General features: G+C 42.3%; 4 protein-coding genes across 4 annotated transcripts; 1 reads left to right on the top strand and 3 right to left on the bottom strand.

Moving 5' to 3' along the window:
• The first annotated feature begins 3217 nt into the window (after positions 1–3217).
• On the top strand, positions 3218–5083 carry LOC131242012 (pentatricopeptide repeat-containing protein DOT4, chloroplastic-like). The gene has a single exon (XM_058240365.1). It carries the CDS (start codon positions 3218–3220, stop codon positions 5081–5083), a length of 1866 nt encoding a protein of 621 aa, XP_058096348.1.
• Positions 5084–5804: 721 nt separating this feature from the next.
• LOC131242314 (F-box protein FBW2) lies at positions 5805–8389 on the bottom strand. Its single transcript, XM_058240884.1, has 3 exons — positions 8096–8389; positions 6844–7162; positions 5805–6725 (listed from the first exon to the last, which is right to left on the bottom strand). The coding sequence occupies exons 2-3, from the start codon at positions 7149–7151 to the stop codon at positions 6074–6076; spliced, it is 960 nt and encodes a 319-aa protein (XP_058096867.1). The 5' UTR covers positions 7152–7162; positions 8096–8389; the 3' UTR covers positions 5805–6073.
• Positions 8390–37771: 29382 nt separating this feature from the next.
• LOC131242313 (uncharacterized) lies at positions 37772–53522 on the bottom strand. The gene is made up of 2 exons (XM_058240883.1): positions 52272–53522; positions 37772–37988 (listed from the first exon to the last, which is right to left on the bottom strand). The coding sequence occupies exons 1-2, from the start codon at positions 53459–53461 to the stop codon at positions 37982–37984; spliced, it is 1197 nt and encodes a 398-aa protein (XP_058096866.1). The 5' UTR covers positions 53462–53522; the 3' UTR covers positions 37772–37981.
• A 7063-nt stretch (positions 53523–60585) lies between these two features.
• On the bottom strand, positions 60586–61700 carry LOC131242312 (protein PHOSPHATE-INDUCED 1-like). The gene has a single exon (XM_058240881.1). The coding sequence runs from the start codon at positions 61632–61634 to the stop codon at positions 60675–60677; it is 960 nt and encodes a 319-aa protein (XP_058096864.1). The 5' UTR covers positions 61635–61700; the 3' UTR covers positions 60586–60674.
• Between the last annotated feature and the right edge of the window lie 10389 nt (positions 61701–72089).

Below are 72089 nucleotides of genomic sequence, written 5' to 3'. Positions count from 1 at the left end.
TGAAGGCCCTGGACTTGTTTCATCTGAAGGTGTTGTTTGGTTGCAGAATATGGCCTAACAATGGGCTAAGTTTTGTTCGCAATCAGGTCCATTCTCAGCCTTACCAAGGCATGGTTTCAGCCTGATTTTTGAACCTGCAAGAGGCCGTATTCACAGTCTATTCACGACCATTCGCTGCCTATTGTGAAACTTGCTAAAGGCCTGTCTTTGGTGCCAAAGCGCAGCCATTGCTTGGCTTGTTTCAGTAAAAAATGCCGCCACCATTTTGGCCTGATTTTTTGCCCGAAGTCCAGCCATCGTTTGGCATGGTTTCTGCCCAAAATACTCTCATTGTTGGCCTGGATTCAACCCACATCTAAGCCCTATTTAAGAGTTACTTTCAACTCCTAACATGGCCCGATCAGAAGCTGCTTTTCCTCCATGGACTACGGCAGACGCTCGGTCCTAACACAGCCATGACTAGGGTCGGACTGGGCCTTGCATTGTTGATCATGATTCTAACAACTAGGTGTAGCTGTTACCTAATGGTTTCAGGTTCTGGGAGGGGACACAACTCTCACCTTCTCTCTCTCGACCGAGTCAACCCACGGGTAGGCTGAGTTGAGCTGACCCGTTCGCACAACTCACTCCTCTCTCTCTCTCTCTCTCTCTCTCTCTCTCTCTCTCTCTCTCTCTCTCTTCTTGGTGCGTATCCCGAGAGCTACAAGGCTCTTTTTATAGCAGTGGGAGGAAGAGCCCCAACAATTGGAAAACAGCCTTACTTTCGACGGTTGTGATTGAAAAATGGCCATTCATGGGGCCAATCCGATCCTTGGGATGTGTTGCTGGTGTTCTGATCCATCAGAAAAGCAACTTTTTAAGCCTTGTGGGGTCCATCTCGTGATCAGATATTTGGTGGGTTATCGGGGAAGATGATGTGCCCATTAATGGCATATCGCTATCTCATGTATGTTAGCATGATCTGGTCCATTCGAGCAAACCAGATCGGTCCTCTAATCAACGTGGGGCCCACTTTTTGGACCCCAAAAGAAAATTTGATTTTCTTCATTTTCTCATGAGATGAGATGCTTCTCTCTTATCTTGTACTACCTTCCAAAGGAGGGCTGGGATTGCTCCATGTGGCCTAAAGAGTGGCTAGAAACACGCCAGCACTTTCTTCCCAAAGAGAAAAATCTCTTTTTTACTTTTCTATATACAGACATTGCCCGGTTATTTCTAGAAATAGGAGAGCGTGGCTCTCCCTAGGCGATGGATAGCTAGGATGGCACGATCAGGCCAATCGTGGGCCACCCATGCAGTCACAGATCGGGCCCACATCACAAAGCCTAGCCACGTATAGGTCTTTGGACGGTTTTATTCTAAATTCTCCGTTCCTTTACATGGGCTTAAAAGCCTATACCGTTATGATAAGACGGGTCCCATGAGCCAAATGAACGGTTTGGATCATTCGGAAAGTGCCCAGAGTGAGCCACTTTGGGAGGTAAAGTTCATCAGATTTAAAATGACCATTGGCGGGAGAGATTTGGTTTTTGGTGTTTTTGGAACGGTCAAAGCTGGTTTGACCAACTAGAGGCGTCCAGTGCACTTCGTGCACTAGCATTAAGGTGCGCGTGCACTCCGGTTGGGGGCCCACTATGATGCTTGTGATTAATCTACACCATCCAAGCGTCTTGGGGGCCCTGTGTAGGAGTCCTGGCCCAGTTTGGGGTGGGGCTGAGATACAAGTGGGCCATATCAAACTTCTTAGGCCTCTCTACGGCCAATACCGTTGATCCTATGACCGGATTGACTTGGTACTTGGTTTCAACAGCCAAATGTGAGTTTGAGACATCATAGTTACCTGGTTTATCATCCACTAGCCCCTGAAGGTCGATTACTAGGGCATCGCTTCGTTTCCTCATTATTAGTTGACTTAAGGATTATTTTAACTCAAGATGATTAATTAAAGTTACCTTCTTGCCTATCGTGGGGTGCAAATCGGTTCTCAGGCCTTTGATTGATGGCTTCAACGCCAACTAGAAGTCCCATCCTACACATGTTAAGTTCAAGCCGTCTAGGTAATCGATCTTGGTTTCCATAGACGTGGGTTTAAGAGATAACACTCGTATACCTGAGGTACAGAGTGTTATAGTAACGCATAAGTAGTGAGATATATCCCACATGTTCAATGCGGTGAGCTTTTTTTTTAATCCTTTTTTTTCCTGTAAATCATGTTAAATAAGTGTCAAATTGTTACAAATCCCTTATTTTTCATGTTTTGGAAGATTCGATATCGAGATTTGGAAGAGAAGGACCGAGTTGTAGAAAATTGAATAAAATCAAAATCTAACATGTATGTAACCTTATCTAGTGATTCTTCTTTTGCTTTTGAATGTATTACTTGTGTTTCCACATGTCTTCTTACATTTATAATTATATGAATAGACTTTGAATATAATTAAATCAATTCAATTAGACAACGCATGGATTAGAACCCCATATAAAGAAAACCTATTATATGGCACTTGTTTTTTTTAATGTTTTAATTTGTAAGGGTGTATTAATGTCTTTTTTAATGATCACTGAAATTTCATTGAAAAATTTAACCAATTTTGAATGTTTCCCCTTGTTTCCAACAACAGCGATACATTACGCAATACAATCGATATATCCCATGCGATAACCAATACGCATCCGTATCCCAAGGGTGTGATACGTAATGCGATACCGATATTTCAAACACTGCCATACAATTATAAAAGTGAATGATTTTTACCCATTTATAGCCATTTTAAGTTTGAAATTAGAAAACTAGAAAGGCCCTTAGGTGGCCAACATAGGCAGCATGTGCCTACATTCGTGTACACAAGTGCAACAATGAATTTTCGAAGTTACTCAAATATACCAATATTTTATAAGTACACTGCATATCTATGTATCAATCATCCCTAATAATATGTTAAAGAGCCTCATATCTTTACTCATATTAAAGATTTGACAAATAATCATCAGCACAATAAAATTATATATATATTAAAAAGGCTTATTAAAGAAGCCTTGAATTTATTTCTTACTAAGACGAGACGTTTTAACTTAAAGAGTTCCATGTATGGCGTGTAGAAAATCTCGAGAAGATAGTGAAGAAGCATCACACGAGAGAGAGGCTGACGTTAAAGGGCCGTAAGGTGTCAGCAACTAAAGCACGCAAAGGGATTTCAAAAAGACGAAAACGGACGGCATGAAATTAATTGCAACCCAACATCCGTTCACCCACCCTTCAACCCTTAACCTGCGCACCAACACCAGCGTTAATGTGGGCACCCAGCTCGCCCTTGCCTGTTTTACTCTCCAGGCCTGCAATGACAGAGGAGGACTCTGCCTGCTACACGGCAAGGCAGTGCATACCCTCGCAATCAAGCTGCTGCCTTACCGAGGCGCTCAGCACATTTACTCGAAGCTGCTCCATTTTTACTGCAAGGCCGGGATGGTTATGCATGCTCGCCGAGTGTTTGACGAAATGTCTGAGAGAGATTTGATGGCGTGGACGGTGTTGATTGGGGGATTTGCACGCCATGGGCTCTTATCTGAGGCTCTTGCCTTGTTTAGAGAAATGGTTCTTCACCATAAGCCAAACAGCTTCTCGGTTAGCGTTGTTTTGAAGTGTTGTTCTGCGTTGGGTGCTCTTAGAGCAGGAAGGGAGATGCATGGTTATATGGTTAGGAATATGACGGAAAAGGATACCTGCTCCGAGAGTTCTCTCGTTGATTTTTATGCTAAATTGGGGCTTTTAACTGAGGCGAGGGAGGTGTTCGATGGGATGACTGAGAGAGATGTGATCTCTTGGACTATCATGATAAGGGTATATGCTAATACACATGGCTGTGAAGATGATATGTTGGGTCTCTTTGAGCACATGCAATGCAGCGGTGTCGAGCCTACTCGGCATACTCTGTCTGTGATGTTGGGATGCGCTGATCTGGAGCTCGGGAAACAGCTCCACGCACATGTTTTGAAGAGGAATTGGGGTTTAGATGCATTCTTGGGCAGTGCCCTTGTGGACGTGTATGCAAAAAACGGCAATTTGGGTAGTGCCCATATGGTTTTTGATTGGATTGTGGAGAAGGATATTGTCTGCTTCAACAGCCTGATATCAGGTTACGGGAGAACTGGGAATGGAGAGCGTATCATTTGCTTGTTTGTAGAGATGGGTGTTGTGGGATTTGCAGCTAATCAGAGCACTTACGTAGGAATGCTAAACGGGTGTGCAAACATGGGCTCAATGTCCTTCTCCAAGCAACTCCACGCACAAGTGATAGCAACAGGATTCATACATGATTTAGTAATTCAAGGGGTTGTTGTTGACATGTATGCAAAGTGTGGGTGTCTGGAAGCTGCTCGGACTGCCTTTGATGGAATGAGCTTGTCGAAGAGCATAGTTGCTTGGAATTCAATGATTGGTGGATATGGGAGGCATGGCTGTGGCGAGGAAGCTCTTCAGATCTTCAATTCAATGGAGACGGCAGCTGTTCCTCCCGATTGCATTACTTTCACATGCCTCCTATCAGCTTGCAGCCATTCTGGTTTGGTCCACGAAGGAAGACGATTGTTTGATTTGATGCACAGGGTCTATGGGATACAGGCTCAGAACGAGCATTACTGTTGCATGGTCGATCTCTTGGGCCGTGCTGGTATGACACATGAGGCCTATGAGTTCATATGTAGAATGCCATATGAGGCCGGCTCTTCTGTTTGGGCAGCTCTCTTGGGTGCTTGTAGAGTATGGCGTGATCCTAAACTAGGAGAGATCGCAGCAAGACGATTACTTGAGCTAGAACCTGATTCGTCAGGATCATATGTTGCATTAGCCAACATCTACGCAGCACGTGGCAGGTGGGCCGACGTGGATATGATCAGAGAACTGATGGACAGTCGCCAAATAAGGAAGGATCCTGGGTATAGCTGGATTGAAATTGATAATCAGATGCATAAGTTCAAGGCTGGGGAGACAATACACACTAGAATACAAGAGATCCGTTCCACATGCGAGAGAATACATTCATCCATCTGTGATCCCTTCACTTGTACACCAGATAATGCCGTATAATTCATTCCCAGGTCGACAACAGCACACCATTGATGATCGTACACAATACTTTTGTGTATATTTTAAACACCAAACACCCATATGTTACTGAGAGGTTAGGCTGTCTTATAGCCTATAGGACTAATACATTTGTAAACCATGCTTGTATAATATCATTTTAAAAAAATAATCAATGATTTGGTAGAGCTAGGATAACCCTAGCATGCATTTACTTCAAGATGTAAAACAAAAATGAAAAGCCTCCCTTCAGCAAAGAGCAAGCTTGTCCTCAGGGAGACATACACTAGGAAGGTTAGCTATAGATGGATATTTGTCTCTTGCAGGGGTTGTATGTCTTACACTCCTAGCAGCAAAATGCCATGGCATTCTCATCACTTCCCACCACTACACTAGCATGCCTGGAATCTTTCAAGAAAACAATAATAAAATAACAATGTAGTTAGTTTAATTCTACTGTGAAGACGTCAATAATTAAGAAATAAAAACTGCCCATAGACCCATCTTGAAATGATCAGTTGAAATTTTTCAAAAAATAGCTGTATATCTTCATTCCTCATTTCCATAAAGTCCAAACACGGTTTCAAATCCAAACAGACAAGACAGCAAGCCAGCCAATAAGCCATTTGTATTTTGCAACAAAACTGGGTGGGGTCTGCAACCAGCTGAATGGTTTAATCTTCTGCTTGCATTTGAGATACATATAGAAGCCTTTTTTTTTGAAAATTTGATATCCAGCTCAATTGCCATAAAATCTCTTGAATCCAATACAAGTAGTAGGAGAAAGATCAGAACAAGCGCTGCAAATCCAAAGATGAGATCGACATCACTTCCATGTAAACAAAGAAGAAAAACATATACATCCCTCAGGCATACATCTATCCCAAAACCTCCTCACAGCAAAGTGGAACTAGCAGTAAGAACGGCAGCAGCAGCGGCAGCATAGCAGTACAATCTCAAACCTCCATTTAGCATAAGAAACAAGACCAGACCTCAGGGAGATGATGGCCAACCAAACCCAGCTACACTATCATTGAACCCTTCATAGAACCTCACCTCCAAACCATCCAGCCCTTGTTCGTCGTCCCAAATGCCATCAAAACTCTCCCCATCGTAATCCCCAGCATCATCATCCATGAACTCCCAAGACACAAAACTGGATGAATCCGAGTAATCTGAGCAATCGTCCCAGTTATTCATCTCATAGCAGTCGACAATGTGGGGTCCCAACACCTTCAGACCAGCATACTTCTCCTTCACGAACTCGTCGAGCTCCACATCCCAGCAGCCCCTCACATCCAAGAACTCAAGCTCCCTGCAGCCTGAAAGGATCTCGAGCACACCACGGTTGGTGAGAAGCAAGTAGGCCATTTCAAGATGCTTGAGCTTGGGCATTGTGGTCGCAATTGCAAGGGCTTCATCATCCTGGCAGACTTTATCTGCCACCTCCAATGGGTGCATTATCCGCTTCAATCCGACAAGTGATTTGCAGTGCTTCCCGAATGCCTCAAGAGCACGGGCGCCAATCTTCCCACAGTAGCTCAAATCCAAGAAAGTGATGTTGGATAATTTACCCGCGACCTGTTCAACTATCGAATCGCTTATTTCACTTCTGGGCAGCTGCAGGGTCTGGAGCGAACGGGCACTAGCGAAAACAAAACAACAATCTATGAATCTAAGAATCCTATCGTAGTTTAATTGAAAGGAACCATAGAAATCTCGAATTGAGGAAATGTGATCCTGATGGGAGTGTTTTCACTTACCGGTCAGCGATGAAAGAGAAGACGGCATCATTGGGGAGGCCGGAGACGGAGAGCCGACGAACGGAACTGCAGCTTCTGGTGACAAGCATCCGAAGCATTTGATCCAGGTGCTCTGGCTTACGCTGGAGGCTCCATTCCTCAATGTCTATATCTTGCCAGCAGTAAGGCCCTGAAACTGCTATAGCCCAAGACTTGCAGACCCTTGGAACAACGGTCAAGATCTCTTGTAGAGAGAGATGGCTGAAGATCAGCGCGAGAGCATCTGGTATCAGGTCTTCCCAGCAACGGAATTCGCCAACACCTGCCATATTATCTTCCTCTGCAAAGAAAAAGAAACAGAATCCACTTTCTATCAGTTGCTGAGAAAAGACCAAATGGAACAGAGGAAGAAAGATCACGCAGGGGAAAGAAAAGAAAATGCAGAAAATTTGAAAAACGCCTGTCCAATTTCTAGCCACCCAGATGAAAATGCGAAGAAACCAAGATCCAATTACAAGAAAATGAAAGAAGATAAAAGACCCCCCATCTCAAGTTAATGGTTTCTGTATATAAAAATCAGAAATCAAGCTGTTTTTTTTTTTCAAAGAAAATAAAAGAACTTGAAAAAAAAAAAAAAAACCAAGATCAAGAAATCAAGACCCACATACAAGAAAGTCATCAGAAGAGAAGAACATAGAAATGCGACGTGCATCTTATCAATATTAAACGCGCAGATGAAATAACGTACAACCAAACTGATACAAGAAAGAGATCAAAAAGGAACCAGGCAAAGACCCACAAAAAGAAACAGCTTTCTATTGAAAGGAGAAAAAAAAAAAAACCCTTCTTTGAATCAGTGGCCAAAAGACCCAGATGATAACCAAAGAAGACAAAAATATCAAGACTTTAAGAAAAGAAAATCAGCAGAAGAAAACACCATCACAGATGAAGAAAATAACCAAGAATAGCCATAAATGCATTAAAAAAGAAAAACGAAAAACGAAAAAAAAAAAAAAACCTCTGTTTCCATTACTGCCCACAACCAGAACAAGACACAGATCAGAAATCAAGAAAGTGAGCCAAACAACAAAAGGGGAGAAAAGAGAAAGAACCCATCTTCTCAGATGAATGCATTTTCAGATACAAATCTTCAAAGAATCTGTTTTTCTTGTTTTTTCCTTCACCTCATTACCTTTCCCAAAGAACCCAACAAGGATAATGACAAAAGAAAAAAAAAAAAGAGAGAGAGAGAGAGAAGCAAATTCAAACATACCCAAAAGAGATTAGTTCCTTGCTATTGCCTGTTTTTTTGTTTCTTCCTTCGATCTGCTTACACTCACACCAGCAGTGTATGTGCCGGATTATAAGGGGATGAAAGGAGAGAGAGAAACAAGGCAGCTACACCTACCCACAGCGGCACTGCAACCAACAACAGCAACAAAAACAGGAGCAACAACGACAACAACAACTACAACGATGAGAGAAAATATAAAAGTGACAAAAGGGATTTCTGGTGTGATGCGTCGTTTTAAAAATTTTGAAATGTACGAGAGAGAGAGAGGCGAGGAGATGCTGTGTGGATGTAAAGAGCGAGGGTGGGATCCCACAAATGCCGTAACAGGTGTGGGAGAAGGACACGTGTCGGTTAGAGGCCGTACGGATGACCGAGCCTTTAAGTCGTAGACCATGTGAGTGAAACTGGCTTGTTTTGTTCGGCAGCGTCTGGTCCCGAAGCTCTTTCATTTATTTTAGGTGAGGTTAGGTGACTCGCGGGGCCTTCTTATTTCGTAGCTCGCACCTCTGTCTTTGGCCCTAGGCGTGGTTCGTTCGTTTATGGTGGTGGATGCTAATCCGAACCATCCAAAGAGGCAGCTAACATTGCAAGTGGGCCAAGTTTCAAAAGACAGCAGTTCAAGATGTGACTCGGAACCACGAAGCGGACGCGTATTGGGTACTACCCCACCGGATGCGGATTTCGTCCTACCCCAGCCCGGACCGTAATCCGTCCGGGCAGGGCTACGTGGGGTCCACCGTGATGTAAGTGTTTTATCCGTGCCGTTGATCGCATTTCTCATATCATTTTAATATGTGATTGTTAAAATTAAGTAGGTAAAAAGCTCCACTGGACCACACCAAAGGAAGCTACAGTGATAATGACACCCACCATGGAAACATTTCTAATGACCTTGATGAGGTGGAAAAACGAATATCATCTTGATCTAAAACTTCTCCAACTCCAAGGAAGTTTTTAATAGTGGACATTCAATCTCCACTTTGTGATCCACTTAAGCCATTTAATTGCCTCATTTTCTGCTCATACCTTAAAATGATAATGGTGTGGATAAAATACTTACATCACGGTGAGCCCCACATAACCTTGTTCGGACAAATTATCTTCCTAGTGAGGGTAGGACGCAACAGACAGTCCTGTCAGAGTTCATCATATATATATATATATATATGGGGTATATATATATGGGGTATGATTGGTATGGAGAAAAAAGGTGGCTAGGGTAATTATTAGCTATAAAAGAAGCATGGGGCTATAAAGTAGGGTAGCTAGGGTAGGTAGGTAGCTAGGTGTAAGGGTGATATCATCCTCATGATGATATAGAGAAATGTATCTTGAGTTAGGTGGGTCCCGTAACATGCGGTCCACGGCCATGATCATGTGCGGCCCATATCTCAAGATCTACATATCGGATTAGCGTACGAGATACAGCGTCAAAACCGCGGCGACGGCACAGTCACAATGGTGCAGGTCTCGGGTTGAGTCGACTCGAGTTTACAGGATGAGATTTAGGGTCGTGCGCAAATGAATCAAAAGGTCGCAGGTCGCTAAAATTCGACCGAAAAGACCGCGGAATCCTATGAAATGGAACAGATACTCAGACATGTGCCTAACATATATATATATATATATATATATATATATATATATATCGGAAATGCTCACCTACGAATCAGTTCGTACGTACTACGTGCGAACTTTTTTGAGAACCCATCATACGTACTGTGGATCCAAAATCTGAACCGTTCATGTGAAGCAGAACCTCCTGAAACCCCTCAGGTCCAAGTCTTACTTTGATCTAAAACTTTGATGGGCCATGAAAAATGAAAACAGTTTCCTCCCATGATTTGCATTTCTCTTTTCTATGGCCCCCAAGAATATTAGATCGGGGTGAATATTTGTCACATGGGGCTTTATGGGATTCCGCATCACATGGACCGTTCAGATTAGACACCCATGGCACGTGTGCAAAGGTGCGCACGTGCGTAGGTGCGCAAGGGAGCATCACTATATATATATATATATATATTTGTTTGGACCAATCATTTTAAGTCATGGGCTTAAAAAAGAGAAAGATTGAAGGCTAAAGCGGACCACACTGTAGGAAGCAGTAGGGATTGAAACTTGCTGTTGAAAACTTCACAACGGGCATAGTAGTTTTAGATCAAGCTAATGCTTATGTTTTCCCATCACATAAGTCCATATGACCTTACGAGCAACTTGGATGACAAATGAACACCATTGTGGCCTCTACAAACTTTTTAACCGTTGAAATTCAATCCCCACCACTTCCTCTGTGTGGTCCACTTGAACCTTCAACTTGCCTCCTTTCTGGGCTCAGGGCCTAAAATAATCCGTCAAAACAGATTGATGGACAGCATAAAACACATGCATTACGGTGGGCCCGCATATTCCTGACAGGAAAGTTCATCGCTAGCGAGGTCTAGTGACGGTAGTACCCAAACAATGCACCCACCGTCCTGTCCATTTAGAAACGATTGGGTGGGATGGGATTTCAAAAAACATAATTACTGTATATGGCCCTTGTTATCATAGGATAAGCTTAATTCCATGTTATATTTGTAATACAGTGGTATATTGAATGAATATACCCATTATTATTTGAAACTATTGAGAATAACATATATGTGTTGCATCCAAACCATTTATCTATTTTGTAACCTTATTTAATGGTATAAGCCTAAAAATGAGGCAGATCCAAATCTTAAGTGGCCCCAAAAAAGCTTTCAACGGTAGATATTAAAGATTTATATGATGGGGTCCACTTGAGCTTTAGATTTACCTGATTTTTTCGCCCATGCTCTAAAATGATCTCGAAAAATAGATAGATAGTGTAGATATAGCGCACACATCATGGTGAGACCTACGCAACTTGCTAACATTGAGTGGAATTGGCACTTCCCAAACATTGCGTGGAATTGGTACGGACCAAATGAAATTCCATCCCACCTAATCCCATCTAATACCATGCATCAAACGGCTACCGAATACCAGTGGCCCACACGTGTGCAAGATCCTGTTTGCTAGTCGAGTTGTCCCTTCGGTGAATATATACCGCCGGTAAAACCTGGCGGGCCCACTGATCAGAGGGGTCACGAATGTACATTGATTGCTCCGCATTGGTTGGATTTTGCCTTCACTCTTTCGTAGTGATTGCTCTGCATCGGTTGGCCTTTGCCTTAACTCCCACTCTTTCATAACCGTGGCCCACCTGATGAGTGGACTGGCATGATTTCTGGGCTCAGAAACATTCCCCCAGCCAGATGATAGGCCCAGATCAAACACACGCATGCCACGTCGGGTCGTGCTTGCTCCGGCAGATGTGGCGCGGCTGACTAATGCTACTTAAAACTGTCTTTCTGGAGGCTACATTAATAAGACGGTCATATCATCCGATCTGTCCAGATTCCTGGACCGAGTAACAAGCAAGTGGGGCCCACCTCATTAACGGCTACAGGGACACTGAGGTTGTTGCGAGCCACAGGTGGTCCTGCGAGCCACCAATTCGTTTCTCACCAGAAATTGATTTTTCGTGTGACTCGAATTGTACTCTCTCTCTCTCTCTCTCTCTCTCTCTCTCTCTCTCTCTCTCTCTCCTGACAAACGCTCATGTAGAAGAACAAACTAGGCCTTCGTTTATTGTTAATTTTTAATGAGAAAACTTAGATACTCCGATGGATTATCATAGATAATACTCAGGCACTCAGAACTCCCACACGTACCACCTGCACAACTCTAACTAGACGTCCAGATAGTCGACCCAATTTAGATGGTTTACGAAACAACAATTATACTGAAAATATGCCATCACTGGTTGATTAATTGATATCTGATGGACACTCGTCAGATAAATTAGATAAATCAGATATTAAAATCATTCAATTAACATAGGTTCTTCAATTAATATTGAATACAATATTTATACTTAGACGTTGGGGATCTGTTGAACGGTTTAATTGAATTACATATCTGCCGCGTGTACAAATAGAAGAGCTCATGTATCATTTTCCATACTCCGCCATCAAATAACTCTTCTCTTCTTCTCTTTTCTTTTTCTTTTTTAATGTACAGATGCCCTGTACGTGTGCATGTCAGGGCCACGTAGAGAAAAGGAAAGGAGCTCTTTCATGTGCCCACTCAAAAAAAAAAAAAAAACCTACGCGCGAGAAAACAAGAAAATGAAAACGAATAACCTGCGGGCAACTGTAACGCAACTTGTGGTATTGTCAATCTTTTCCCTCCAACGTGTCATATGTTTTATAAAATCAGTACCGTCAAAAATATAGGTCCCAACATAAAGATCACCTTTCTCTAAAATCATGCAGATCTGTTCACTAGGCAGGCCACGAATTTTAAACCGTCCGTTGTCCTTTGATTCTACAGTGTGACCCAACCTGATGAAATTTCAAATCCAATTTTTGCACCAGTTATGATTCATGGTGGGGCCCTACCGTTTCAATGGTACTGATGTCCTACATAAGTGGCGTGTTAGATGGTAAAGATGGTCCGGTACCACAAATAGTAGTACATTGCCTTTATGTTATCAGTTCTCCAGGAAAATCACGAGAATGGGAGTTGTACCAGTCACGACTACTCGAAAATGTGGTTAGTGAAACATGTGGCCGGACATTGGTGATCAGATCTAATGGTCTGATGGCTCTTTGGTGAGTGCCCTGGAGATGAAAAAACACACCGAAGCGGACGGTCAGAATCTAAAAGGCTAATGAACCAGTCAAATATAAACAATTCATCGATTAGATGGGTCCGTCGAGAATGTTCTAATCGGTGCATTTCTCTACGGTGGGACATCAAAGGTTGGGCCGATGGGATAAATGGTTCTGATCTACACTGCTAGGCCACGTGTAAGAAAACCAGTAGACTACTATTTGGACGCGGTTACGTACTGACAGCGTCAGTAGCGAGCCGGCTACTGACAGTACTCCATGGGCCTATCATAATCCACGCCTTCCATCCATCCTTTCGGACTATTTCATTGCATGGGACAAAAAAGGAAGCAGAACCGAATCTCATATGAACCACATTACAGGAAAGGGTGGTGGTTGAACAGTCACTGTTAAAAACTTCTTAAGGCCAAAAAAGTTTTGGATTAAGATGATATTTTGGTTTTCTCTTTATACCGGTGTCCGTGACTTAATCAGAAGGTTGGATGACAAATAAACATTACAGTTAGGCTTAATAAGTTTTTAATGGTGGGCATTCAATCCCCACTGTTTACTTGTGATGTGGTCTACTCGAGATTTGGATATCTCCAATTATCATGCTATTTCTACATAATCATATGAAAAAAAAAAATAGAAGGGCGGCTTCGATAAAACACATTTGTATCATATCATGCGGTGCCAACAAAGCATTGTAGGCTACTGACGCTGTCAGTGCGCAATCCGCGTCCCTACTATTTACGGTAGTCTCGTGGACTACTAGCCGGTTCTTTTATTATTCTCTGTCTTTTTATTTGGACGTTGCAAGACGTAGGATCGAAACCAAATCTTCATATGTAGAGTAGGCCCCACTTCTAAGAATCTGTAGCATTTAAAAAATAATAAAAGGTTATTGGTAGAGGTGTGAAAACGTGACAGGTTTGTCCAAGATCCAGGCCGTCCACCGAGCGGGCCTCAGCGTGTATGAAGAGTGTCTCGAAAATCGCACCGGTCCCCGTTAACGCATGTGAAACCTTAGACAGTCAGAAAGAAGCGACTTGAGTTTCCCATGACACATACAAGTAGGCCCACCTGATGACTGGACCGTCCTCAGTGGCAAGCACGTAATGAAACATGGGCCTGTCAGATTAACGGCCCTGACCAAACACGTGCGACAGGGAGAGGCTGGTCAGCTGGGTTCATCGCATTTCATTAATTGACTACCGTCTGTGCACTTGTCACCATTTTAAACGGTGGCAAACCCATCCGCCCTAAATTTCGTACAATTACTTGAATCTAGACCATCCAAACCGTTGATCTCGTTGTAGATGCAGGCAGTGATCGAAAAATACCTTGATCTCATTGAATGATCTAACCATCCACTTGGGGGCAATAAAGAAGGACGGTTAAGAAAGGGAGGGGACACGTATAATGGAAAGGGGCACACGCATGCCATGTACGTGTTTCTGATGTCTACAATGTTAGTTTGATACCGTAAAAGAGAATGTTTGACGTGACTCGTGAGTTGGTTGGGCCTGTAAAAGGTGACAGATCACACAGTTGTTGGCTGTCCTCCACCCGATTGCTTCCTAAGCAGCCGGAAGATACAACCACCCTGTAACAGTACACGCCTCTTCAATCATATACAAGTCCAGGTGAGAAGATGGAGGGCCCACATGTGGCCCAGCTGGCATTACAGCATTGGCAGTTGATCTCGACCGTCCATATGATGGATCCTGCTTGGATTCACAATGAATGTTTAGAAAGAGACAGGACTAGAACAGTGAACAGTGAACAGTTGTGCCTCACGTGGCCCACATCTTTTTACCGTGTACATGGGGACGTGGCTTCGATGGATCCCTGACTGTGGAGCCCACTTTGATGTATGTATCCTATATCCACGCTGTCCATACTTTCACCAGATTGTCCTAAAATACAGCAGATCCAATTCTCCGGTGGACCGCACAACAAAAAAAAAAAAAAAAAACATAGAGAGCTGATTGAATCAGTACGCTTGTAAACTCTGTGGGGCCCAATTGTGATGTATGTTTCTTATCCACTCCGTCCATCCGTTTTTACAGCTCATTTTAGCACATGATCCCAAAATTGAAGTACATCAAAAGCTCAAATGGACCACACCACGGAAACAGTGGGGATAGTAACATCCACAGTTGAAACCTTCAAAGGGCCCACATTAATGTTTATTGGTCAGCCAAAATGTCCACAAGGTCACGCAAACATTGTTTAGATGAAGAGAAAACACAAATATCAGCCTATTCCAAGGCTTCCACAACCCAACAGGATTTCAACCGCAGGCAGTCAAGTTCCACCATTTCCGTGCTGTAATCACTGAAGATTTTCATACGCTTCAATTTTAGGCTCATGCCCTAAAATGAGCAGAAAAAACGGATGGACTAGATAAGACGCATACATTCATGGTGGGCCCACAGAGTTTACTCAGTTATTTATTACTTAATCCACTCTACGTAAACAGTGGTGATGGTAGAGCGTGTAGAACCGTCTTATGGTAGAGCCATCGCGGGAGCCACCCATTCCAAGATACATGCACATCAATCAACCGTCCAATGGATGGGCCATAACCTGAATTTTGCAGGCCACGGGTTCTCCATCGTCCGATCAATTAACTTCCTTCGGCAGGCAATGGTCAAAATGACATTGAATTGGCATTTATGACATCGGGGAGAGCAGAATTTTGTTTTGGTTCCCCCAATACTCACATGGTCCACACCGATGGCCATGTACACCAATTTCCAATAGATATGATTCATACACTAGAATTTCAGTATATGGCTTTAAAATAGAATCATTCCTCGGGCAGAGGGGGTAGAATAATACGCGACGGACCCCAAGGCTTAGCAGTTAGCAGGAGCTATTAAAGTGTTACTCGGGTAATACATTAGTGGCTGTTTCCACTACCAGTGAGGCCCACCTTGATATACGTGTGGTATATCTATGCCGTCCATCAATTTTTCCAGCTCATTTTAGACCTTGCCCCAAAATCGAAGCAGATTCAAATCTGGGCACGACACAGTAGGGATTGAATTCCCACCGTTAAAAACTCCTTGGAGGCAGGACAGTTTTGGATCAAGCTGATATTTGTACTTTCCCTTCATTCACATGTGTGTGACATTATCAACAAGTTGGATGGAAAATAAATATTAAGGTCGGCTCTTGGAAGTTTTTAATGGTGGGTGTTCAATGACTATTGCTTCTTGTGATATGGTCCACTTAAGATATGGATTTACTTCATTTTTGAGACCAAGCAGTAAAATTAGCTGAAAAAATTGATGGACGGCGTGGATTTACAACATATGGATGAAGGTGGGCTCCATGGTGAGGGCCACACTTACCAACTTGTTACCCCGGTAACATCTAATCCGCCCCCGCCTCTGCACGGTCACACGTGTTATCAAATCTGTCGAGGCACATTTCTCAGTAATCCATACCCACCGCATATGTACGATTCCCCAGAATCTCCATGATCCGAAATCCTAGCCACCAATCTTGGATGACCTTTGTTGTATCTCTTGGACGGGATTGCATGGTGTCGACATGTCCGAGCTCTGTGGGGCCCACCATGATTCATGTTTTATGTTTTTTTTAATAATTATTTTTTAAATCCACGCAGTCCATCCAAATCTCCATTTCATTTTACGGCATTATCCCAAAAACGAGGCAGATCCCATTCTCAGGTGGACCACACCATAGGAAACATTGATGATTTAACACCTACCACTAAAAATCTTCTTGGAACCTACGAAAGTTTTGAATCATGTTTAACTTCATCCAAGTCTGTGTTGACCGAGTCAACAGGTTAGATGGCAAATAAATATTTCTTAACCGTACAAAGTTTTTAAGGTAGGCATTCCATTACCATTCTTTAGTTGTGGTGGAGTCTATCTACGGTTTGGATCTGCATGATTTTAAAAAATGAATAGATTGCTTGTATAAAACACATACGATATGGTGGGGCCCACAAAGACCCGACCAGTAGTTATTTGCAGGGTCAGTATGCAATCCTTGGTGTGAATGAAACACATACATCATGGCGGGGCCCACAGAGCCCCGATCATCAGCGATCTGTATGGTCAGTATGCAATCCGTGGCGGTGTGGATAAAAGACATACATCGTAGTGGGGCCCACAGAGCCCCCAACTAGTAGCCACATGCAGAGTTAGTATGTAATCCTTGTTCATGACTCTTCACCACGCAATGTGCCACACATAACTGACCTCAATGGTCTGTTCACGTGGCAAAGTTCTACCTGATGTATGTATTAAAGTCTATCCATCTTCCAAGATCATTTTAAGCCATGCACATAAAAACATGCTAGATCCATAGCTTAAATAGACCACAAGACAGAAAACGGTAGGGATTGAGCACCTACCATTGGAAACTTTTTTTAAGACCACAAAAGTTTTAAATCATGGTAAATAAACATCATGGTTTATGGTGTGGTCCCTTTAGATTAGAATCCGACAAAATTTAGCATAATTTCGAAAAAGGATGATGTGGATATTACACATACATCATTATGGGCCCCACAACTTTGCCACGTCCGGAGGTCGGTGGTGTGCGGCACCACGCAATCAGCTTTTTTTATTTTGGTTTATTTATTTATTTATTTATTTTACACAGGAAATCCGCTCACGTTTGCAAGAGGGAAACAATTGTCCTACGGTGTAGATTTTTGGAGCATGGATCATCTATGCCGCACATCAGCGGTCTAAATTACGGGACACTGGTACCCAGTTCTCGGAATTGAAGACTTTGGATATTGCACATATGGACACACGTTTTTTAGCAAAGCCTAACCGACGAGACGCATCACATCGTGGCCTACAAATAATTCAAACTACACTGTCCAAGATTCCAAAATGGGCCCCGGTTTAGATGTATCATCAACCAAAAGTTAAAAATAATTCAAACTACACTGTCCAATATTCCAAATATTGGGTCCCAGTTTTATTTCCTGGCCATCGGATTGGTGGACATTCTAGTGGACGGTTAAAAATAAAAAATCCAACGGTCCATTGCAACAATAAGACGCGGATAAACGCCGGTTTCCTGCTAAAGTTCCCCGGAAAGGATGCTGGGTGAGGGCATCGAGATGTTTGTGTGAAATTCACCTATCCATCCCAAGAAGATTTCCTTGATAGGAATTTTTCTTCTCAATTTTTCATCTCGCGCGAGCTAGGCAAGTCTTAGATCCACCTCATTTTTTTTAATGTCACGGAATGAACTCATAAAGAGAATCGAAGGTATTTCTCACAAACACGTGGTTTACGCCACCGCATCCTTGAACAAGACTGGTAAGAAATCCGCATCAGAATTAACAAATCGGCTACTGGACGGTGCTATGTACTGTGTATCTGTTTTTACACTCTACCTATTTTAGATCATTATTTCTTAATAACAACATAAAAATTAGCCAAATCCAAATCTCACGCAAACTGCACTACAAGAAAACATTGATAAGATAAGTGACAAATAACTGTGTTGAAGGAAATAAAAAATATCAACTTGATTCAAAACTTTTGTGGCTACTGAAAAGTTTTCAATGATGGTGTCCAATCACCACTGTTTTATGTGTCGTGATTCATTTGAGTTTTTTATCTGCATAGCTTTTTGGATTGTTACTGAAAATGATATGGATGAATGGTTGGATGGAGGGGATAAAACACATACACCCTTGTGGAGCCCAAATAACAACGTCCCAGACAAAGTAGATGGTAAATGCATGATACACCGGCAGTTTGTAATTGTGCTTGTTTTATAGACTTACATTAACTCAAATTAAACCTACGAAATTGTGGAACACAGGGTCACTAATCTTAAAATCATATTTGTTGAATGATCTCGACCTTTGATTGGTGGACACTTGTTTGTTGAAATATGTGCATCTATTGGGTATTAAATAATCAAATAAGAGTAATTTTTGGTTGATGAGATATGTAGACATGGATCAATAATTCGAACAGTTTAATTTAACTTAATTTTATTCCACGTATGTAATGCTTCTGAGTGGCTGAGTATCATCCAAGACAGCTGCCAGCGTATCAAAAGTTTTTCTCTGCCTCCGTGTACAACTGACAAAAGAGATGTCTGGGGATAGAGATGGCACAGTGGCGCCGGGCTTCGAGCTTGTACGAGTGTGCATATGGTTCAGTAATCTAAACCGTTGATATTGGGGCCTCTCTTTGATCTTCATGAAAACTGAACAACTAGGGTTGGAGTATCATAGGTGGTGAAATCCTACTACGGCGCGTGTGTGCGTGTGTAAAAATAAATAATAATAAAAATATCACTCTCATTCACCGAAAAAAACTCAAATATTCCACATATAGGATCTTGAGATTTTTAGCGTAACACCCGTATCCATAACTCAACTGGCATACTGAGTGGAGATACCTCGTTTCAACATTCGAGCTCTTGGTATCAATCCTAAGTCGGGGTGGCTAACATGGAGTGTGTGTACTGACATGGGTGTGTACTGACAAGCTAGCCCCCAAAAAAAAAAACAGATAGATTTTTTGGGTGCATGGGCCATCTACCGTGACTTCCATGGTACGAAGGTTATGTACCCTGAACCATGGGCCCCACCTGTACAAACCCAAAGCCCTAACCTACTGTGTAATTGCATAATCTATCCAGTGGGCCCACATTTCCTGATCCAGATTCCACATGAGTCTGTCAGTCCCACCACCCACGGACCATGCTATAAATTTCCAATTTGTAGCCTTCAAACAGATGGCTGGCAAGAGATGCAATACTGTCCACATTCAACCAGTAATGGCCAAAAATGAGTGGCCAGGATATTCCTATCTTGTGGATTACAGTAGACCAACCATTTGGATGGTTGATCCACTCGCCGGCTCATATAAACAGTAAACATGAGGACAGTATGCATATCCTTGGGCGGAGAGATTCTCCATGTGACCTGCCCCATCCTCCCACTTGATTAGGTAATACTCGGGCGAAGACATTGTACGGTACGTTCCCACTTTCAATCTGAATAAGTGGGCCCCATGGTCTAGCAATCCAAGACGTTACTATGATGAAATCACTTGGATGGGCCGCGCACCCAAAAGTTCCCAAGATTAGCAGATCCTAGCCGTGGAATCTTTAGCAATTCATTGGTAGAACAGAAACCGCCTTAAGCGGATTAGGTGAGAAATCGGATCCACCGACGTGGGTGGTGGTAACCTGACAGTGGGGCTCACAGTTATATAATGTGGACCATACCACATTAAACAATAGTGATTGAATCCCCACCATTAAAAAACTTCATGGATGCCAACGAAATGTTTATTAGCCATCCAACAGACCACACAAATATCAACTTGATCCAAAACTTTTATGGCCCATGACAAGGTTTTAATGGTAAATTACCACTGTTCCTGTAATAGGTCCACTTGAGATTTGGATCGGCTTGACTTTTTGGATCATGCCCTTAAATGAGCTTTCAATACGGATGGACGGCGTGGATGTAGTTACATAAGATGCGTCAGAGCCTGTAAGGCTGTAACGCCAAATCCTAAAAATAAGGGTGATTCCTGAATCAGGTGGACCATCACACAGAGTGGTGTGTTTAAGAGGGAAGGCTCACCCTTGATTTACGTGGAGAACCGACCTTGTTGGTTATATGAATCTAAGCCGTTCCGACCCTTCATTTGGGTTGAATGAATGGTGACAGGACAAAAATCAGGCTGCTTAGCAGTTCCGGTGGGCTCCTGTTGTGGCCCACCTGAGCGTTGGATCTAACTATTTTGAGTTTTGGAATTGAGGATGGTTATGAAAGAAGACACATGTGATGTACTATTTGAATAGCCAGCATAAATCACATGGACCCCACACCACTGTAAGCTTCCGGTGGCACCGACACCATAGGAGCAGCAATAATAGACCTCAGGTTCAAGCATTCAGTACCCTAAAATATCATGGCTTTGGTAGAGTTGAGCCCTCAAACCTTCTCAGGCCTGACTCACATAGTACAAATGTACAGATGCACGGTGCAGAAAATATCATTAGTGGCTTTGCTAAAAAGAAAGTTAAATCCATACGTACATAAAAGGTAAGAAAAACATCTGATATTCGTTCAAAGGAAACATTAAAGTTGAATTTACATAATATACTGTACCAAAGTAGCAGCTAGTCAGCATTAGACTACTAAACTCTTCATTTTGAACTAGCTTCCATAGGCGATTAATCAATCACGTACATCTACCCCATCAGTCAGATGCACTATTCTATGGTGGGACTAGGGCTTAAAAATCAAGTCAATCCGTGACTTGTGTGGGCCACACCACATACAAAAGTTGAGAGGGGTAATCCTCCATTAAAACATTCATAATCATTTTTTGAACCCACCGAGATGTGATTCACAAATCCATCCCATCCATTATGTGTGTCCCACTTGGATGAGGGGTCAGACCAAGTTTCAGATGCATCCAAATTTCATGTGGGCCCCACCAAGTGCTTTTATATGTTTTAGGCATGTCTTCATATGATTTTAGATGGTATGGCCCACCTAAGTTCCCTATACAGTTGATTTTTGGGATATCCCATAATTTAAGGGGACCCATCAAATTCACAGTGTTGATGTTTAACACGCATCATGGTGGAGGCCACACAACTCGACCTCTTGGGAACTTCCCATGAGGTTGAGTTGTGTGAGCCCCACTGTGATGATTGTCGAACATCTACCCCATCAGTCAGATGCACCATTCCATGGCGAGCCTAGGGCTTAAAAATCAAGCCAATCCGTGACTTTTGTGGGCCACACCACATACAAAAGTTGAGGGGGTCACCCTCCATTAAAACATTCATAATCATTTGTTGGGCCTACCAAGACATGGTTCACAAATCCAGCCCATACATTATGTGTGTCCCACTTGGATTAGGGGTCAGACTAATTTCAGGTGCATCAAAATTTCAGGTGGCCCCACCAAGTGCTTTTATATGTTTTAGGCATGTGTTCACATGATTTTAGATGGTATGGCCCACCTGAGTTCTGTATACAGCTAATTTTTGGGATATCCTATAATTTAAAGGGGACCCATCAAATGCACGGTGTTGATGTTCGACATACATCACGTTGGGGCCCACACAGCTCGACCTCATGGGAAGTTCCCATGAGCTCGACAACATAGAACCTTTTCCATACACACACACGTGTGTGTGTGTGTGTATAGGACATGATCTTCCCATGTGTACTACGATCTAAACCGTCTGATCCTTTCGTCATGAGGCTTGATGGTTGAGTTGTAGGATCAGAACTTAACTATGATAGGATGACTCTTTAAGTTCTTAACCATGAAATGATGTCCTACAAAAACCAGTAGTTGGGTTGTCCGATGACTGTAATTCTTATTCATTTCAAAGCCATTCATGGTTTGAATGAGCGGTTTGGATTATCATTCACGTGCAGGCATCTACCGGTGTAGAAAGTGATGGAAGAAACTCCTGTCCTCGCTGGTGGGCCTGAGCTTCTTTCACTGTCTCTACTCTCTACTCCTATACAGCATGTGAAGAGTAGAAGTCCGCCTGGTCGGACCCTTTATTTATTGGGAACATCCAACATGTCCAATCATTCATCTGGATCGTCTATTGATTTCCAACCAATATTGGCAGGTCAAGATGAAAAAATAAATAAATAAATAAATAAAATCTCATGGATAGGATGATTCTGATCCTTGGAAAATTAGCCATCTTGTTACATCCATCCCTTTTTACAAGCCATCTGGTTAGCATAATCTTCCCCTGGTGGAGCCTACCAACTAGATTTTTCAAGATGAGGAATGGACCTCTTTTTCCTTCGCTTGATCATAACCATCCAATTTTTATATGCTTTTATAAGATGGGTTATGTTCATCTGATTTGTGTATCCTTTCCCGGTGGTTGCCAAAGGTATTATAAAATGGAGTAATCTTTATGTCTAGAGTTTGAATTTTTATAATCCTTTCTATTTTATTTCAGATAGTGGTTGTCCTATCAGATGCTTCATTTTATTTTTTTTATCACGTCGGTGAATAAGTTGTCGAATTTACATATCTAGTTCCAATGATCGATCGGTGGTTACTCTTATTATTAAATTATAGAATCTTTTCAATTTTTGTTTGATTCATATACCTTTCTCAATTTGTCATGCAAATGCCTTGCATTTTGCAGGGTATGGGATTCGCGGATCACGGTTGACCGTGACTCATCGTGATGTTCAGTGTAAAATTTCACGGTGAGCCGTGACTCACTGTGATGATAAAGGTCGATGGTCGACCATGGTGTGACTGTCAAGCTTCACAATTTTGCATGAAACAGGATATTTAAGTCCGATTTTTCATTTAGGATTCATCTAACACCAGTGTTTTCTCTCAAAGGGCAATGATTGGAAAATGGAGAGAGTTTTCTATACTTGTAAAGAGCTTTAGAATGATTTCACAAGGGATCTATGGATTTCCTAGAAATGCGCATCACAAGAAAATATCAAGAAAATATCAAGTACATCTGTAATCAAATAAGGTAAGTCTATACAACTCTTAAGGGCTTATTTGGGAGTGTGGATTTGAAATCCTCTTGTTGTGTTTGCTACTATGGATTCAGAATAAACTTTAATCCAAAAATAGCTTTGTATAGTATATTTTGGGCGGTTTGAATTTAATTACTAAATCAACTTTAATATCTCTAATTAGTAAATGTATGTAATGTTTGACACGATGGTTGTAATAATAATCCTGCTGAAACATATACTTTGCCTGAAAATGATGAAATTCCAAGTTTCGGATGGCCCACAAGCACAAGATCATGTCCAAGTTACTAACCAACGAATGCTAACCGTTGATTTACATGGACAATGTTTGGACGGTGTTGATCATCGTATTAAAGTAATTATAGTGAGCAATTGATAATCTAATTATTTTGGGATATCATTAGTGGGGTCATGTGTCCAGTAGATTAATAGTCTAGTGACACACATGTTACATATGCAACTCTTTTGAAGGATTTTAGATGTAATTCAAGCTTTCACCATAGATTCAAACCCTCTCTCCTTTTGAGAGGATTTGAAACCCCCAGTTACTTTATGGTGCCAAACAATCCGGGGATTTGAAATCCTTTCAAATCCATGGTGCCAAATGACTCTTAGGGCCTGTTTGGGAGCGTGGATTTGGAACCCCCTGGATTCGCAACCCCCAGGATTGGAAACCCCCTGGATTGGCAATCCTCTCGGTGTGTTTGGCACCCTGGAGTGTGAATCAACTTTAATTCAAAAATACCTATACATGGTATATTTACAGGGGTTTGAATTTAATTACTAAATCAACTTTAATATCCCCAATTAGTGAGATATATAATTTTTGACACTATGGTTGTGATAAGCCCGCTAAAATATTTGCTTTGCCTAAAATTGATGAAATTCCAAGTCTCAGATGGACCGCAAGCACAACATCATGTCTGAGTGACTAACCAATGATTTTTAATCGTTGATTAGTATGGACAATGTTTGGACGGTGCTGGACAATATTTGGACGGTGCTGATCTATATAAACAATGTTTGGACGGTGCTGATCATCGTTAGTGGGCCATGTGCCTAGTAGAATGATAGTGTACAGTGACATACATTTATACCTGTAACTATTGAAATGATTTTAGGTGTAATCCAAGCTCTCACCTTGGATTACAAACCCCCTCAAAGAGGGGATTGGGAACCCCCTGGATTGGCAATCCCCAGTTGCTTTATGCTGCCAAACGACCAAGGGGATTTGAAACCCCCTCTAATCCCCTCCAATCCCCTCCAATCCAAGGTGCCAAACGACCCGTTAAGGTTTTGATTATAATCAATCTTTGTCATTTTGTGTCGTAGTTTATTTTTTCGTGCAATAATTTTTTCACATCAACTATTATTGTGTTTGAGATTGTTTGTTTTTAGTTTGGTTATCTTGTGTTATTATGTTGTTCTATCTTCACTTATCTTGCTTTCACACCATTGCTTATAATTTGATATGGGTTTGTTGTTAGCTGAGGTTTACATCATTGTGATGCGATATAAATCAGATTCACTCACAATACAATTCAAATAACAAAATTGATTAGATTATCCCACGTCGTGTAACAACTTTGATCACATCCCTAACAAGCACAGAAAGGTGGTCATGTGCTAACATGGCACATGTGAGCCAACTAGGAACATCCCTGACCCTAAATCCGGCCAATCCTACTAATCACGTGGACCACACCCGCATGAGCAAAATAGATAAAGAGTGCAAAGAAATCATATATAGCCCATATTTAACATACATGCATGGTCCACCTGATAACTGGTACAATCTGGATTTCATGACAGGGAATGTATCATCGGTCCCCTCTGGTAAATAGGCCAGTCCCTCACACGTATATCAAGTAGTGTGAAGATGCACCTCCCACTTCTCCTGTTGCACATTACACGGATTAGAAAGATTTGATAGATGTCAGGACTCAAATCTCACTCCCTCCCCACAAAGACCAACCGTAGATGGGCCATATGTTAAAAAGACACTGCTCAAATGAACCTAGCTGCCGACGGATGGAATCTCTACTTTTTAGTGCAGCCCCACATCTGACGTGCATGAGGCCCTTTTGTTACCGAGTCATGTCAGGACTACAGGGGATTCCGGTTGCAGGCAATTCTAAGTCCATATTGACCGCTGGTTGCAAGTCTTCTCTATCGACATCGTAATCCCCCAAACACAATCCATAAGTGGCTAAGATTACTCAACTGGTGTGATTTTAGGTTATTCCACCCACGCTTACCCAACAAATGAAAGGTCCAGATCTCTTACGCGTTTCCCACATAAATAGATATGCTAGCTTTTAACACTGGATTTACGAGTAAACATGAAACTGTTACCTCGACCAATTTCCAAAGCATTTGTAGAATCATTGGGATCATGCAATAACGTAATTTTTTAACTTCTCAAAAAAAAAAATTAAAAAAAAAAAATCCAATAACGTAATTTTTCAGACTAACCGGCCATCAAAGGTCAGTCGCATGTGATGGAAGGTCCAAGTCCATAGACCACATGGCTAGAATCATCCTCCCGGAGTGATTTTTCCATGGGATGACAAACCAAAATACAGGCCTGGCATGATGAATGCTCCCATCATTGATCTAAACCTTTTCTAATATAATAAATATGAACCATCCATTCTCTAGTGATTGGCCATGTGATTATGATCATTTGATCAACGTGGTTTTTGAGAGGAATAAGCAATTAAAAAAGGTGGGTCACACATGAGGGGCAGTAAACGACCAGACCTTTTCTAATATAATTGAAACAGACCATCCATTCTGCTAACCATCAATGAGATGGTTAGTGTATCACCTGGTCAAAGTGATTCTTGATATAGATGGGCCATCAAAGATGAATTTCACATGATTGACAAATCAATAACCAGGCCTCTATAAGGGTATAATCAATATGGATCATCCATTTCACTTTGGATAGTACCTCTCAACCACTTCTTTTTCTTTTCTTTGAAATGGCAGCAGTAGTTTTATCAGAAACCAAGCAAAAGAGAGTTACAATCTCCTCTTTACTACAGCCAACAAATGTTAGATCCCAAAGCCCATTATGCAACTTTATCCTTTGCAGTCTGAAAGTACCAAGATGACGTCTCCATTCAATTGTTGGACATCCAGTTGCTACGCTCCTTCCAAATCATTCCATTCCTATCACAATAAAATTCTTATCACCAAAAAACTGCATTGAAAAGACTATCTTGGTTTTACTAATTTTCGGCCCCTGGATTCTCAAGCTTTCCTTCAAACCCCTCCAATTTTAGCAATTGCCATCCCTAGTCTCGTCTACCAAAACCATGTCATCAGCACACAATATACGTATCAAGGGACCTCAGCCTATAATAACTAAAAAGAGAGATGGGCTTAATCACTGACCCTTAATGAAGATTGGTGCAACCCGGTTATTGAGTCGATGAGATATCAATACCCAGATTGCAATATATATATATGGGAAAAGGTTCTATGCGGTCGAGCTCATGGGAACTCCCCATGAGATCGAGCTGTTTGGGCCCCACCATGATGTATATCGAACATCTACCCCATCAGTCAGATTCACAATTCCATAGTGGGCCTAGGGCTTAAAAATCAAGTCAATCCATGACTTTTGTGGGCCACACCACATACAAAAGTTGAGAGTGGTTACCCTCCATTAAAACATTCATAATCATTTTTTGGACCCACCAAGATGTGGTTCACAGACCAAGGTTTAGACACATCCAAATTTCAGGTGGGCCCCACCAAGTGCTTTTATATGTTTTGGGCATGCTTCACATGATTTTAGATGGTATGGCCCACGGGAGTTCCGTATACGGCTGATTTTTGGGATATCCCATAATTTAAAGGGAACCCATCAAATGCACGGTGTTGATGTTCAACATACATCATGGTGGGGCCCACACAGCTCGACCTCATGGGAAGTTCCCTTGAGCTCAACCGCGTAGAACCTTTTCGCTATATGTGGAGAGAGAGAGAGAGAGAGAGAGAGAGAGAGAGAGAGAGAGAAAGAGAGAGAGAACTTTATTGATATCAACATTCTTTTTTTACTAAAATTTTAACAAAACTCGCACTTGAAAAAACATTTGAATGACTAACTCATAGGCCACCATCCATTATTATAGATCCTAAATGAATCTTTAACTAAAATCCCCTAATTAAGAGATTGATTTCAAATCAATCACAATTTATTTCAAACCAATCCAATTTTCCTTAATATGGTAAAAGCCTAATAATAAAAAGCTAACATATAAATTAATTATATCTCTAAATCAGCCCCATATCTTCAATCATATCGATCACATCCCCTTCATATCTTCAATCACATAAATCACATCTTTAAATCAGGCACCCATATCTCCCAAAAATAGTAAATTACAATAATTGATTTAGGCCCTTAAATCTGTAAATAGTCAGCCCAAAAATCAGCACATGTTAGGCTCTACGATGGACCATGGGCCTATATCTTGTTGAGCCCTATAGTGTCCCTAGATGAGCTTAAGTGGGTCTACAGTGGACCCGGATGAGCCTAAGGGGCTGTTTCCCTGAATCAAAGATCCACTGAAATCAGTCTCACCACTGACTATTCCCACTTTGTAATGACACCCTTGTAGATGTCTTTAACAATGCCTATATGTCCCCATTCTCATCCACCACATAACTTCCCCAGGTACTGCAGGGCACATGATATCTCCACACCAATAAAAACCATATCTAGATTCCATCTCATCTCTATAAGTTTTCATCAACTAAGTAGAAAACAACTACATTTGTTGATCTCCCTATCATGAAGCTGAATTGATTTTATGATATCCTTGTTTCCTGTCTTAATCTCCGTTCTACCGATCTCCCAAAAATCATAGCGTGACTCGTCAGGTTGGCCCTAATAGTTGGTGCAACTTTGTGCATATACGTTATTATTTGTAATAGGATTAAGACATTGTAAGGCTTCTCCTCCTCCCTACTGGCATTTTATTTGGCTGGTAAGTCCAACACAGTTTAATGTTCGAGCTCGGGACCTTTCAAGGCCTGACAATTGCTTCCCAAGCTTTTTCTGCCACTTCTTTTCAGTTCAAATTACAAGGGGAGGAATTATATGATCCTCAACCTGAGGATATGCATGTTATCCTCAGGGCCTCAGTTGGCATGAATGGGCCCTTGGTTTTGTACTCCAAACCACTGATTGGGTGGGCCCTACAATAGACGAATCCTTAGAGTGACAATCGCGCATCACAATGTCATGCGGCATATGAGTCCGGCATGACAAACACCACAAGATGATTAAAGGGGTATATTTTTGCATTCTAACAAAAGCATGAAATCACTTTGGAATACCACATTCTTTGCTCGCTTCTTGTGAGCCTTCTAATAAATATTTGTCATCTCTCTCAAAAAAAAAAAGAGCGAGCATAAAATCGCTTCAGAATAGAATGTTAATGTGCCAAAAACCACAAATTTGTTAGTGTTGAAGCATGTGGACAACACTGACCTGATACATTTACAAGTGCAGTTTGCACTCCAGTATGCTACAACTACGTTTTTCATGCTCAACTAGTCCTACAATGAGTACCGAAATCTGTTACGGTAGGTTTAGTCCATTTTCGAATTCTTTGGTTCCCTTCTTTTTTGGTTGATTACATTGATTCACTCAAATTTTCACCATAACCCCTCAATTCCATATGCATGGCATCTCATACATGTTTAAGACTTAAACATGCATAGTACATGAAATACAATACTTCCAAGGGTGCCTCATCAACATAGCTTTGTCCCTGCTATTTGGGATCAGCTTTACTAATCTTGTATCAGCAATCAGACTCGTCCCAGGCCCTATCAGGGTAAGCTAAATGCAGGAAGTGTTTTTAAGTCCACCTCAACTCTTTTAGTTTGTAATAAATAATGGTTTTGATGTGGTAACATACACCAGTTTAAAAAGCATGCATATGTGCCATGGATGCCGCCCTTTCATAACAATGATTCCTTGCATTTTCGTTGCCCGCTGGAGCTAACAAGTACATGCTATGTCCTCAACTACAACTGAATCCAACATGGCTCTACCATTTCAATGTTTCAACCACTGGTACCTCACATTGACTTCGCAGGAATGTTTTGTGGCAAGGTGGTGCTTCCTCCCGGAAATTCCCTCTGATGAATTGGAAGGAAGTTTGCTCCTCGATCGCAGCAGGGGGGGCTGGTATCAACGATTTAGAGTTGCCCTCTTAGGCAAATGGGCCCGGAGATTTGGTCTTGAGGAGGAAAGTCTATGGAGGGATTTTCGGCTAAATATAGGATGGTTCCCCTCGGCTGGACTAAGCCCTCCTTGTACAAGGCTTCCAACCTACAAAAAGGCATCACAAGAGTGGCCTCTCAAGTGTTTGTTAATCTGAAAATTTCCCTTGGAGATGGGTCATGGGTCTAGGATCAGATTTTGGTCCGAATCCCGGTGTGGTCATTCCACTCTTGCCCAGGACTTTCTGGCTCTTGCCTTTGTATATCCCTCGTTGGACATCACAGTGGCAGAGTGCTCTTCTGGGGAAGGAGAGGGTGTTTGGACTCCTCCGTTTAGGAGGAATCTGACCAACTCAGAAATTCAAGATCTCACAACTCTTCTCCTTCGTCTGCAGGGTCTTTTCCTGTCTCCAGAAGCTAAAGAGTCTGGTCTTTGGCTTCCTCGGGTCCTTTCTCGATGCGGTCATTCTACGGTTCCATCTCTTCCTGGCACTCATCTTCTTTTTGCCACACGGGAGCAGCATGGTCATATGGAGCTCCTCCTAAGGTGGCAGCTTTTGCTTGGTTGGCAGGTTTTAACAATTGATAACCTGAGGAAAAGAGGGATGTGTCTCCGAAACGTTTGCCTTCTCTATCTAAGAGATGCCGAGACGATTAATCACCTCTTTCTCCATTGCGTTTTCTCTTCAATATCTAGCATAAAGTCTTTCAACGTGCTCGCATAGCATGGGTAATGCCAGAGTCCATTGATAGCCTCTTCTGCATCTGGCATGCTGACTCTGGAGGGCTGATTGGGAAGAAAAGATGGAGAATTTTTCTCCTTGCAGTTTTCTGGGCAGCGTGGAATGAGAGGAACTATCACTGCTTCCAGAACAAGAGTGTTTCCTCGGCTGGGGTTTTCAATAGGGAACTCTTCTTTTTAAGAGATTGGGATCCTTGGCTCTCTGGATGGTGTTGGTTTGCCCCAGACATGGGTCTGGGCTTGTTGTACTCTTTTTCTTGATTTTTTTCCTTTTCTTTTTTGTTTCTTTTCTCGTTTGTTTTTCTATAGTTTCTGTTTCATTTTGTTCCCCTTCACTGTGTTTTTTTTTTTTTTTTTTTTTTTTGTTTTGCTTCTATTTTCTTATTAATAATTCCACATTGAAAAGAAAAAAAAAAAAAACATTGATATTTGGATCTGTCAGAAAGGTGGAATACACCAATGAGAAGCGCAGACAATCAAATTATGGCAAGGATCCCCCTTCCCCACACATCCCACAGGCTCAGAACATTGATCATCGAATGGGCCTCTTGTGTTTCTAAGCTGAGGGATTGTAATTTTGATTTTCTTGGGTAGTGTTCAGGTCGCCTTCTCAATGTCCCCTTCGTAGTTTTTTGCTCTCTTAATAAAATCTTCATTATCTATCAAGAATAAAAGATCCCCCTTCCCCAACACTTGAAATCTCAATCTATCGGATCCCGATTTGTGCCCATTATAGATCTGCTAACAATCACAGCTTTTCGATAACTTTTAAGCATTATCTTACAGAATCGAGAATAGTTTTCAAGGTCCTCGCAGGGTTTAATATTGAAAATTTAAACTAAAAGCCTATGGATGTGAGTTTAAACGTGGACAGAAGCGTTAAAACAGAAGGCATTCAATTTCTGTTATGACATCAAAGATATTTAACAAAATAACTATAGCTAGGGGTGTACACGGGTCGGGCCGAGTCGAACTGGCCTCAGCCCGTCCAGGCCCGTTCAACAGCCGCACCAGGCCCGAACCCGGCCGGGCCTGGTCACCGGGCCAACATCACCAGCCCGAACCCGGCCCGGCAGCAATCGGGCGAGTTCGGGCCGAGTTCGGGCCAGTTTCGAACCTTCGAGTTCGGGCCAGTTTCGAACCTTATGGCAAGTTTATGGGAAGGGCTTTGGTAGGTAATCCGCGTCCCATTATAATTTACAAGTTCATAAAAGAGAGGATATATTATAATTTTACTATATTTACATGCATTTGACAAAGCATAAAATAAAACATTTCATACAAACTGAATACAGTCATACACTACTAACTACTGTCAAGGAGATTCATCTGAGCCCGAGCTGCTACATAAATCTTCGTATACGTACTCATTCACCTCTCCCTCTTCAGAAGGTGGAGATAGCTTTTTATCGCCCTCCTCTTGTATAGTTTGAATTAGATTTTTCAAACTATGTTTGTGAGAAGATTTATACGTAGTTCCCAACGTCCTGTAAAACGCACCCAGACTGGAGAGAAATTTAGCTGAATTCTTACTATTTTTCTCTTTACCCGTGCAGCTTGAACCTGCTTCGACATCATGTGGTCTTGGAGGACGTCGCTGATGTGTAGAAGCTTCTTCCATACTGCGCTTTAAGGCGAGTTGAAATTGTTCTTCTTCCAATGCTAATAGTTTAGCTTCCTTCTCTGCCTCAGAAAGTTTAGATTGAGGAGTGGAAGCTTTTTTGTTTGAATCAAGAACTGCTTGGAAAATAACTTGGATTTCTTTTGAGGCTTTAGGACATGGTCTTGCATCTCCACCCCGACAGGATAAGTGTAATCTAAGCCGATTAGTTTTATTAACAAACTTGGCTCCACACAAATTACACAAAATCTTGAACTTTCCAGACTTTGGAGAATGGACTAAGGAACCATAGTCCCAAACGTTAATCGATGGTTCGCTTGAAGACATATCTACATATTGTGTTGGAAAAGTATTTTAGGCTCTTTAACAATGATGAAATATCGATATAAGATAAAAGCAATTTATGGATTAAAAAATAATAAAAGTCAACATAACTGATAAATAAAAATAAAAGTCAGTAAACAGATGTAGAAATGCATTGCGCAACTTGCATAACATCCATCAACATAACAGATAAATAAAAATAAAAGTCACAGACAGATGTAGAAATGCATTGCGCAGCTTGCATAATATCCTTCAACATAACAGATAAATAAAAATAAAAGTCAAAAGAGTACCCATTACAACATTTGCAAATTCAAATAAACTAAGAAGATCATAACATCCATCCCAAACATCCATCATATTGCTGTTGTTTCATGTGTTGCGGCTTCATTCACATTCTCCTCATCTTCTTCATCAAGAACACCTCCTAGACTTGGACGCAACCAATCTTGTGTACAAATTAATGCTTCTACCGTATCTGGTGCAAGGGAACTTCTAGTCTTGCTCACGACCCTGCTCCCTGTGCTAAACGCAGATTCCGATGCCACTGTTGAAATAGGAATTGATAAAATATCTCGTGCCATCGTCGATAGTGTAAGATATTTTCCTTCACTAACTCGCAATTTCCACCATTCCAAAACATCAAACTCTGAATCCTGCCGTAGTATGACCGACTCTTTGAGATACATGTCTAACTCTGATTCTTTCGTGCTTGTGTTTGTATTTTCTTTTTCTAAGAAAGACATGAAATCATCATCGTCAAAGCTTGAAGCAACTTGCGATCTAACTTCAGAAACGCTTGGTGTGGACACTGTGGTTATGTACGCATTGTACAATGCTTCAATTGCGTCACGAACCTTCGAGGTTTCAGATATTGCCTTTTCAGTAGGATAAATCCTCGTGAAGATATACTTAACATAACTCATCTTGCGCCGAGGATCAAGAACAACAGCTAAAGACATTATCAGGTGACAATCATCCCAGTACTTATCGAACTTCATTTGCATACCACCTGTCATGATTTGGAGAAAAAATGGACCGTCATCAGCAGCTTTCTTCAAGGCATCCTTGATCCTCCACACAGATGGAAGAAACATATTTGCTGTAGGAAACTTATTGCCAGAAAATATTTTCGTGCAATCATAAAAAACCTTCAAAAATTTGTGAACTTCTTTTGCTTTGCTCCAATCATCATCAGTAGGCAACCAAGCATATGTTCTATCACGCGCTGCATATTCTGGAAAGGCATGTTTCAATTCCAGAGCTGAATCCAACATCTCAAAAGTGGAATTCCAACGCGTGCATACATCTAGCTTCAACGTTTTTGGAGACGTCAAATTCAAACGTTGGACGATGTCATTCCATATACTCAATCTTGACGGCGAGCCTCTTATGTACTTCACACTCTCCCTCACATTCTCTATAGTTTGGTCAATTGATCTCAACCCTTCTTGTACAATTAAGTTGAGAATGTGTGCACAACACCGAACATGAAATATTTTTCCCTCAAAAAATAAACTGTCGGGTGCCTTGAACTGGTTACGTAAGAATTGTATGACACTGTCATTTGTCGAAGCATTATCTAAAGTTAATGAACTGACTTTTTTTCAATGCCCCAATCTCGTAGACAGTTGTAAATGCAATCTGAAATAACCAGACCGGAATGGGGAGGTGGAAGGTGGCGAAAGTTCAATATTCTCTTACAGAGTTTCCAATTTTCATCAACATAGTGTGCAGTCAATGAAATGTAACCCTTTCTTTGATTTTGCGCCGTCCACATATCAGACGTCAAGCTTACCCTTGAAACCGAATCTAAAACTGCTTTCAGCTTCATTTTCTCACTGGCATACATCTTCATGCACTCCCTCTTCACAATAACACGGGAGACCTTCTCAAACTGAGGATTAAGGTATTTGTTGTATCCCATAAATATTTCACTCTCTACCATCTTAAATGGCTGCTCATCAATGATAATAAGCTTTGCAAACCACTCCTTTAGTTTCTCTTTTTCAAACTTATGAGTGGTAAGCGTACCTTCAGAACCAGATCCTTCGGACTTTGTAAATGATAGCAATTGTTGGCCTGAACGTGGAAGTCTAGGTCTCCTTGCACAGCTTTGTCTATGTCTGTTTAAATGAGACGTCGACCCCCCGACACTTTTGGTATATAGACTTTTGCAGTGCATACATCTAATCTTAGGGACATTGTTAACTACTACTTCTTCAAAATCATCCCAGACAGCTGACCGTTTCTTTCCTTTGTTTGCAGCTGGAGACCCATCTCCCTCAACAACAAGTGGTAAAGTGGCTGACGCACCGGCACCAGCACTAGGGTTAGGTTGGACTTCATCCTCACTAGCCATATCTAAAGATATGAAACAATTTCATTTATCCTTATACCTTAGTAAAGAATTTCCTAAGCTGATAAATCAGTTACATATTCAATGTTGGATAGATAGTAATGTTTTCATTATTTAATTTAAATGCTACGCCAAAATTTCGACACCATCTCCCCTTATCTCTCCAGAATATATTAATCTTGTATTTGATTCACACATCAACTATCCACACAAAGTGTGGATATTTGATGAGGAAGTAAATGCAAGAAATATATCCAGAGAGAATTAGGAGAGACGAACCGAAACAAACATGTGCATTTAAAGTAGAATAAATGAAAATATTAATATCTATCTAATATTGAACTGTCCAAAAAGGAACAATTACGTAAGAATTTCTATGCATCTATGAACACACTCAATCTATGTCTGGCAACATAGAAATCCTCAAATGGGTAACTGATTATCCTATATTATAACAAAAATATAAAAAATAATTAAATCAGTTACCCATTCAATATTGAATAGATAGTAATGCTTTCATTATTCAATTTAAATGCCACGCCAAAATTTCAACAGCATCTCCCTTATCTCTCCAGAATATATTAATCTTGGATTTGATTCACACGTCAACTATCCACATAAAGTGTGGATATTTGATGAGGAAATAAATACAAGAAATACATCCAGAGAGAATTAGGAGAGACGAACCGAAACAAGCATGTGCATTTAAATTAGAATAAATGAAAACATTACTATCTATCCAACATTGAACTGTCCAAAAAGGGACAATTTGAGAATTTCTATGCATCCATGAACACACTCAATCTATGTTTGGCAACATAGAAATCCTCAAATGGGCAATTGATTATCCTATACTACAACAACAAGAACAAAAAAATTAAAAATGTATCTAATAAACAATTGGTATAAACATAGATTAAGACTAACTAACAAAAACAGAAAACATTTGTGATAAAAGATTTCATGTGGAGCTTTCTAGTATATACTATATACTCATACATGAAGTCCTATTTAAATGCAAAAGAAGATTTAGGTACATGTGTGATGCATACAGAAGCTGAGTGCGTACCAAGGCAATATCCATACCGCTCATTTTGAATGTTAGATGGGCCACACGGCACCAATGACACACATCAGGGATCTCCCAGTCCATAGAAGGGTGACTTCAAAACAGTTGGCAGGAAAATCAGTAGAATTTCTCCTTTACCATGAGGAAAATTTAAAGGAAAAATGATTTTTTACCACGAAATTTCTTAGGAGTTGTCATTTCATTCTATAATGCTATCAGGGTAGTATTTTTTGGGAGAGAAACGGCCAAAATGCCTTCATTATTATTATTATTATTATTATTATTATTATTATTTTAAATAGGGAAAAATTAAAATTTGTAGGGCCCATGTGGCATGTATTATGTATATGACTTTCAACCCGTTCATCATATGAGTTACATGTGAATTTTGAATAGATAGGGTGGTGCATATTTTTGTGGACCCGCCTTATGATTAAATCACACATATTTTCAATTCATCTGATTGTCTTGGTGGATTGTATTTGTTGGACGGATTAGATGTCATACATATATCATATAGCCCACAATTCTCGATTTTACTACTTTGTTAAAATAAGAATTACTATAGGATTTTAAGGTAAAACTGCCAAGGAGTTATGCAGATACTCTCTTGGTTGCTGGAGAGTATAATGATTCATATACATGCACTAAGAACTTAAATATTGCCATGTGCATAACTCAAGTTAAACTGTCCAAATCTACATATCAAGTTAAATATTACCAACTGTAGATTGGTCATAATTTCAAAATTAGATTGATCAAAGAGTTCTAAACTCTGATTAATGGACATTTGTTCAGTGAATAAGGACCATTGGTTATGTTTCATTTTAACCGTATTAAATTCACAGCAATAAGCCGTTCAGGTGAGAATGTAATTTCTTTATTTTATGTGACATGTGTCATGATCAGTCATCACTCATCAATTTCAACCGTTTATTCATTCTTTCATCTGGGACAAATGTTAGATTGTAAAAATCATGCTATACAATAGTCCTAGCGTCATGAAAAAATGGAGTCACTAGCAACTAGCAAGTAAAGAAACGAAATAGTTCCAATCATCATCTTGAAATGTCTATTCTATATATCAAAAGAAGCAAGATTTGATCATGCCATGAATCTTGGATTCAGAATCTCCTATTATTATGAAATAAACACAAAAAAGAGAGAGATTTGGAATTCACATTGAGAGAGAGAGAGAGAGAGAGAAATCATACTCGTTGCTTAGACGGAAAGATGAGCGAGCTCTCTGGACGGATGGCGAGAAGAGTAGAGAGGCGGAGGTTCTCTGACGGTTGGACGGACGGACGAGCAGAGAGAGAGAGGCGAGGTCCTCTAGTGGTTGGACGGACGGATGAGCAGAGAGAGGCGGACGGCCTCCGGTGGTTGCACGGATGGACGACCAGAGAGAGGCGGACGGCCTCTGGTGGTTGGACGAGCAGAGAGAGGCGGACGGCCTCGCAAAAAGTGGCGGAGCAGAGAGAGGCGGACGGCCTCGCAAAAAGAGGCGGACGACTTCAGTGGTCGGACGAGCAGAGAGATGTGGACGGCCTCGCCGGCCTGGACGATCGAGAGAGGCGACGACTTCCGGTGGCCTGACGAGCAGAGAGATGCGACGGTCGCCGGCCTGGACGAGCAGAGAGAGGCGACGGCCTCACCGGCCTGGACGAGAGAGAGAGAGAGCTGAGAGAGAGAGAGAGAGAGAGAGTTTTGGTGGGGTCGGGCAGTGAGAGAGCGAGCAGGGGATAGGGTTTGGTGGGGACGGCTGGGGTCGGGCGTTTTCTCAAAAGGGAAAGGGAAAGGGAAAACGACCTAGATTTTTTTTAGAGGGGTATATATATATACGTATGCCGAGTCGGGACGGGTCGGGCCGAGTCGGGACGGGGCGAGTCGGGTTTCGGGCCGAGTCGGGCCGAACTTGGACGTATCCGAACTCAGCCCGAACTCAGTTTCGGGCTGCAGAAACTAGCCCGTCCTGACCTGAACTGAGTTCCGGGTCGGGCCGAGTCGAGTTTTTTCGGGCCGGGTCGAGCGAGTTAACCGGGCTAGCACGGTTTGTGTACACCTCTAACTATAGCAGTGTGACTCCTTTTCTTATCAGTAATCTGGTGTAGTGTCAATCAGTGTTACAAGAACAAAAAGAAGAGAACTTACATCAATGTGCATTCATCAGTCTAAACTCCAGTCTCATAAGCATCCAGATTTTATCAATCAACCTGATGCAAATCCTAAACATGTCTTTGTTCCTTGGATAATGCCCCGCATAAAGCTGATTCACAATTTCACTCCCTAGATAAAGATGCCAGGAAAATAAACTGTCATTACAGTACATTGAAACGGAAAGCAACCATACAGCGCTAAAAGGTATAAGATTAACCTATTGTAAAGAAATTATGGTGAAATTCATTGAAGAAATTATTCAAGAATCAATATGTCAGTAATTCCAATCATGGTTTTGAATATTAGTCAGGAGCATACCTGCCTGATCAAAAAACGATATGATACAAGCATCGTGTATCAGCTGCCTGTATGTGTATTTTGGACATGTATGTAACGGAGTATCAGACCATTCTCTTTGATAATAATGTTGTCTGTCAGCTTGACTTGTTGAAAGTCAACCAAATGGGCCTCAATGAACATGAATCAAGCATTGAAATACAACAAAAAGATGATAAAAACATGAAAAAATGTGAAGGTTACCCTTTTTTCTAATTTTTCCCATAACAGTCCAATCTACTTCGATTTGTCAAATCACACTCAAATATTTTGTTTGGGTCCCCAAAATAGGCCTAAATCTAGTCTTAAATGATTTTCTAAATCTCCTCTATGGTTGAATGTAAAAAACAAGAAGAAAAGTAGGGAAAAAAAGCATATTTGGGCCTTTTGGGTGTATCAGCCTGTACCGGCCAACATGGCTCTTTTCTTGTTAGGTTGGCCATTTCAACCCCCTATTGCATATCGTATCAGGCTCATATGGATACAATACAGCCACAATGGCTGATACGATGCTAAGATTCAAAACCATGATTCTGATGCAACAAAAGTAATCTAAAGCAATCTCTCTACAAACATAAACAATAAAAACAAGTCTCACAACTAAATGAAGGATTTTTCCAGGACAAAGGACAGAGCAGGAATCCCTTTCAAAAGTTTCCAACCTTACAATGCAATGATAAATAATGGGAAGAAAAAAAAAAGGCAACTAACTCATTCTCTACAATCTTGCCCACCCAATCTTTATACGGCTAGACTCCTATGTTAGTTTTGCACTATTTAGAAAATGGCAGTGACTCTTCAACCATACACATGGCATAGTTGTATGGCAATCCAGACCATCCAACTTGCTGACCCAATTGTGGATGGAGAATAACCGCAAACTTGGACTTAGAATATAAAGTATTAACAATCTGATTTTCCCCTTTGAATTTGGACCATCCACTATTTTACTTTTAACCATCCATTTGATAGCCATTAGTTAGGATTGTTTGATTGGTGTGATTTTACATACAAGCTTTATACGGCTAGACTCCTATGTTAGTTTTGCACTAGTTAGAAAATGACAGTGACTCTTCAACCATACACATGGCATAGTTGTATGGCAATCCAGACCATCCAACTTGCTGACCCAATTGTGGATGGAGAATAACCACAAACTTGGACTTAGAATATAAAGTATTAACAATCTGATTTTCCCCTTTGAATTTGGACCATCCACTATTTTACTTTTAACCATCCATTTGATAGCCATTAGTTGGATGGTTAGGATTGTTTGACTGGTGTGATTTTACACACAAGCTCTATCCACAATGGGACGCACAGTTTGGATGGTCTGGATAGATGGACATGAGTGCCACAAGTGATGAGGATGAGTCACCACCATTTTTTAGATGGTGCAAAACTAACATAGTAGTCTCATCCATCTTTATATGGACCTTTGTCCAACTCACACAATAGATGAACCCTCACGGGGTTTGGGCGAACGGCAAGCGGCATGGGTGTGCTCCCCATAGATGCAAGTTCAATTCCCCTCCTTGGAATTACCCGATGCATGTGGTTTGCAGATGATTGTGTGCATCCGCAGTGAATAGTCTCACCTCAAAATGGGGCAGGGTCACCCTGACGTCATAGAAAAGAAAAAAAAAACTCACACGCATAGGACTTTCTAAAGAAGGCCCTAGCTTACAAAGTTCTCTCAAGACTCCAAGTTAAAATGAAAAATGTGTCAACTAATTAGCCCTCTCAAAAACCCAACTTCACTAAACATTACAATTTAAATGCAAATAATTTACCTGTAAACATGTTATGGTCTAGCTTAACTAGAACAAACTAAAACAGGACCCTTAAGGTCCAGTTCAGTAGATGCCTGAAAATGGCTTCATCTCATTTAGTTAACACTAATTATGTATTAGAGATCTTGATCTCCAATACATAATGAGTTCGTGTTAGTAGTAATTATGTATTAGATATCAAGATCTCTACTGAAGAATTATTGTTAACTAAAATGAGATGAACTCATTTTTAGGCATCTAACAAATAGGGCCCAAGGAAGTAACATAGACGCATCTATATTTACTAAAGATCTGATTGCATCAAATTGAATGACAAACCTAGATGCTTCAAAATGAGCAATGTTCTCATGCCTCAAAGTTAATTTACGTCTGGAGCAGTCATCACACAAAACCCAAAAACAAACACTATCAAAGGTGTTAAAATTACATAAGAGAAGGCTAGCCTCTGATTTCAAACTCTAGACCTAGTACTAGTAAAATCTAATTTAACTATAGTAGATGGGTTATAAATCCAACTTGTGAATACTGTTGGGGAGTTATTTATCTGCAAATGTACTTGTAATTTGCAAACAATCCTTGCTGCACCAATTCACATAAATTTTAAGGTTTAGAGGATCACCCACAACACTGTGCTTGGGCAAGTCTGCCTCATCCACACAGAAAAGGTTTCATGCCTCCCAATTGGGAGGTGCCACTGAGAGTAGCACTACAGTGATCCAGCCCACATGTGCTTATTGATTGTTAGAAAATCCCAACGAATGGTAGGGATGAAAGCAACTAGGAGTCGCTTTCATCCAACATGTGTTTGGTGCCCAACATGTGGGCGGGTAAGTGGGAAGCATCACACCATCTGCATTTTGGGGGATGGATCACTTGAACCTGTTCTCATTTTGGGTTGCATCCCACCAAAACTCAAATACATGGATGTGATCTCTACAATGAAAGAAAAATACAATCAAATGCAAAATCAAATCCAATAACACTAATCTGTCATACATGAACCAAGATAACTGCAATTCTAAGAAGAGGTTTGCTAAGATATATCATGACGTACTGAAATAGGATACATCAGGACTTTAGCCTTTGAATCTAGGTCATCTTCCAATGATCCAAACTGTTTATATGATGGGTCAAACTTTGTATGGTAGATTAAAAATAAAATAAAATCTCTAAAGTTGGAGTTTTTCAACATGTATATTGTTGATGCAGAAATCTGGTTCACCTGCACTGAGCTCCAAGCTCGGACTCCGACCTCTAGATACCTGCACAAAGGAAGGACAAAGGAGACCCTGGCTAGAGCAGGGGACCCTCTGATGCCAAAGTCAGGCTAGGAATCTGGGTCTAAGCGTTGTAGTAGGGTTTTGGGTGAGAGATTTTACGTACATGTTCCCTTACATTTGACAACTATTTATACCTTTCAACCGGGATAGACGTGTCCACAATACTCGGCGTGATCTTAGTCACTAACCACGACCGACGAATATGTAAGATATTGGCGGTTATGCAGTTATCCCATTGATTGTGTGATAATGGGACACCGTATCAGTCACTCCACTCTTCCGATTAAGTCCAAGACGATGATAGCATCGTACCTCGAAGTTGATATTAAACTGAGCAAGACCTCATTAAGTCTCGTTTCTCAGACGTCTACCTCATGCCTCGATGCTCGAAAGACACTCAAAGCCTCACCACTCAGAGACATCTCTCGATCACGCTACTTGAAGGATTCTTCAGGTCTCGGAGCACTTCGGATTTTCCCATAACAGAAGCCCCCTACTCTCTGAGTTCGGACATGAACTCAAGAGAGTAAATACATGGGGAAAATCGTACAAAACCCCTCGAGCTATGAACCATCGGCTCGCTTAATGCGTACGGCTGCAATTATGACTCTATTGTCAAGAAGGCGTATTGTCGAGGCTCCTCGTCTGCAGACCTATACGGGGTGAACGCATTGCGACGATTACGATTTCGAATCATCAGATTGATTATGAGGCCACCACGTGGACTAAGGAGGACAGAACGCCGTCGCTCCAGCTGCCCAATGCTTGTAGCACGTGGCTCAACAATGCTCGGCTAATGATCTACCGCCACATGTCTTGCAAGGTCAGCTCATGACGATTCGGTTACACTCGTATCGATTCACCATAAATGCAGAGGGTATCTCCAAGCTATATAAGCCCTCGTACCCTTCTCTAGGGGAACTCTCATTTCACATTTTCTCCTAAGGCATTTGTTGTAAAGATTTACTTGAGTAGGCGATTTCCGACAACCTGAGTAGGCGATTTCCGGCGAGCTGAGTAGGCTATTTTTGACGACCTAAGTGGGCGATTTCCGGTGACCTGAGTAGGCGATTCCCGATGGACTGATCAGGCGATTTCCGGTGAGTCTTTCCTACCCCCAGCCTTCTCTCGATCTTCTTTTCATTTCCAACTCTTCACAATGTCCAACGGCTCCGAAGAAATCCGAGAAGGATATGCCTATGAGAATGAGTCTGGACAAGAGAGCTCGGACTCCAAGAGAGAGGCCTCCGAGGGCCCCTTAGAGGCAATACCTCTCCATCCTCCGCCCACCAAAGGCAAAGGGTCTAAGCCCCATGCTCATCCAAGGGGCACAAAAAGAATATCCCGAGATCCGAAAGGGAGGGCTACCGCAGGTCCTTTAGGTGGCCGAGCTACAGAGCTCGTCATCGGGGGCTCGGTGCTCATCGAATCCCAGATGGACTGGGTTCGAGCAGAATTTCAAATCCCCGACTCCATCCAAATTTGCGCGCTCGCCCCCCACGACACCCCAGGGGACCCCGCCGAGGGTGACATTGTCATTTTCATTTGCGCTTTGCAATGCGGGCTTCAGCTTCCGTTGCATCCCTTCATCCATGTCCTAACTGCACGTCTAAGACTGGCCCCGGGCCAACTCATTCCCAATTCCTAGAGAATATTGATGGCGTCATACATGATATGGCACCAAGCTAGAAACCAGGAGTTGACGCCTGATGAGTTCCTGTCACTCTACCAAGCCAAGCATGACCGCAATGAGCCATATTGGTACTACTTTGCTGCCCGAGCTCACCAAGGTTCAGGCCTCGTCCTCAAACTTCCTTCTTCTAACAAAGATTGGAAGAACAAGTGATTTTGGGCCTCGGGCGAATGGGAAACACCTGCGGCTGAACTTCGGAATCAACGGGTCCGAGTACCGACTCAATTTGCTCTCTCAGGTTGGACCTTAAGTGGTGTTAACCTCCTCCATGATTTTCTGACCCGACCCTTTCTGACCGAACTTTACCCCTTTTTTGTTTTGTAGAATACCCGAAGGGAGCCCCCCAACAATCTTCTCTTCAAAAGAATCAGATTGTCATAGCGAGGCTGCGCACGGAAGAGCAACGCGTTTGGCATTACGTGATCACTCTGGACAATCTGCATCAGTCCAGACTCTGTAGACTTAAGCCACTCCCCTTTGCTCTAAGTGAGTACCTCTTCAGCGTATTATAGTCCCCTGAATTTGAAAATTTTCTGACCTTCTATTGCCTATATAGGTATGGCCGAAGCTACCGGATCCAGGAAAGCTTCTAAATCCAAGAAGAGGAAGCCCCCGCCCCTCAAAGACATGTTGCTTGCCGAACCCTGAGTGAAGATAACTCATCGGAAGAGACAGGAGACTCGAGGCGACGCTTCAATTTCTGTTGCTGCAGCTCCGATTTCTATTGATGCAGCTTCAGCCAATGTCGTGGCAACCAATATCGCGGGAGTCGGAACGGCAGCTGCATCTGGATCTACGATTGCTCAAGCTTGGACCCTCTAACCTGCCACCATCCCTTAAGTCGTCGAAATCCCCCCACCAGCCTCCCAGCAGCCCTGTATCGCAATCCCATCATCGTCCGAGCGCGGGGAGGCCATCCGAGTCGCTGACGCGATGCTATCCCCTCTTGGGGATGGGGGCGCCACAATGCCGAGGCTCAGGCCTCAACCGCCAGTGGTACTAGGAAGGCGGTAGGGTCTGCTCCTCTTCCGGAAGCTCCTGAGGCTGGAAGATCGAGATTTCCTCTGGGCTATCATATGTCCGGTTTGGTCAACTGGGCAGCAAAACATGCCCCTAAAGAAGAAATTGCCGACCTCCTCACCAAGCAGCACGAGTCCTTCATCAACGACATTGCTTCTGTCTACTACAAGGTAATTCTCATACGAAGATTCTCCCCTCTTCTGCTTTTAAATTGCTCCTGACTCATACTCTCACCTCAATTCAGGCCATGCCAATGTTCCTGTCAACTCGAGAGAGATTGAGGGAAATAACCAAAAAGAACATGGAGACAGAGGCCTTCCGAAGCGAAGTCAGATCACTTCAGGAGGAACGGGAGGAGCTTCAAGGCTTGCTGTCCGAGGAGAAGTTGAGAGTGTTGCTATATTAGGGGGATGCTACCAAGCTCCAAGCTCGTTGCAATGATATCTTGTCCGAGCTTGCGGAGGTCAAAGCTCGCCTCGGTTCTGTTGAGGGAGATAATGCTCGTCTGATGGCTGAGTTGGAACGGGCAAAAGTCGACGCTGCGGAAGAATTGAAGGTCGCAGTAGAGGAGGCAAAAGCGGCCCAGTGTACTAAATCCGAGGCTTCAGTTGCCTTGATGATTGTTGCTGCCATTGAGGAATTTAAGTCCTCAGCAGAAAGGACCGCCGAAGCCAACAGATTCTACTTCTGTGGCTACAATGCTTGCGTTGACGACATCCGGGAGCTATACCCAGACATCAACCTTAGGGCTGTACACGAGTCCAGCCAGCTCGAAAAGCTCGCTCGACTCAGCTCGACTCAGTTCAGATTGACTCGGCTTGAAAGGCCGACTCAAGGCGAGTCAAGCTTGTTTACTAAAGCTCGAGTTGAGTTCAAGCCAAGTTCGACCATGGTGTATTTCAACTCGACTCGACTCAAGCTCGACTCGGCTCGAGTAATATATTTTAATAATATATATTATATATATTATATTAATATTTAATATATATTTAAGTTTTTTTAAAAAAAAAAGAGTTGAAACTTAAAAGTTTTTACTAAAAAACCCTACCTGACCCTACCCGTCCCCATTCCCTCTTTTTCTTTCCCTTACCCTACTGAGGTAAACTCGACTCGACTCGAACCACTAGCTCGACTCGAACTCGACTCGAAAGCTTTGGCAAACAAGCCAAGCTTCAATGTTGAGCTCGAGGGTGAGCTCGAGCTCAAGTATAGCATAAACGAGTCAAGCCAAGCTTGGCCCACCTCGACTCAACTCGGCTCAATGTACAACCCTAATCAACCTTGATGCTCTTGCCACTGAGGATGCCCAGGGGCCAGCCGATGGAGGTCAGCCTTGCCAGGCTCCAAAAACCAAGGTTCCTCCTCCTGACTCCAAGGCTCCCCCTATTCCTCAGCCTATCGACCTCAATCCTCCTGCCGAGTAGTTTTTAATCTTTTTCTTTCAAGATGATGAGTTTTGGATATTTCTGGATGATGATTTCATGGGCAATTAATCCTTGGTTGATGACATGTTCTTTTATATGTCGATAGTTGAATGATAATGACTGTTAATCTGTCGAATGTTTGTCGAGAGACGAGTTGACCTCCTCTATAAGAGTTTGCTCCCCGAAGAGCTCCGTCTCTACACATGAGAGACGGTTCCTCATAACATATTCGGGAAATGGGTCGGCCATCCAATCCGACGGCTGACCTTCCCGCAGGACCTTTTTCTTCGTGGGGGTCCCTGTAGATTATTTAGAGCCGAACAACTTTTTGTAGAACACTACTTTTATTAAAACAGTAGACTTTCGATGAAACATGCCAAAAACATTGCTTCCTTTAAGAGTAGTATATTTTCAGATGCTCGGCAAAGGGTGTCCTTCTAGAGTCTCGAGCTGATAAGAACCGGGCTTCGCTGAGCTGACAACTTGGTAGGGACCTTCCGAGTTGGGCCCTAAGGATCCTAATCCGGGCTCCAACGTGTTTTGGAACGCACGACGTAAGACGAGATCTCCTGGTCGGAAACGTCTTGCCTTGGTCCTGGAGTTGTAGAAACGGACGACTTGCTGATGTTGAGCTACGATCTGTAGTCTAGCGACTTCTCTTAGTTCTTCAACCAGGTCGAGGCTCGTTGTCATTTGATCTGTATTCTGTCCCTCGTGATATGATTGCACTCGGGTAGTGGGAAGCCCTATCTCGACCGAGACGACTGCCTCTGCTCCATATAAGAGAGAGAACGGCATCTCCCCTGTAGCAGTCTCAGTTGTCGTTCTGTATGCCCATAACACGAACAGTAGCTTGTCGGCCCATTCGCCCTTAGCTTTTTCCAGTTTAGTCTTGAGACGACCCTTTATTATTTTGTTCACCGCCTTTACCTGTCCATTCGACTGAGGATGTCGCGGTGACGAGTAGGCGTTTCTAATGCCGAGCCCTTGACACATGCTCCTAAACTTGTCATCATCAAACTGTTTCCCATTATTCGAGACAATGGTATGCGGAAAACCAAATCGGCAGACGATGTTCTTCCAAATGAAGTCTGTCACCTTCTGCTCGGTGATCTTGGCAACCAGCTCGGCCTTGGCCCACTTTGTAAAATAATCCACCGCCACGATTGCATATTTTGTCTGTCCCTTGCCCTGTGGTAGAGGACCGATGATGTCGATTCCCCACTGGGCAAATGGCCAAGGCCCACTCATAGGGGTCAATTCTTCTGTTGGCTGTCTGGGGATGGATGCGAACCTTTGGCATCTATCGCACCTCCAAGTGAAGTCTCTGGAGTTAGCTTGGATAGTCGGCCAGAAGTATCCTTGATGGATGATTTTCTAAGCCAAGGCTCAGCTCCCAAAATGATTCCCGCATATACCTTCATGGATCTCTCTGATCACATACTCAACTTCATCCAGTCGCAAACACCTCAGATATGGCTGAGAAAACCCCTTCGTGTATAAGGTATCTCCAATGATAGTGTACCGAGCCGATCTAACTCTTAAGCATCGGGCCTCGGCCCTATCCTCGAGGATCTTTCCGTCTCTGAGAAACTCAACTATCGGATCCATCCAACTCGGAATCATCTGTACGGGTTGGATGACCTCGTGACCATCAATACTCAGTTTATCCAGGAATTCCACTAGGACAAACCTCGGGATCCTCCCTTCTGTTGCCGAGGCAAGCTTTGCAAGTGCATCAGCCCAAGAGTTCTCTGCCCTCAGAATTTGGCTAATGTTACACTCCTGGAATTTTCCCATCAACCTTCGAATTTCATTCAGGTAAGTTATCATCCTAGCTTCCTTCGCCTCGTATTCTGAAGATATATGATTCACGACAAGCTACAAATCACATTTAACATTCAAAACTCAGACTCCCAGAGTAGCCGCTAACCTGAGCCCAGCTAACAAGGCCTCGTACTCTGCTTCATTGTTAAAGGCTCGAAATCCGAGTCGTATGGCATATTGGACTGTCGTCGCGTTGGGTGCAATCAGAATGATCCCGGCTCCTCGCTTCAAATTCGTTGAACCATCCACGAACAACACCCATCTATCTTCAACCTCAGCCTCCTTCACACACTGGGGAGTAGGAGTCATGATAGGGTTTTCTGCTGATCTTACAAGTGCACATGAGCTTGGCAGATCTATTTCACTATTCTGAGCGGTGAACTCCGCTATGAAATCGGCCACAGCTTGACCCTTGATAGTTGTTCTCAGCCGATATTCGATATCGAATTCACCAAGCTCAATTGACCATTTAATCAATCGTCCTAACACGTCCGGTTTCTGCAGTACTTGCCGGAGAGGTTGGTCTCTTAGGACGGTTATGGAGTGAGCCTGGAAGTATGGACGCAATCATCGGGCTGAGACTATCAGAGCTAGGGCGAGCTTTTTCATGTCTGGATACCTTGTTTCGGCCGGAATCAGCAACTTGCTGACATAATACACCGGGTACTGCTTTCCCTCAGACTCTCTGATGAGTGTCGAGCTGATAGTTGAGGGAGATACGGCTAGATAGAGGAACAGTCGTTCTCCTTTCTCTGGTTTGGACAACAATGGGGGCGATCCTAGATACTGTTTCGGTTACTGGAAAGCTTGTTCGCACTATGAAGTCCATTCTGCCTTCTTACTACCCTTCAACTGCTGAAAGAAAGGGAGGCATCTGTCCATGGCCCAGGAGATGAAGCGATTGAGCGCGGCCACTCTTCCTGTGAGACACTGTATCTCCTTCAGATTCCGGAGTGAGCTCATGTCCAGGAGAGCCCTTATCTTCTCTAGGTTAGCTTCGATTCCCCTCTGACTAACTTAGAAACCGAGAAACTTACCCGATCGAGCACTTGATCGGGTTCAGCCTCATCTGATACTTTCGGAGGATAGAAAAGGCCTCGGCTAGGTCTAAGGTGTGGTCGGCTGACTAGAAGCTCTTCACCAACATGTCATCGACGTAGACCTCCATGGTCTTACCGATCTGCTGAGCGAACATTTTGTTAACCAGTCGTTGGTAGGTTCCCCTGCATTCTTCAACCCGAACGGCATTACTCGGTAACAGTAGAGCCCTTTGTCGCTAACGAACGTCGTCTTCTGCTTGCCCGAGGGGTGCATTGCAATCTGATTATAACCAGAGTACGCATCCATGAATGTTAGACACTCGTGCCCGGTTATACTATTAACCAGTTGGTCGATCCTCGGGAGGGAGAAATTATCCTTGGGACAAGCCTTGTTGAGGTCAGAGTAATCTACACAAACTCGCCACTTCCAATTGGCTTTTTAGACAAGCACAATGTTAGCGATCCAGTGGGGATAGTTGACCTCTTCTATGAAATCAACATCGAGGAGCTTAGTAACCTCTTCGGCAATCGCTACATATCTTTATGACTCGAAAGCTCCTCTTCTACTTGACTGGCTTGCATTCTGGATCTACGTTCAATCTGTGAACCATAACTTGGGGGTTGATGCCCGGCATGTCTTGATGGGACCATGCGAAGACATCCTTATGTTGTCGCAGAAAGCTCATCATCTAATCTCGCTACTCGGAATTCAACGACGATCCGAGTTGAACCGTCTTGGTCGGATCGGTGTCATCGAGAGGGAGAGTTAAGAGGTCCTCCATAGGAGAACTCTCTATTGAGGTGTCTTCCCTGGGATCGAGCGCACCTATGGTTACGAGATCCTCCATAGAGGGATTCTCGATTGAGAAATCATCCATGGATTTGAGTGCGCCAATCGTGAGGGCCTGCTTTGCTGAGCCTTTCCTGACTACTATTGAATAGCACCTTCGAGCTTCTCGTTGGTCACCTGTGACGTAACCCACCCCTCCGACCGCAAGGAATTTCATCATTAGATGGTACGTGGAGATTACCGCTCTCATAGCGTTGAGAGATGGCCACCTGATGATGATGTTACGAGTTGACGGCACATTCACCACTAGGAAGTCTACTCACAGGGTGACCTAACTTTGCCCCTCCCGCTATGACCGGGAGGGAAATTGCACCTTCCAAGATTACCCTATCACCTGCGAATCCGTGCAATGAGGTCTTTACAGGTCGGAGACGCGATCTGTCAATCCCCATTTTATTGGAGGCCTCGAAGTATAGTGTGTCGACTGAACTTCCTGTGTTAATCAAGATACGATATACCTTGTGATTGGCTATCGTCATCGAGACTATCAGAGCATCGTCGTGGGGATGCTGAATCCCGCGGGCGTCATCCTCTGTGAACATAAGGCTGCATGGATTCACTCGCAGTTCCTTTCTCGGCCTGCTGGCTAAGTGAATATAATGTTCGGGGTCTGTGCTCCGAGAATGAGCTTGACGAGCTTGGTTCGAGTCACTGCCCCCGGACGGTCCGCCATAAATTGTTCGGATCTTCGTGCCTTCGTCTGCGGCTCGACTTGGTGGCTCATCCTTCCGAGCTTGCTTTTCTTCTTTTACATAGCGACGCAAATGGCCCTTGCAGAAAAGAGTCTCAATCTCTTCCTTTAGGTCGACACAGTTGATGGTATTATGTCCATGATCGCGATGAAAGCGACAATACCTACGCTTATCTCATTGACTTGCATCTGCCTTCATGCAACTTGGCCAGTTCAACAAGTTCTTGTCTCGGATCTCCAACAGAATTTGTTCTGGATGTGTTGGGAGGGGTATAAGAGCCGGATTGGCTCTCGGGCTTTCTGCTCGCCCTTCGATTGTGGGACGAATCCTCATCCGCTCTCTTCTTACTCGTACTAGGCTGTGGTGGAGCATTCTTATGCTTCTGATCCTTGGAAGAAGCTTCCGAGCTTTAGGCATTCTTCCGCGAGCTAAAAAATTCTTCGGCATTCGTATACTTTTGAGCTCGCCTCATGAGTTCGCTCAAGGTAGTTGGGGGATTCTTCCCTATCGAGAAAGAAAATCTCCCATCTTTGAGCCCACCGATCGTTGCTGTCAACGCCATTTTGTCGGAATAGTCGTCCACTTGCAACGCCTCCTCGTTGAACCGAGGGATGTAATCTTTTAACAACTCTCCGCTTCTTTACTTGAGGGTAAACAGATGAGTTGACGGCTTCCGACTCCTCTTCCCGACGATGAACTGTGTCAGGAAGGCCCTACTAAGTTCGGCAAACGTACTAATCGTCCTCGGCTTGAGTTGTCGGTACTAGTTCCTCGCAGCCCCTGTGAGGGTACTGGAGAAAGCCCTACACATTATTGCTTCTGATGCCGACTGAATTTGCATCCAAGAACGATACGACTCTGTGTTTCGTCGGATCTCCGGACCCTGAATACTGGATGATGAGGGGCATCTTGAACCTTGAAGGCATTGTTTCTTCCATAATTGCGTTAATAAACGTAGGCTCGGTCTCCTTCATCATCGCTTCTACTGCAGTTGGAGCTCGCGTCTGCTGCATATTCCTGATCTGATCTCAAAGCTCTTCAAGCTGAGTCTCCCACGGATCTCTATTCTCTGCAACCGCCTCTCGGGGAGCATTGACCTCTGGTGTCCTCCCCCTTCTCCGCCTTTCTAATTCATGGCGAAGGTCTGTCGGGGCTAGGGCTGAAGTCTCAAATACGTTTGTCAGGACTCGGGCCGCTGCATCTCGTACATGAGTTGGGGCTCGGGCTGACGTGCTCCAAGATGCTCCCGCTTGCGATCCTACGAGGATGGGTCGATTTGCAGGGACCGGAGCGACCTGTTCTTGATCAGGAGGCGGATGATGACTTGCGGCCTGTTGCCGCTTTAGTTGATTGGTCTCTTCGACCAATGTTTGCACCTGATTCTGTAACGCTCAATACTTGCTACCTCGGCTCCGAGTTCATTAAGACAGTCCTGTTGGGGCCGACTCAGCATGGAGTACCGAAGATGAGTGTCGTTGTTCAGCGGGTTCGGGATTCGCTGGCTGCGCCTCAAGTGCTCTCCTTTTTCCCTTAGCCATTTACGGTGGAGTTACAAAAGACTTTTTGTCCAATTTCTCACAGACGGCGCTAAAATGTTGATGCAGAAATATGGTTTCACCCGCACCGAGCTCCGAGCTCGGACTCCGACCCTTAGATACCTGCACAAAGGAAGGACAAAGGAGACCCTAGCTAGAGCAGGGGACCCTCCGATGCCAAAGTCAGGCTAGGAATCTGGGTCTAAGCATTGTAGTAGGGTTTTGGGTGAGAGATTTTACGTTCCTATTCCCTTGCATTTGACACTATTTATACCTTTCAACTGGGATAGACATGTCTGCAATACTCGGCGTGATCTTAGCCACTAACTACAACCGACGAATATGTAGATATTGGCGGTTATGCAGTTATCCCGTTGATCGTGTGATAATGGGACACCGTATCAGTCGCTCCACTCTTCCGATTAAGTCCGAGACGATGATGGCATCGTACCTCGGAGTTGATATTAAACTGAGCAAGACCTCATTAAGTCTCGTTTCTCAAACGTCTACCTCATGCCTCGATGCTCGGAAGACACTCCAAGCCTCACCACTTAGAGACATCTCTCGATCACGTTACTCAGATGTCTCTCAATACCTCGCTACTCGGAGGACTCTTCATGTCTCGGAGCACTTCGGATTTTCCCATAACATATATTATTAGGTTCCTTTGCTTTGAATATGGATACTCATCACAACCACTGTATAATCAAAGGGTTGAAATATAAGCAGATTGTTAGAATCGCATACATCCCATTGCAATTCGTCAGGCTGTATCCTAGCAAACCTCTTCTAGAAATAGGATTCTGTGCTCCTCCAAACTAACTTAATTTTCAACAAACACCAACAATGAGGAACTAAGCTCAGTATAAGTATATCAAGCAAGCGAGAAAAGAACGGGGCATGGGCATTTATGAACTAGTACCATTCAATGAGTGATCCGAAGAGAAAATGCTGCATGATTGGCACCTTCTCAAGCACCTCCGCTCTGTACATCTTAAGCATCCCGCTGTTAACCTTGCTCCATGTCGGCACCCCACTGATGTCATCAAGCAGCGGCGAGTGCTCTGCAAACACCCCCTTCTTCACCTTCCTCACGAATGCCACGCAAGATAGATACATGAACTCATCTGCAAAATTCTCAAGTATGTCCTCGTTATGGATCGACTTGGGCTTCATGTACTTATGATCAATCAGCTGGGCGGACCCGAAGATGAACGGGAGAAAATGGTAGTCATCCAAGCCCCAGACACCATGGGACCCGGCAGGTTCGAGACAGTAAACAATCTGCAGCTTCCTCATCAGTTCAAGATACTTCACGAATACTCTGGACACAACGGCCTGATAGTCATCTTCCTTGATGAAACCCAGCCGAGCAAGGCAGTAGAGCCAAGCGGCAAAATTGGCCTCATGGCCGGTTCCATAATCGATGCGGGCAGGGTTTCCGAAGCTGTCGGCGAAGTAGGGGAAGATCTCGACAACAGCAGGTTTTAGATCTTCCGGAAGGAGCTCGAGGACGAGGGAGTAGCCAGTTTCGGTGAGGCGATCCTGCCAGACGCGGAACGAAGGGTTGCCGTAGCGGGAGGGTTGATGGACGGGCGGAATGTCATCGATCCAACCGATGAGGGTTTGGAGGAGGGAGGTGACGGAGGAAACGGACGGGGAGAGAGGAGCCGGATCAGAGATCTTGCGGCCACGGATGGAGTGGGAGAGGGCGGCGATGAAGCCGAGGAAGTTGGAGCCGGAGGGGGATGAGAGGAAGCGCTGGGCGTCGGATGGAGTGTGGATTTTCTTGGAAGGGGGTTGGAAGTGGTGGGGTAGGGAAATGGACGGTACTGATTGGGGTTGGGGAACTGGGGATTGGATGATGGATTGGGTGTTTGGAGGGGGGAGATTTAGGGCTGGGAAACGGATGGGGCGATAGACTGGAGGAGGTGAGGGACCGTCGGACCAGGACTGGGGATGAGGAGAAGGAGTGACCGGAGCGTTGCAGGAGAAGCAGGTGGTGGGATCAGGAAAGGACGAGAGATGATGGTGCGTCGGGGGCTGGTTTTTGTTAGGTTCGTCGCGGGAAATGGGCTGGGGAGGTGGGGAAGAGTCGGGAGGATCGGCCATTTCGGTTTGAAGAGGAAGAGCGGACTGGATGCTGTTGAATATAGTGGCGGGTAAAGGGGTGCGCGCGTGTTCTTATACGGTCGTGGACGCGGAATGCGTGTTCGGCGCGGATCGGTACTGCCCCACCAGGACTCAGCAAGAGACGGACGGTCATCTCAAGGGCTTTGTTAGGCCCACCGTGGTTTATATGTTATATCCATGCCATCTATCTATTTTGATACGTCATTTTGAGGCAATAGCCCAAACAGGATGCAGATTGAAGGCTCGAGTAGACCATATCACATGAAGCGGTAGGGATAACTTTTACCATTGAAAACTTCCCAGAGACCACCGTTGATGTTTATTTGCCATCCAAATCATAAGGTCACACAGACTTTACCAAGGGAAAACATAAATATCAGCCTAGTCCAAAACTTCGTGGCTTAAGAAGTTTTCAAATATATGCTTTAAATCCCCAGGTGTGGTCCACTTAAGCCTTTGATTTATTTATTTATTTATTTATTTTGTTTTAGTTCATGCCATAAAATGATCTATTTATAAATGAATAACGTGAATAAAACGTATAGATGGCAGTGGGCCCATAAAATCCCCTCATATAATGGCTGGTGGGGTAGTACCCAATCTGCATCGATGTTACCTCTGTTGACCATGCGACCAAGACTTATATCTGTGGTGGGGTTCGATTGGACCCCATGCTGTCAGAGATAGGGGCAACCACCAATGGGAGTGGATATTTAACCATGGGCCCATCGTGATGTATGTGCCTTATATTCATGCCATCCATTTATTTGGAGAGTGCATTTCAAGGCATGAGCCAAAATTGAAGAAGATCTAAATCTTAGGTGGACCACACCATAGGAAACCGGAATGTTGATTTGCCATTTAACTAGTCAACAAGGCCACAAAGACATGAATGAAGGGACTACAAAAAATATTAAGCTTAATCCAAAACTTTTGTTGCTCATAAGAAGCTTTTAATAGTTAATCACCATTCCTCCTAGAGCGTGGTTCACCTTATATTTGGATCTCCTTCATTTATTGGATCATGCCCTAAAAGGAGTTTTTAAAGCGGATAGCATACATCATGGTGAGCCCCATAGTTAGGTACCCACCTCAATGGATCCCTAAGTTGTGCCATCACATAAAGCATGAAGTTTTGATGTAGAGCAAGTCATGGACAGTTTCACAGCTAAGATGGATCAAAAAAGGCTTGGTCAACGACAGAAGTGATCCAGACCATCAGACCTTAGATCAGGCGTATTTCGCAATCTGGAATGAGTTATCGAGCATAAAATATATGATTTTAGAGTAGAACGAGCTACTTTAGCCACTCAACCCCGCTATGCCGGGTTGCGCAAGTCGGATTTGCGAAATACTCCTAGATTGACAGTCGTTTCCCTATTAATTTTTTTTTAAAACTATAAATTAGCTTGATTATAACTTTTCATCCGTTGGGTGTTAGGAGTTGCGCCCAATGTGAAAAGAGCTTAGAATAATTAGGAAAACATCGTGGTGAAGCCAAATAAGGCACTTATTATTTTTAGTCGAAAATGTGAAAAGAGCTTAGAATGATTAGGAGAACAGCTTGGTGAAGCCAAACAGGCACTTACTATTTTTGGCCAAAAACCTTGCTCACTAGTAGACATCACAATTGTCTATAAATAGTAAGTTTATTATTTATAGTAAGTTGCGAATTCTAGGAGTTTTAGTTATAGTTTACTTCTGATCTCTCTCTCATTGCTTGGTATCTCTATTTAAAGGGTTGTGAACTTATTTATTTCATTCATCAATCAAATTATGAATGTATTATAATGTATTTCTATTCTTCTTGCTTTTTATTTCCTCGTGGATTCGAGAAATTTTTATGAGGAGTCCAGAGAAGCTCCATAGATTCGGAGTAGTTATCTTTGAGGAAGATGGCGATCGACCTCATCACGTTCATCCTTGCATCAAGTTTTTATTTTTAAAAATTATTATCTATGTGAGTGCCTACTCTAAGTAGGCCATCTCCAGCGGTAGCCAATGGTATGATCAAATCCCACAGTGGCAATGTCCATCGCGGGGGCGCAATTGTGGTGTCACTGTGACGTATGTGTAGAGTTGGGCATTGAGTCGAGTCGGACCGAGTTAGGGCTGACCCAATTTGATCTAGTTTTGAAATAGACTTGACTCGAACTTGACCTGACTCGATACCGTGTCTAACATGCCTAACCCGATCCGAGTCCAGGTTTGGCCTAGACTAATCTAGACCAAGTCCAACCTTGTCACAAGTAATGAGATGGGTCGAGTCAGCATCGGGTCGGGTCGGGTCCCGAAATTTAATTATACTTTTGCCAAAATATATATTTCAATTACTTAAGATAATTATTGTATTAAATATCAAGTATGTGCACCAATTAAAGATATTAAAATTAATGTAATAAATAAATTCACATACTTATAAATATACTGCAAAATTTAGAAATATGTTTATTTTTAAATTCCAATGCATTTTGATTACAAGCTGCCAAGAATCCTCTTGATATGTGATTTGAAATCGAATACATTCCAAACACAAGCTCCTAAACGTGAGTTAGGTGACTAGGTCGCGTGTAGGTACTCGACCAACAACTTTTAAACTTTTAAACATACTTTCAAATTAATATGTTTTGCATGACCGTCTCGAACAGTGCAGGTGGCCCAATCCAATCTCACCACATGGGTCACCAGGGAGATGGCAGTCTGCTTCCATGTTTGGTGAACGCAATAAATCTGTAACGGTTAGATGTATTATACATTTAAAATGTCTTTCTTTTTTCGCTAGATCGCTGCTGTAATTTTTCTGAACCGTCTGTGTGCAGGCCTGTTGATCAAGGGGTCAGGATCTCCCAACTTCGAGTATTTTATTTTTAGTATTCCCATGTATTGCTGGAGCAATCATATGAACGGTTTGGATCTTTTTACGGTGGGTTCCAGTTTCAAGAACCAGAGAATTGGCACGTTATTCAGATTCTAATGCATGGGTACAGTGCAATGGCTCATCTAACACTGCGTTTTTTTTTTGTTTTTTTTTTTTTTTTAAAGGTGACGCATGATGATTATGCAACAGGCGCTAGCCGGCACACACAGGGTGAGATGAGCAATAGCTAAGTTAAAAAATAATAATTTGACAGTCCAAAAACCCATACACCATGGTGCACCGGAATGTAGATTGGATGCTACCTTGCCCATCTCCTGCATATGACCAACGATGGGCACTGTGGATCCACTATGATGTATGGATTTTATCCACACTGTACATCCATTTTGCCCTATCATTTCATGTTACAAACCCAAAAATCAGGTAGATCCAAGGCTTAAGTGGACCACACCATAGAAAGCAGCTATGTTGATGACACCCAATGCTGAAACCCTCATAGGGCCCACTGTAATGATTAACGGACATACAACCTGCTGATAAGGTCACATGGACCTGGATGAAGGGAAAACACACATGTTAACTTAATCCAAAACTTTTGTGGCTCCTAAGAATTTTTCAATAGTATGTATTTAATCCTCAATGTGGTCCACTTGAGCATTGAATCTGGCTGATTTTTGGGCTTGTATTCTAAAATGATATGAAAAGATGGATGGACAGTGCGGATAAAACCCATACATCATGGTGGCCACTCAGGGTACCCAATCCGTGTTCGGTGCCCCCACTCAGTCTACCACGCATTGGATGGAAAATGGAAACAAAGTACAAGTGCTTTCAATCCGTCCATTCCTATTCATATAATGGTGATGTACTTTGGCTATCGGGGTGGTGACGTTCATCGTTTGTCTGTCCAGCCAGGCCTAAACACAGCTGTTGCATTCAATTGTTTTGTACAAAGTTGGTGAACTTGACTACTGGACCGTTCATCATTAGCCTGGGTTCAGTTTGGTCCGGACAACAGGTTTAGGTTTTAAGCTGGGTCCGGCTCTCATGCTAACTCCTCCTGCCCTAGCACGTCAAGCCCTAATTCTACGAAGGCTAGGCTGCACCATTGCCCCGCTAGCAAAGGGGCATGGGTCACGTAGGCCCAGCTAACAATTTAGCAGGTGAGACTTTGATTGCAGGGGCCCATTTGATGACGTGCCCTAATTCTACGAAGGCTAGGCTGCACTAGCCCATTGCCCCGCTAGCAAAGGGGCATGGGTCACGTTGGCCCAGCTAACAATTTAGCAGGTGAGACTTTGATTGCAGGGCCCACTTAAATGTATGCGTTATATATTCGCGTTGTATATTCGTTTTGCTAACTCATCTTAGGTGGAGGGAAACAATGGTATAGCTTGATCCAAACTTTTTGTGGCCCACAGGAAGCTTTTAATGGTCCTATGGTATGATTCACCTGAGATTTGAATCTTCTTCATTTTTTAGGTTGTGCCTTGAAATAAGTAGGAAAAATGAGGTTGTGCCTTAAAATGAGCCAGAAAAATGGATGGACGATTTGGATATGCAACACACACATCGAGGTGGGCCCTACTGTCAAGGACTCACCCACTAAGATGTAACAAATATAACTTTGATCCAAAACTTGTGGCCCAAAAAAATGTTTTTAATGATTAATAACGATCATTCTAGGTTGGTCTACTTGAGATTTGGACCTGCTTCATTTTTGAGTTCCAGCCATAAAATGAAATGAAAAAAATAAAACCGAATGGATGGCATGAATATACAACATATACATAAAAGTGATACAACATATACATAAAAATGAGTCCCCATCAAGCTCTTACCAGGTGGGAATTTCCCTTACCTTACCTGGGCGTTATCCTTACCATGTGGGGCCTCTTGGATGATTTTTTTTTTTTTGTTTTCTCATGTCATTTAGGGGGTGTTTGGTGCAGGGTATTAGGTGAGATATAATTGCATTTGGTGCCGTTCTACTCCATCTAGCATTTGGAGAGGATAGGAAAGGTTAGAATTATGTGGGATGGAATTGCATTTAGTCTCATAGAATTGCACTTGGTTCGCTAGGATATCTATGGAATTTGAAATCCATTACAATTGTGAGCTCATCTATGTTGTCCATCCATATACACCATTTCCGTGGATTTTGAAATTCACTATGCATGTGAGCCTCACATTGATGCACGCATTTATCCATGTCGTCCATTCATATACACCTTTTACAAGTGACATTCTAATTATATATGTGTATAAATAACATCTAGTGTGAATTTGACCCATTGATTACAATTCCAAGGTCCACCAAACATAATTTTGCATAATCCCATGTTTTCCCATAGTAGAAATTTTATCCCAAACATGGGATGGGATGGCAACAATATCATGTTATATTCAGACATGTAATCATTGTGCAATAATAATGTTAATCCTATCTAATAAGATTTAATACCATTCAATTCTCCGTTCCTAACATGCCCTTAAGGACGATATTCCAAAACCCGAGAAGATACAAATCTTTAGGGCCTATGTGGTTTTCCGGCTCAAGTGTAATTACCTTGTGAATGAGTAATCATTATTTACCAAAGTAATTACTTGCATCTTTTCCAATGCTGACTTGGCAGTTACTTTTTAAGTACTTAAATTGAAGAATTTGTAAAATAAATATAGGCCCACCATAATGTGTGTGGCTTATCCACACCGCCCATTCCTTATGCCAAATGAATTTAAGGCATAAGCTAAAAATTAGGCAAATCCAAAGGTCAAGTGGACCACACCACATGAAATTATGAGAATTGAATGGCTAGCATTAAAAACTTGTTGGGGCCCTTAGAAATTTTAGGTCAGGCTTATATTTATATTTTTCACTTATCCATGACCCTTTGACCCCATTAACGGGTTAGATGACGAATAAACCTCAATGTGGGCCTAGTAAAAGAATCAACTTTCAATGACGGACAAGCCTCAAAATATTCTAATAAAATAGATGGGCGACACGGATATATTGTATACATTATGATGGGGCCCACGGATTTAAGTCAACATTTCTGGAAAACAAGTGTATCATACCACTAGAAAAAGTGGCAATAGCTATACAAAAGCTTTGTATAGGCTACGAAAGTTTTGGATGAAGTTACTCTGTCCATTTTTCCTTCCATCTAGTTTTGGTTGGCTTTGCCAACGGGTTGGATGGTAAATAAACACTACAGATCTGCTTAAAGTCAGCCTTAGGAAGTTTTCAATCATCATTGTTTTCGGTGGTGTGTTTTTACCTGGAAAAACAAATGGACAGAGTGGATATGGCCCGCTGAGCTGTTAGCTGGGTAACACCTAATACGTGCCCATGAATTAGTACTAGTGCATTAGATTTCGGGCTTGAAGGCCACGACTTCCTATCGGCCATGAATGGTCCAGATCTAGGCATGAGGAACAGACCTGTTCTGACTGGCAGGGCCTCTTTATAAATAGGTATGGCTCAGCTAGGGGGATGCGAAGATGGATTGAAGAAGCAATTAATTGGCAGCACGTTTATAAGAGAACCATAACAATGAAAGGGGTAAGTCTGCACAACCTGGCTTTGTGCCGTAGGCTGGCAATGAGCCAACCTAGCTTTGGACGCGAACATTTTACCTTGGACTGGCCTCATACCATGTTGATCAAATTTTCATGTTGGGCTTGGGCTCAACTCACTTTAGCCCGATGCAGCCCGGACTAGCCTAGCCTGACTACTTTATATCCAACAAATGTACATTTCTGCCCGATAACAGCCTAACTGAAGTTCCATCGCAAATATCTTTTGGCGTACGTGCTTCTTAAAGTGTGTCAAACGTGGGCCCATCACTTTAGATTTTTGGCGCATGTGTTTCTTAGTTGCTTTGGTGTTCAGTTCGGAGCATTCTGCTGGTAACCGTCCAACCACTAGGGGTTTGGTTCAGGTCAAGTTGGGTCATCTAGCTGTCTAATGCCTTCACACGAGGATAAAAGAAAGCCATCCATCATGTCTGCATGTCACCAATCCGACGTCCACGATAGTCCGTTGTCTGTCCTTTTAACCAGGACCATCCATGGTAGGGCGCGCTAGGTGGTGGGTAGCCATCCATCATATCCCCTGCCAGGTGTACAGTGGAAGGCTAGCTAGCTCTCTCCCACTAGCCATTGCACAAATGGAACCCAATTGCCGTGAATTCAATCAACAGTAAACACCAGTGAGATGATTTAAAAGAAGCAAATCAAAGTAATTTGCTTTTTGTAATAAATGAAAGAATTACAGAGTGTGATATATCTATAAACCGTATTTAACCCCTAAACGAGAGTAGAGCAGGAAGAGGTGGAAAGGTCGAAGAGAGCAGGTAGCAAATACTTCCTTCCATTCACCCCATGCGCATTATAGCTGGCACCCGTGCTGGAATCCACCAAGAGCTCCCCTGCGTAGCCTGGGTAAGCTCCTTTCCCGTAAATTCCTGGACAGGCCGATGCTGCCTCCAGCGGTGCGTCCTTGGGTCCCTGGAAATACCCGTTCCCAAACGGATTCGTTATTGTTCCGGCCAACAGACTGGCGATATTTACGATCATGCCATCCAGCCCCACATCGTTGTTGGGCGCGACCAAGGGCGGGACCTGGGGTCCGTAGATGGGCTGGTGGAATGGCCAGGCGCACTGACCCGGGCACTGAGTTTCCGAATTCCCTACCCAGATGTACGCGAATCTTCCATTCTTCTTGGCCTGCGCGCCCCTCGGAGAAGACCCGTGGGTCCCGCACCGGCTCATGCAGAAGCCCTCCACCGCCACGTCCGATGCGGTCAGGACAATGTTAATGGCGTTCTTCTGCGGCCCCTTCGCTGCGAGACGCACGATCTGGCTGGATTTGAGGGATTTTCCAAGGGAGCAGCTCTCGTCGAGGATCTGTTTCCCCAAAGAAAGAGATGGTGTTTTGGCGTTGGATTGGGAATAGTATTTCTCGGTGGTCTGCCACCACGATGCGACGGAGGGGTTGTTTTGGGATTTGGAAGGAGAGGAAATAACGGAAGTGAGGAAGTCGGTTACAATGGCCCGCTGGGATGGGTTGAACTTTCCGTACCAGATGAGATTAAGGGAGATGGGACCAGAGAGAAGTGGGCCATTGTGGTATTGCAAGAGAAGAGGCTGATCTGGGACCAAGGACGCGAGCTTCCTCGCAGCATTGGACGAATGGAAGAGAGATATTAGAGATAACAGCTGCAAGACAAGGAAAAAGAGGTGTTTTGGCCTGATAGCTGATGCCATCGAACTCAAAAAGGAAAAGCCGATGCGAGAAGAGAGGAGTGTGGAGGAGAGGATGATGAGAGCTAAGAAAGCAAATGGGTATATATAGATAGTGGTAAAGGGTCATCCTTTATGAAAAGGAAGGTACCGAGCAGCAGAGAAAAAGAGATGAACGGTGGGATGGGGGTGGAGTGAGTAAGTGAGCGAACCGCCAACGGTACAACGCTTGTTTTTAAAAAAGGTAGTGGATACAGCTAAGACTACAGTGAGTAAAGTACCGCTATGTTACAAACTAGCAAAGCTGACTCTATCTGCTGTTTTTGTCTGCCATGGGGCTGTGCGATTTTTGACCAAAATACCCATGACGAGCTTTGCACACGATCATGAGATCCAGGCCGTTCGTTAAGGGGCCTGATTTATAGAAAACGGATTAAACATGGTGGGAACCACGTTATGGACAACGGCTTGGATTCATGCCTCCGTGTCAGAGTGGCATAGATGGTAGTGTTCACATGACCTGCCTTACACGCGTGGCCGAGCAAAAATCCCCTGCTACTACAGTCCACGGGGAAACGGATTGGCTACTCCCCCTGCCACCAGCCCCGTGGCTGGTGGTCTGTGCTCTGTGCTCTGTGGACCCTACTGTGATGTATATGTTTCATCCATTCCGTTCATTCATTTTTAAAGATCATGTTGGGGCCGTTTGGCCGGGTGGATTGAAAGGGATTGAATGGTATTAGGGTGAATGGCATGGATTTCAAGGTAATGATGGTGTTGTCAGTGGATTGCCTTAAGATACATGGGATTACTGTATCCCGGGAATGCTATATCGAGCCTGTTTTGCAAGCCCGGCCAATCCCGTGATTAAACCTTCCCATCCCTTCCAATCCTTCGAACCAAACACTTCCTAGGTAAATTTGAACGAATTAAGGTGAATTGGATGAGATTTAAAGATAATGATGGTGTTATCAGTGGATTATCTTCATATCCATAGGATTGCTATATCATAGGATCAGATCACCTAATGAATTTGGCAAGGCAACTATTCCTGAAATTTAACTTCCAATCCCTTCCAAATACCATTGGATCCCTTCCAATACGATAGTGATGGGATATCCATAATTAAAATCCTCTTTAAGGCCTAATGTACTGTTTATTTGATATCCAATCTGTTGAGTAGGTCATAAAGGCCCACACGAAGGGAAAAAACAAAAATCAGCTTGATCCAAAGCTTTTATGGCCACCAAAATGTTTTTAATCGTCGACGCTCATTCAATACTCTTTCTTGCAATGTGGTCGACTTGAGATTGGGATATACCTCATTTTTGGTCTCATGATGTAGAATGATCTGTAAAAATAGATGGACAGAATGGATGTAACACATACATCATGGTGGGGCTCACAGAGCACCGACTACCAGCCATTGGCTGGTGTCAGGGGGAGTAGCCAATCCTTTCCCAGTCCATGCCTGTTCTTCGGATTTTTTTGCGGCATGACAAAAATACCCTTGCCGCTCCAGGAGTTATTCACCTGATCGATCCCAAGGATTCGGAGTTCTCAACCGCGAGTCTTGAACTAGCCGTTGTACAGGGTAGAGCGACGGTGGATTTGTTCCATTCGTCTGTGTCGTTCCTCTGCCCCACAATTCATTTAAACTGTCCAGCACGTTGGAATGTGTGGCCCACCTAATGAATCGTTGTCATGCAGCGTAAATCGGTAGGGTTCCTGCCAGCTTACAGTACGTGAGGCCTGATGATGCCCACGTGCGAAAGAGATGAAACGCGCCTAGCCGACACGTGTTAGTTCGTCACAGTTCAACAGGAAGGCAAGCGCTGTGGCCCAAAATTCAGGTTTCTCTGGTCATAGGTGGGCCACATGAATATCTGTTTAAAGCAATCGACCAACTGTTCACATTTGACGTAGACTTGTGTGACCCACCCGATGATTAGACTAGCATGAATTTGGGAGCATCTCATACGCACGGCAACCCAAACCTGATGAACGTCTCGGATCACACAAGAGCAGGCACCGACGCCGTACATTCGTTTCAATGAGTTGAAGGTTATTTTAGTAATTTCATTTGCAGATCGAGCCGTTGAATCTGCCTCGCCTTGTTTGTCCACTGTCTCAAGTTTCAACGTGAATGAGGAGTTAGAGAGACAGGCTGGATCGTAAATTTTTCTTTATTGGGATGCGTGGAATTGCCAGCTGTGTTCATCGTTCAAACGTCGAAAGCTGACGCTCCACACTCTCTTTCTCTCTCTGCTTTGAAGCCACGCGCGCATACAGGAACCAGATGTTTACATACATCTTTCTTCGTTACACGTGGCCGATTTAACCTGCAACCAAATCCATCCATTGAGTGAGCAGTAAATGGATCTTGATGGCTTGCTTTAAATATCCATTACATCATGTAATTTGGACCGTTGGGTATTTCCATTTGTTTTTAACATTGTTTCTCAGGGGTTCTGATCAGATGGATAGGATGATCTTATCTATGGTTATTTTAAAACACTTCACATCCAGGGTAGGGGAAACTAGATGGACGGTGGAAAATTATAGGTAAACATGCCACGTGTTTTCTGAAGAGATAAATCTACCATATTTTCGTTCTGCGAGATGTACTGTATCATCTCCACAGGCTGAGAATGCCCCCTCGTATAACTCGTGAAAAGAATCTACCAGCTGGCTCCCTCGTCACGTGACAGCTGCTTTGCCTTGGGTTCTTTTGTGTAAGACTCTGTTGTTCGTTCACCACCATCTTTTACATGTGGCGACTCGTTTTCCGTGTACGTCGAATGATGTAGTTTAATCATAGCAGTCAAGATAGCATGCCCTTCGAATGGACCATGTCTCAAAATCACACTGATCAGATGATCCTGATCGTCGAAAGGGGTATCTTTCAAATGGACAGTAACGATAAAGGAATTTGGTCAATCAGTTTCAACAACTATATCCAGATGGTAGATACTAATGCCGTACGTAATTTGAACGGTCTGGATTTCGATTAATGCACTGCACCCGTACGTGGATTAGCTACCACCATTTTCAAAACGGTGGTCAACTATCACCCCTCCCCGCTTCAGTTTTTCATTTTTGTAACGTTGGGCTTTCGGAAGCCCTGCGATGTTTACAAAACGCTGCCTCATTAATACATAACTTACATCCCCGTGCCTATTCTAACAACATGTTCCCCAAGATACCGCATCCATTACTTCAGGTATTTGTCATTGAGGTACCTCACATTCTAATGTTTTCCAGGATTACAAGGAAGGAAGTAGGTTTTTTTTTTTTTTCCAACAAGATTTTTTTTGAATCTTTAAATTTATCATTTGACAAAACAACAAGTTTTTTTTTTTTTATTTAAAGATCTTAATAGTAAATAACTAGATTTTTGAAAAAAAAAATAAAATCTTGATAGTTGTAAAGCTCATGTAGCAAATGTAGTATATTCGCTGACAACTTAAACTTTTAAAGAAGGTGGTTAGTTGACATTGTATTAAAGCCAAAAGTCATGTATTCAAATTTTAAAAGTAACAAATATGCCTTTCCAATATATTCTCCCACTAACACATAGGTGAGTGGACACACACCCCAAATGTGGGTGAGATGCTTACCATCAGATTATGGTACACATTAATTTTTCACCATTGAGAAATTTATTTTTCTTCAATCATGAGAAATGGTTTTTTATTTTTTATTTTTTATTTTTTTTATTTTTTAAAATTTTTAAGTGGAGGTAGGAAAATAAGTGTATTTATTTCTTAAAATAAAAGTAGAAAATGATATTTTTCACTAATTGCCACAAAGAATTGCTTGATAAATAATTAGCTAGCTAATTTAATAAGAAACAATGTTCCCTTTCCTTTCAAAATCATGAATCCAAATGGTCCTTAGATCTTTCCAATAGATGTTAACCCACATTGTTGAATGTTTGTAAATTATGCAAATGTCCTCTAATGATTAAATTGGAACACCCCACAATGCCCTCATTTCATTCCTTCCCTTTCAAGATCACACATGCATGGCTTGCAATAAAGGTTTATTTGCTTTTTTGAATTTGGTGGGAAAGTAATATAAGTGAGCCATTATTACTATTTTCTAGTATTTATTTAAACAAATATTATAACACATTAATCGAGAGTCAAATTGAACTGTTATAGGAGATAAATAAATGAATTTATAATTATTATAATTTTATATTGTACAATTATCATTTGCATAATTTTACATGAATAAAATAATCAATGAGAGCACTATTATTATTACCGTTAAGTGCAACTAATGTCACTAAATAAGTAAAGTAATTTATAATCATCACCAATTTTCTTATTTTATTAAGGTAATTGATAAAACAAACATGCCCTAAAGCTAAAATCCTTACCATTGGTCGAAAGCTGAAAGAGAATGGGCATAAAATACTAAGAGACCTTGTGCTTGAATTATGCCAAGCTCTGGTATGATTTTGATTGCCCAAATATTTCGTCATTGGATGAGGACAATTGACAACTTCTTTAACCATCCATTTGATGGCCAATGGTTAGATTGTTAGGATCCTCTTATTAGTATGAATTTTGAGCTATGTCCCATCTCTTGGAGTCCCTTCCTCACACTTTCCCTCTCTCTAAAGTCCATGACACTGCTTTTATCATCATACCACATATCACACATGGGTACATGTGGCGTGCCTACTGCTAATTGAGCACGGTGTGGATGGACATTTGATACGATTCACTATGTTAGTCAAATAAATTGCCTCGAGTTCATCAAATAACCTAAAATGATGAGGATCTAGGACTTGAAGAAGCCCCAAGGTAGGAAACAATTTGGATGGGCATGTCCACTATTAGTTTTATGCCCATCCACTGTGGTGTGTATATGCCATAAATCCATTAATCTGATGTTCCTCACCGTGTTGAAAGAATTCCTCAAGTATTAAGTTATTTCAAAATGTGGGCCATATAATATGAATTTCATAGTTTTACATGTAATTTATTGTTGTTATTATTGTTATTATTATTATTATTATTATTATTATTTTATTTCTTATGAGGTGGCTCACTTGAGTGTTAAATTAAGCTAGGTTTTAGAATCATAGTGAGATATGGGGTAGGGTACTTGATCGACGGGATAGATAACAAGAAAGTTCACCCACAACTAGTAGTAAGCACACCTTAACATATCAAACAGAGTTACACCAATTTTTTCGTATAAATAAAGGGCTTGCATTATGTGTGAATATTAGTTGATGTGGATGGAGAACTTCATGTGGATGAGATCCACCCCATCTATTAGGTGCATCACCTTATGTATGTATTGTGGCTCAAAAATAAAGTTGATTTAATGATCAAGTGAGTTGCACCAAGAGGAATAGTCGAAATGGGAAGTCCAACTGTTAAAACCATCTAAATTTCTTGTGGGATTAATCATTTTGTGTATTTGTCATCCAATCCGCTCATATAACACGCCATATGAGGATGAATAGATTCCTTGAAAATCAAGGCATTCATAGACTTATAGAGGTCACACCTCATGTATTTAGAGTTTTTAGTTATGGTTCCTTATGGTGTTGTTGTACCCTATTTTGATCATTCTTAAAATAACCAATAAAAAATGAAATGTGTTATTATAGGGAAAATATGTGACGTGTAAAATATCTTCAAAGATATTTGGAGTGCTTTTTATGGAAGTACAATTGGTGTTGAGCTAGATGATACACGCCATCTAATAACAAGGCATGATCGAGAAAGTTTAAGAGCAATCGAGTATTAAAGAACGATTAGAAGAACACGAATAAATAAAAGAATTTAGAAGGCTAATGTGGCAATAATTCAACTGCCATAACGGTTGAAATAGAAAAGATAATTGCTTGAAGAGAAGCTGCAACAAAGATTCATAAATAAAAAAAAGTTCAACAAAACAAATCCTCTCATACCAATTCAACAAACCAATCAACTTTATCTTACTGACTTTATATTTCATTATCATAGCCTAGCTCTATCATAGGAGCAATAGCTACAATCTAAGTATATGCTTTTGCGATGGACTACTTCCAGTATCAATATAATTACTTCATCTTTCAAAAAGGCATCTTACAATTGCTCTCTATGATTGACCATAAGTATTTTTTTTTTGTTTCACTATTTCTGCTTATAAAAGTTTTTTTGTACAGCCAAGGCAAGGTGCAATTCATATTTGGAGGAAGAACCCCACTATCCACTATCCAACAATTACCTAATTATCTTATAACTATTTTTGAGTGGCTGAATATATGATCAATTTTCTCAGATCTTAGTCATATATGATCACATTTGGCATATATGCCTATCTTAGAACTTGAAATCAAGTTGTTTGGTTGGAATTGAGCCGCACAATTGATTTTGACATGCCCGCACACATCACACACGACAAAAAACAAACAGAGAAAAAACCGGTACAACCCACTTAAATCTTGGATTGGAGTGACTTACAAGATTAGCATGAAAATGTGGTAGCGCACCTAATGGACCTCATGTGGTGCTCAGTTGTGGTTAAGCCATGGGCACCACCAAGCAATGTTCAGCAAATGGGGAGTGAAAGAGACAAGCAAATGCAATTTTTATTTTTAGTAGCTTTTACGAGATGAAAGGGCAGTTTTGTCATGTATGAAAATATCGGTCAGCAAAATCTAATGGAAGATACTTTTACGAGGCTTACAGAATGAGATATTCTTAACTAAAGTATAATTTTAAGAAAGTACCATGATATAAATTCCATAAAATTCAGGGACTATTTTATAATATTCCATGTATAAGTCTACTAAGGAAACGGCACCCGATATTTCTCTCACGTTGGGTGACGCTGTTACAAACGACTTTTTTCTTTTCCTTTTTTCTTTCAAGGCCATAAAAAAGCCAAAAAGGTGTCTCCACCCGGAGCAACTTGTTAAGTGCCTCAACTCACACGTGAAGATGATTTACACGTGTGGGAGTTCTGAGCGGCTCCAGATGATTTCCACTTGTAGAATCTGCTGGTATCATGGCTCAAAAATCATAACAATCTGGTCTTTAGGTGGGCGACACGTGTACAGATCAGGGAATGGGATGTGGCCAATAAACCCATTAACGCTGTTCGAACAGTTCTAACTATCCAATCAACCACGTTAACAGGGGTCATTGAAGCAGCAGATCGAGACGGGCGCGGATTATGTGAGGCAGGGAGGGTAACAGCTCAGTGGGTGAGGCCTGACCATATGGCCACCTAGATGTACTTGTTGTATATCCACTCCGTCCATCAGTTTTTTCAGATCATTTTATTACAGAGTCCCAAAAATGATCCGGATCTAAGTCTCAGGTGGACCACACCACAGTAAACAGCGGTCATCGAACGCCCACCATTAAAAAATTCATAAGGCCCACCGTAATGATTATTTGTATCCAGCACGTTGATAAGCACACACAGACATGGATGAAGGGAAAACATAAATATCAGCTTGATCCAAAACTTTTGTGGCGCATCAGAAGTTTTTAATGGTCATTGACCACGGTTTTCTGTGATGGGGCTCACTTAAATTTGGATTTACTTCATTTCTGGGACCATAACCTAAACTGATGGACGGAGTGGATATAAAACACATACACAAAGAAAGTCAGGGACTCACCCACTAAGCAGTTACCCCCGACTCACCTAATTCAAGCCCAATCGAAACCGTTCATTCTTAGATTACAATTTATAATAGCTCTTTAATTGTGTGGCATACAAATGAACGCTAAAAGACAAAAAAAAAAAAAAAAAACAGAACTTGGTACCATTAAGCGATCTAAGGCCCACTTTTTAGATGGTTAAAATAGTCTAATTAAAGAAGATTTAGTCGGTCGGTTAATGGCCGAGTTCACAGGATCTCTGGTTCAGATCATACTACACATGTGCATTCAGATCATCCTACACATGTGCCACGTGTGTGGTAAAAAATCTGGTGGCTCAAAAATGGGTGGCTCTTGCGGCAGGTAAACCGTTCTTGCAGGGAAATGGGTCAATGTGGGCACAGCAGATAGTGGCTCCCAAAATGGAATACTGATTGGCACACGTGCTAGATCCAGGCCGTTCATCAAGTGGGGAATGTAAACATGCCCTGGCTCACACATGTCAGGCCAGGTTGGTATTGCAGGTGGGCAAAACGTGTAAGAGAAAAATGGATGGTTAGAAAAGCCAATGACCGTTGGTCTGATTCTGTACGTATTCATTGTGCACTTGCGTGTATAAATTGAAGAATCAGACGGTTAAGATGCAACTCATCAGATCCAATCCGGCTCGGTTGAGTTGCCCGATTCATCTCAACTTAGGCAATCTACGACTGGAAGGATGCGAATTGCCTGTTTCTCAAGATCACAGTAGGGCAGGAATCCTAATATCTTGCAAATCCAAAACTCAGTGGGTCACATCGCACGAAATAGTGACAACAGAAAACGTCCACCGTTGAAACCTTCCTGGAGCATGATGATTATATGCCATCCAAACCGTTCGTAGTGTTATTAACACTCAGATAAACTGTAGGCACAAATATCATCATGACACAAAACTTCTATGGTCCCCACAAATTTCCATTGGCGGTCATCCAATCCCTGCTGCTTCTTATGGTGTGGCCACATGAGTTTTAGATCTGGCTGATTTTTTTTTTTACCACCCTATTGTAGTCTTGAGAAACGGATGGACGAAGTAGATTTGACACAGGAATATCTGTGGGGCCCACGTAGTTACTGGCATGCACCTACGAACACATTTGAAAAAAATGGCCTTCATGCCCCTTGTCTTGTATTTATATTTAAATATTTAATTAGTTATTATTTGTTTATATGATTAAGATAAGGCAGAGTATTAAGTGATGCCATCAGCCAGCTAACGAATAGACTCCGATGACTCCAGCGTGTCTGATGGCTGATTCAGATACCTTGTTCCGTTGCTTGGAAACATGGTTTCATCGTGCGGTATTTTAAAATCATCTGCACGAGTGGAGCCACTGGGAATCTAAGTCTCACTTAAATCCAAAACTTTGATCTTGGTTTACGTAAGATTTGTTTAACTGATTAGCTGTTTCATGTCATTTTAATACGTAGGTCTATTTTAATCAAGGAGGAAATTAAGGTTTCTCTTGCAGAGCATGACCATCCATACGCAGGCACTCCGCCGTTAACATGCATTTGCCCCAATTCAAGCTATTAAAATAGGGAGTCTTACTGTACATGGAGCATAAGGGAAATAGTAACACTAATGCATCATTACAACTGGCTGTAACAGCTGGAAATGAAAATAGTCAAAGTCCAAGCCTTTTAACTCTTAAATATCCATTAAATAAAGGTTAGTACTGTCCAATAAAGCTGATTTTTCTGTGATAGCTCCATCTATAGTAGGCAATAGAAATTGAAAGGCCTAGCTGGCTATTCATTTATGTCTCATGTGGATTACTTTGTGATCCAATGGGGATGACCTAACCTAGTAACATTTGATTAGGTTACCCCGTGAGTATATTTGGAAGTTATTTTGTACTTGACTCAGACCCTATCTCTTATAAGTGGCATGTGACCCAATTAAATCTTATAATGTTAGGTCATTGTATGTTTATAAAGTCATTAATATACATGCCACCACATATGCTAGTGTGGCGCATGCCTCCAATATCTAGGGCATCCAAGCAGCTATCATTGCATAGATGCTACCATCAAAAGATAAATGTAATAGACTTGGTGTACCATAATAAAATAAATGGATTACTTAGAAAATTTTAGCTTTTTTTTTTTTTGGTTTTGTTAATTACCTCACTAAACTGGTGAATTGACCTGATTTCTAGGATAAGGAATCTACACACTGTTACCTTTCCTATAGATGACTTGGATGCTAAATGTGTTAGTCACACTGGTATCTGTAGTGACCTATGCATTAGCTTGATCATACCCCACTTGTGGCCTTAGCAATGTGGGTTCTAATAAAAGGGTATAATAGAAAATCAAAATATCACAAATAAAAAATAATAAATGTTTTATAGAGAAAGTCAAGACATATTAAAGTTGCTATCTTAAAGACAAATTTACTTTTATAAGTAGAATTATTGATATATTAGGTCTTAGAAACTGTCCTCAATATTAGCCATGAGATGTATTTAGGGACGGTGCATTAATGGCGTATAGGTGCATGACAGCTCTCTACTCAAATACACACCACAACTCGGTTGTGGTTCACCCATGCCTGCATGTACAAGGTTACTCACATGGCATACTCTTAATTTTTAATCCACATGACAAATGAACGATTCTAATATAAATGCTTTCTCTTCCTACTTTGGTTCTAATGTGAGAGTAAAACAATATTAAAAATTATACGGCAATGGCCAACACTTAATGGCAAAGTAGGAAAAAAGATTTAAAAAATTTACAGAAAATCTTAATTATTAAATACATATTTCCAAAGAAGCACAGCTCCATGCCTTAAACCATCATTTGGGTT

Source organism: Magnolia sinica, chromosome 4 (genome assembly GCF_029962835.1).
Source record: "Magnolia sinica isolate HGM2019 chromosome 4, MsV1, whole genome shotgun sequence".
In the NCBI taxonomy this organism is placed as follows: Eukaryota; Viridiplantae; Streptophyta; class Magnoliopsida; order Magnoliales; family Magnoliaceae; genus Magnolia; species Magnolia sinica.
The sequence above is the reverse complement of the archived record's forward strand: the minus strand, read 5'-3'. Positions and strand labels throughout refer to the sequence as shown.

Bases quoted from the DNA above. Each gene is read 5' to 3' on its own strand.
- LOC131242012 (XM_058240365.1), top strand. From the start codon at position 3,218: ATGAAATTAATTGCAACCCAACATCCGTTCACCCACCCTTCAACCCTT.
- LOC131242314 (XM_058240884.1), bottom strand. From the start codon at position 7,151: ATGGCAGGTGTTGGCGAATTCCGTTGCTGGGAAGACCTGATACCAGAT. The intron at 6,726-6,843 runs GTAAGTGAAAAC...TGTTTTCGCTAG, and splicing joins TTCTCTTTCATCGCTGACCG to TGCCCGTTCGCTCCAGACCC.
- LOC131242313 (XM_058240883.1), bottom strand. From the start codon at position 53,461: ATGGCCGATCCTCCCGACTCTTCCCCACCTCCCCAGCCCATTTCCCGC.
- LOC131242312 (XM_058240881.1), bottom strand. From the start codon at position 61,634: ATGGCATCAGCTATCAGGCCAAAACACCTCTTTTTCCTTGTCTTGCAG.